Source organism: Balaenoptera physalus, assembly GCF_965194825.1.
Source record: "Balaenoptera physalus genome assembly, chromosome: 4".
NCBI classification, from domain to species: domain Eukaryota; kingdom Metazoa; phylum Chordata; class Mammalia; order Artiodactyla; family Balaenopteridae; genus Balaenoptera; species Balaenoptera physalus.
In genome coordinates this window covers 8962993-9035081 of record NC_138891.1, presented here as the reverse complement: position 1 = coordinate 9035081, position 72089 = coordinate 8962993, and the positions used below count along the sequence as shown (strand labels likewise).

General features: G+C 40.4%; 1 pseudogene across 1 annotated transcript; it reads right to left on the bottom strand.

Moving 5' to 3' along the window:
* Positions 1-47008: 47008 nt before the first annotated feature.
* Positions 47009-65793, bottom strand: LOC309659812 (myocardin-related transcription factor B pseudogene; annotated as a pseudogene). Its single transcript has one exon. The product of its transcript is annotated as a myocardin-related transcription factor B pseudogene (transcript).
* Positions 65794-72089: the final 6296 nt, after the last annotated feature.

Here is a 72089-nt window from a genome sequence, read left to right as displayed (position 1 = left end):
GGCCCCGCGAGGCGCGAGGCGGGGAGGGAGCCGCGGGCCGAGCCCTCCTCCGCTGCCGCTAGAGCGCATGCGCGGGATGGCCTTTTTTTTTTTTTTTTTTTTTTTTTTTTTTTTCCCCCCTTTCCCCTCCTTCCCCTTTCCCTTTCTCCCTTCCACACCCCCTCTCCGCCATCGCGCAGCTGGAGGCTGGGACTCTACCCCAGGACTTAGACCCTCACACTCACCACCACTGTCTTCCCAGGGTGGGACCTTCTGAGAGGCTGGCCCTCCTGCTTAAGAATTTACATTTCCTTGTTGCAGCTGAGTGGACTCCTATTCATGCTTCAAGACCCAACCAATATGTCACTTCCTCTGTGAAACGTACCCCACTCTACTTTGGAGGAGTCACTAGCATTTTGTGCATACCAACTTAAGTATAGTCCATGGAGAAATAATACATAACAGTTATTTTTTACAAACCACAGTGCTAGGCTTGCATTTTATGTTACCTCATAACCTAGGGCAGTATGTGTCTTTAGCATGATGGTACCTCGGCAAAGGTCGGATGACTGACTATCCGAATGCAGACATGCCTAAATGCTGTGGCTTGTTGTCCTCCACTGCTTAATCATGATTTACACAGCGCACTGCCAGTGCCGTTTTGCTTGTTTCCCCAATATGAAAGCCTTTGAATGGTAATGCTTTGAATGGTAATGCTAATTAGAGTGGTAAATGCTTCACCTAGTTAAAAAGATTTATGGTCTTTTATTAACCTATCTTCACAAAGAGCCCAATGGAAATCGATACTGTTGAGTCCAGAAAAAGGAAACCAAGGCAGAGAAAGGTCAAATTTCCAAAGGTTAGCTAGCTTCAGAGGAAGGTCCCTGCGTGGGAGACCTTTGTTCACAAACAAACCCCCCCCCCCTGCATGGGAGGATTCCCTCACTTTCCCTTTTTGTTGCAGAAGCAGGACAGGTTATGTGAGTGCCTCGTGCCAGATTTAATGGGGGGAAAAATAATTAAAATGTAAAAACATACTAACTGGTAGTTCTGGCCAGACCAGTCATCATTACTGTTAAACTAGTGAATATTGAGATGAAGATGTTCAAGAAATAGAACTAGCAGCAGAATCCCAGGAAAATGTTGGGATAAATGTTGATCAAGAAACAGCGTTGACAAGGGCTTCTGAGAAAGAGGAAAATCACAACCCAACTCTCATGTGTTTGCATTTTTGGTGGGCTCTTTTCTGCACTTACCAATGGATACACCCATGGATTGATTCCACCCAATAATTTCAGCTACCACCTCAGGTATGCTAGTAGCATTCCACTCTAAATATCTAGTCCAAGGTTCAGAATCTGTGGGACACCATTAGTTTGGTGGCCCACAATGAACCATGCCTCCGCAGAAGTCATGCTCCTGTGTAATCTCTCCCCTTGAATCTGGGCTGGACCTGTCACAGCTTTAAACAACAGAATATGGCACACACACACACACACAAATCTGTGCCAGTTCCAGGCCTAGGCCTTAAAAAAAGGCTTTGCAGTGACAACACTGAAATTTACCAGAGCCTGTACTCGTGGAAAGCGAAGACTATTAAGAAATCCCCCCACCAGTTTGTGTTCTGGGAAATGGCTTACAGAAAAGAACAGTCCTTACCCATAAGACTTTGATAAGACTCTTTCTGCCCCTTGGGTCCACCGTTGTGTTTATGCTGAGGCCACACTCCCCCCTGGGCTGCTCCCCATCTGACAGAGCACAGCAGGGCTACTAACACAGGATTCCTCTAATGGGCAGCTTTGGCTCAAGGATTCCCCACAGGCCTGGTCAAAACTTTCTTAGAACTGCCTGCAGTCTTGGGACTTTCTTAGTTAATCTTCCTTCCTTCCTTCCCTCTTAGCTTTTACAGGTGTCAGACCTGCATCGTGGTCTGAAGTCTCTCTCCCAAGCTCCTGCTCCCTTCCTTTTATCCTTCACTGCTATTCTCTCAATTAAACTTCTGTATATCCAATCCCATCTTGGTGTCTGCCTCCCTGAGGACCTGAACTCAAACCCACCCCCATTCTAGGATTTTACCTGGCCCACCCTCAGGCTAGAGCTACAGGTCACAATTATGAGTCATATCAAGAAATCCAACTTCTCTCATTCTTCTGTGTTTTACATTTTGAAAACCTTTTCATCACCCAGACCCATCCATTAAAATGCAACTAACCCCAGGTAGAGATAACAACATGCTTAAAGCCTTTCACTACTAAGAAAATAAGAAAGATTTAGAGTTATTTTGACTACAAAGATAATTAACATTGTAATAAAGACTGTTAGGCTAATAATAAAAATTACTAAAAGTATTGTAGGATAACATGGGCCATTTGGGTCTCCCCCTCCCCAGCCTGTGTTCCTGTAGCAGATACTGTGGCGGCTGTTTTTGTAGATCATAATAAGAGCTGTCTCCCATCAACCCTCGATCACCTCTCCCTTTTCCCCACCTCCAACCCCCATCAAGAACCTGAAACCAACAAGGCCAATCAGCTTCTCTTTCAGAGAGAATTGAAAATTGGGATTAAAAGGTAACTAGTTAGTCTTTGTATGTAGCTGGAACTGTAACAACCCAATGGGGTAGGCCGTTTCATCAGTCACGGTCTTATCAGGACATTAGAAACCATTTCAGTTATTTACACGCAGAGAATCTAATACAGGGAATGAGTTACATGGGTGAGGAAAGAACTGAGAACCAAACAAGCTATGGGGAGGTTACCGAGAGATTAGCAGCAGCAGGGGGAACTGTACTACCCCTTAGCTGAGGAGACACAGACGTTATGTTACTAGGGCCCTAGGGCTGGGGTCATCCAATGGAATCTACACCGCGGTAATACAGAGCCTGAGTAGTTGTACTCATAACTACTTAAGGCAGCTTTCCTCAGAAGGCACTTATGAGGTGTCCCCCTACCCCACTGACAACCACAAGGAGTGAGACAGGGACCCTTCCTAAAGAAGGCTCATGGCTATTTGTCAGATGGGAAAAGGGATGCTTGGCAGACAGAACAATCCATGTTCACTGCATTCCTTCCATTAGTTGCTCAATACAACCTTCTTATACATAATTTCAAAATGTTCTCACCTAATGTAAAGCAACTATCCATTTACTAACCCTGTTGTCAAAGAGTCAGTATTATTAGCAGGCACAAAACCAATTGGTCAGTGTCATTAGACTTCAGTGATATTAGGTTTAAAGTCATTTTAACTCTCATCTAAATCATGTATATTATTCTGCAGAGAGCCTACCCGCCCCCCGAAAAAATGCCGAAACCAGAAATTGATTTGTCCGTAGTGTCTGCATATCGATATGTCATAGACGGCTAGCTCCTCTTCCCTGCCAAATTTATTTTCCTCTTCTTTCACTGGAATTGAGTTTTAGCCCGCCTCGTGGCCACCTGTCTAGAGACTACATTTCCCATGCTGCCTTGTGGCTGGGTTTGGCCACGTGACTTTGTTTTCATCATGGAGTGCAAGAGGGGACAATGGGTACATTTCCCACGTTCCTCGCTTAAAAGAAAAGTGCTGGCCCTATACTGCCTCCTCTCCATGCATGCCACCTGGCACACGGACGTGGTGTGACCCAGCCTTCAAGACGTGGTGTGAAGAAGGTGACCCAGCCTTCAAGGTGCACAGCAGCAAGCTGCAAGGAAACCGCGTCCCTGGCTTGCGTCACGGAGAGCTGTCTCCCCAGCCTTTACTGCCCCACTACAGCTTTAAATTAGAGGGAAAGAAACTTCTACCTTATTGAAGCCACTAAACGTTTAAAATCTCTTTCTGAAAGCTGCATACCTGATACCCTACCCACTACAATATGTAAGGTGTTATATTCTGTTAACTAAATTGTTATGCGAAGAATCTCAGGAAAGACGGTCTAGATACATTTTTAAAACACAAATACGTCACTCACCCTTGGAGGAAATGACGTCAACATTTATGGATCTATGAGGAACATCAGCTACTTTGAGACTGCAAAGCCCACGTTTGCGCCATTAAGCTTTTTATCATCACCAGAGCACCCACGCTCAAAGTTGCCCTTAAAAATCTCGGAGCATTCAGAGGCATTAGGAAGCAGTATAGAATGGAGGTTAAGTGCATAGAACCAGGAGTAGAATAGCTCAAGTCCAAACCCAGTTCCCCTTACTTGGTAACGATGTAATCTCAACCAAGTTACTAAAACTACTCAACCTCTGCGGCTTCACTTCCATCTGTGGGATGAGGATAATGACAGTCTCTAATTTATCAGGTTGTTGTGAGCATTAATTGAGATAACCCACTATTAAGTAAGATATTTAGCACATGGTAACCATTCAATTTAAAAAATAGATATTATGTTTTTATTTTATTATTTTAAATCTAGGAGTCTCGATCAGAAAAATAACGTCTGCAGTCTGTAGGAAGAGCAAATTATTCTAGATAAAGCCATAATGATTGGGATTCATTGTTTGCATGCACAAAATAGCAAATTCTGGACTTCGGACATCAAAAATCAAAGGTATTTTCGTTGTACTGCCCCAACATCTACGATGTATCCACTAATATACCTAAATGGCACAGCCCTAGAAGTAACATCTTAACTTTGTTACTTTGAAAGCACCATGTCTAAAAACATTATCCTATAAGGAAAAAGAACTTATAGGAGGGAGACAATCAGTGTTAATTTTCAGTCATTTTGTGGAAAGATGTTGGAGTCATGATCACAATCATGTAAAGCCATTTCTTTGAAGCTTTTGTTCTCAGTGATAGCAATGATTTCCATTGGATTACTTACTCTTGGTCAGGTACGTACAGATGGTTCCATGGTAAACATCTCTCAACATGATTTTATGGTGTCTGTGTTCCATATGAGACCCTTTGATTTTTTTCCTGGTGCAGGCTTAAAATGTGCCAAGAAAAGCAAAAATAAGCAACATGGCTTATGCCATTTATTTCCTATCCCTGTTATAATGTTTGTCTCCTCTGTGATGACCAGCTGCTTGGATGTCCAACGTTGCCTAGGTGGTGAGTTCCTGAACGGTAAGTGGTATGTCTTATTCATCTCGACACTGGCAGTGTTTTAAGTGCTTAGCATCTGGCAGGTATTCAATAAATGTTTGCTATGCTAAAAGTAAATATGTATCATATTATGGAAATCATCACCTTGCTAAATGGTTGAACAGTGTTCTACTCATCTTACTGCAGTGTGACAAATTACCACAAATGTAGTTGCTTAGAACAACATACATTTATAATCTCACAGTTTCTGCAGGTCCAGAGTCTGTGAGTGGTTTACCTAGGTTCTCTGCTTTGGGATCTCTCACCCATTTGCAGTCAAGATGTTGGCTGAGGCTGTGGTCTCACCTCAAGGCTTGACTGGGGAAAGATCTGTTTCTAGGCTTACATGGTTACTGGCAGAATTCAGTTCCATGCCAGTTGTAGGACCAAGGGCCTTAGTTTCACGCCAAGTGGACCTCTCCAAAGGGCAGCTCATCACATACTAGCTTGCTTCATCAAAATCAGCAAGAGAGGGTTTCTTAGCAAGACAGAGGTCACAAACCTATGTAACATAGTCATGGAAGTGACATTCTCATCACCTTTACAATATATTGTTTGTTAGAAACAATTCACAAGTCCCGGGACTTCCCTGGTGGTCCAGTGGCTAAGACTCCATGCTCGCAATGCTGGGGGCCCGGGTTCTATCCCTGGTCAGGGAACTAGATCCCGCATGCCGCAATGAAGCTCCTACACACGGCAATGAAGATCCCGCGTGCCGCAACTAAGACCCAGCACAGCCAAATAGGTAAATAAATATTTTTTAAAAAGTCACAAGTCCCTTCCACACTTAAGGGGAGGGTATTACACAGGGCACGTATACCAGAAGGCAGGGATAACTGGGGGCTCTCCTAGAGTCTGTTCACCGCAAGCAGGGCCTTGGTATAAACAAGATACGAGTACTTGGTCCACTCAAATGAAGAAGCTTCGTTAGGTTCACATGTTAATTCATGAGAATGCCCAGATACTTGCTCAAATATGTAAATGCTCCAGATGCATGTTGTAAAAGGAAGAGAGTATTTCACCAAAGTCCTTACAATCTGAATGGATGACTCATAGCTCATCAATAGAAAATAGTTGAACCCAGAATCACCAGTCTTTTTATGCTGAATGCCCACCTAGAAGTCCTATAAAATGATGACGGAAATATGAACATTAAAGGTATGCAACATCTCTGCTACCTTGGGAGTTCCCAGCAAAAATGTCTCATGTGGACCTTGGCATGCTCCAGTTGATTCCATCCATCTGGACAGCCAGCCAAAAGCACTAAGCACACACACAGGAAGACAAATGCATGAGAACCATCAACAATGGGAGAGGTATTAATTAGCCATTGTTGTAACAATGTTGCATAACAAAGGACTCCAATATCTCGGTGACTTACAGAAGCATTTCTTTTTCTCCCGTTGGAATTGCAGGTTGGTCGCGGTTCACATGCTCTCACTTGGGCTGGACTTGGCCAAACTGCGCTAGGCTGGACTCCAGGCTTTGAGCTTGAGTTCAGGTCTGTTCCACACGTCTTCTTCATTCTGAGACCAGCAGCTACACAGGGGCTGTTCATGTTCTGCTCATGCAGGTGGCAAAAGTACAAGAGGAACAAGTAGAAATATTCAGTAACTCTTAAGGCTTTAGCTCAAAACTGGCACACCAGCACTCCTGCCCATGTACTGTTGGCTAAAGCAAGTCATATGGCTGAATCCAGTATGAACGTGATGTAGAAATATACCATGCTTATCCTAGTCGGAGGCAATGCCAAGTCCTGGGAGAGGACATGGCAAATCATTCTAATACAAGGAAAGACTAAAAACTGGGGCATCTTGAATGAAGGTAAACACAAGGTAGCCAATCTTAGAATCGGGTCAATTGCCTGTGACGCTCGCATGAGCTCCCTGACTGTTGCTTTAAAAGAACAAGTCACATCATCATGTAACTAACAACTCAGTCCATTCACTGGTGCAACACTGTGCTTCCTCAATATGCGATCCTCTATAAAATCCAAAATATACATTACGGTAATATAATAAAGGTAAAGATTTTACAAGCACAGGGGCCTTAAAAATTATAGTTCCCATGGCAAATATAACATAGCTTTGTGTGCCCATATACTGCAAAGACAGAAGTCCTAACTATAAACAGTAATGGGAAATCATGCCTATTCAGGGATCAGGGTGATGAAAGAGTTATAGATTCAGTTAGAAAAATTACTTTGGGAATTTTGTCTTATGGATGAAGCCTCAAGTAATGTACAGCATAATACAACTGAATGTTTAATAGGTGACTGAATAATTTTCATGCAGAAATGCTGCAATGTTGTAGTCCATATAAAAAGAAACACTTCTTAGATATATTATGGATAGTGCCAATATGTTATTCCTGTGTTTTTGTTTCAGACTTCAGTAGTTCTCTTTAACTGATGGTTCTTCATTGGGATCTATTTCCTCATAAATGACTCGGCCTCATGAACCTGGCAAATTGAACTATTATGCTTCTACTTACTTTTTAACTCACAGATCTTTCAAAGATCACGTGTTTTCAGCTATTGTTTACTTGTTAAAATGGATTAGTACAGAATAACATGCAGCTTGCCATTTAACTTGGTGTATTTGAAGGACATTAGATGTTATACTATATTTAATCAATTAACTTGACATTAAATTTAAAATTCACATTGAAACACCAGAAGTTGAAATACTATTCTATCAAAAATACTTAAAGAACATAACGCTATTCCTTCCAAATTCTGTAGTGTCATAAAAAGTGTCACATATATAGCCAACTACTGATATCCAATTATCAATTTATGTATGCCTTAAGACATGAACAGATGCATTCCTGAAAAGCTGGACTAAGGCTAAATTCCATATATCAGACTATTCTCTCATTTAACTTCTATATCTTACGTTAAAATATTGAAAGTATACTCCTAGGGCAAAAGCCTTTAAAAGCATGTCTACAGGGCTTCCCTGGTGGCGCAGTGGTTGAGAGTCTGCCTGCTAATGCAGGGGACACGGGTTCGAGCCCTGGTCTGGGAGGATCCCACATGCCGCGGAGCAGCTGGGCCCGTGAGCCGCAGCTGCTGAGCCTGCGCGTCTGGAGCCTGTGCCCCGCAACGGGAGGGGCCGCGATGGTGGGGGGCCCGCGCACCGCGATGAAGAGCGGTCCCCACACCGCGGTGAGGAGTGGCCCCCGCTTGCCACAACTAGAGAAAGCCCTCGCACGAACCGAAGACCCAACACAGCCAAAAATAAAATAAATAAATAAATAAAGTAGCTATAAAAAAAAAAAAAAAAAAAAAAAGCATGTCTACAACTTGGGTTCATAAAGGGACTGTCCAGAGATGTCTGATAGGCTGGCTTACAGTTTCCTGTTAAAAGGCTCATAAAGATACAGAAAAGGAGAAAGAATAGCAATGGCACTGTAGGCAAAATGAGAGGAATATGGGCTAAAGTCCAGGCAAAATTTCAACTAACTGTTTTATTGAAGATGATGATGATGGTGGACTAAAAACATATTCTTTTTTTAAAATGTATTTTATTGAAGTATAGTTGATTACAATGTGGTGTTAATTTTTGCTGTACAGCAAAGTGATTCGGTTATACACATATATATTTTTTTCATACTCTTTTCCACTATGGTTAATCACAGGATATTGAGTAGAGTTCCCTGTGCTCTACAGTAGGACCTTGTTGATCCATCCTATATATAATAGTTGGCATCTGCTAACCCCAAACTCCCAATCCTTCCCTCCCCCACCCCCCTCCCCCTTGCCAACCACAAGTCTGTTATGTCTGTGAGTCTGTTTCTGTTTTGTAGATAACTTCATTTGTGTCATATTTTAGATTCCACACATAAGTGATATCATATGATATTTGTCTTTCTCTGACTTACTTCACTTAGTATGATCATTTCTAGGTCCATCCATGTTGCTACAAATGGCATTATTTCATTCTTTTTGATGGCTGAGTAGTATTCTATTGTATATATGTACCACATCTTTATGCATTCATCTGTAATGGACATTTAGGTTGTTTCTGTGTCTTGGCTATTGTAAATAGTGCTGCAATGAACATTGGGGTGCATGTATCTTTTTGAATCAGAGTTTTCTCCAGATATATGTCCAGGAATGGGATTACTGGATCATATGGCAACTCTATTTTTAGTTTTTTGAGGAACCTCCATACTGTGAAAACATATTCTTAAACTACTTTCCATAAGCTCTTCCCTGTGAAACAGAATATGACAGATGATGTCGAAAACCAGGAAAAAAAATCGGCACCCCCCTCACTGTCTGCATTTAACCTCAGCATGCAGGTACTTTGCTGACCATAAACAGCAACTGAGCCGGTGAGAGCTAAAGTTCTATCATTCCCTGTCTCTTCCTCCCACCTAATCTCAGTAGCATCCATCTCTTCATGCATTTGGAAACAACTCCCAGAAACAACACAGCAGAAAGGGGGGGTAAGTGAACAGAGACAGGTTTAATCTTGGGATTCTTAGTTAACCTAAAGAGCAGAGCTATAAATAGGATAAAGACAGAAAGGACATGAGGAAGACTGCCTGCGGGGTGAGTAGATCTTTCTCAGAGGCTACACTCTCCAAATAAGAATTGCAAACTGCTTAGCCAGAGAAACCAACATTGAGAGCAGGAGAAAAATGCAACATCAGACCAGGAGACATATATTAATGTATTAGAGCAACATTTTCAGTGGGAGCACTACTGGTTTTGGAGAAATGGTTCTTTTTTCTGTGGGACAATTGGCTTCACTGGCCCTTGGGCACTTGATTCAGGTAGTACCCCTGCTATTAATGTTGTGTAACAAACTACCCCAAACTTGCTGGATTACAACAATAATCATTTTTCTATGTTCACAGATTCTCTGGGTCAGGAATTAGGGCACAGCAAAGATGACTTTTCTATGGTTCACCCCATCTGGACCTCAGCTGGGTTGACTCCAAGACTGGGGGCATGTCAATGGCTGGGGGCTGGAATGATATAAATGCTCCTTCAGTCATGTTTCTGGCATATGGACTGGGAGGATTAAAGACTGGGACTGCTCATCAGAGTACCTACATGAGGCCTCATCCTTACATGGTAGCCTCTTAAGGCTTAATATATTTTTAAAAATATTTATTTATTTATTTGGCTGCACTGGGTCTTAGTTGTGGCCTGAGGGATCTTTGCTGTGACATGCGGGATCTTTTAGTTGTGGCATGCGGGGTCTTTTTTTAAAAGATTTTTTTGATGTGGACCATTTTTAAAGTCTTTATTGAATCTGTTACAATACTGCCCATGTTTTATGTTTTGGTTTTTTGGCCCTGAGGCACGCGGGACCCCAGCTCCGTGACCAGGGATTGAACCCGCACGCCCTGCATTGGAAGGCGAAGTCTCATCACTGGACCTCCAGGGAAGTCCCACATGCGTGGTCTTTAGTTGTGGCATGTGAACTCCTAGTTGCAGCATGGCGGATCTAATTCCCTGACCAGGGATCGAACCCAGGCCCCTGCATTGAGAGCGTGGAGCCCCAGCCACTGGACCACGAGGGAAGTCCCAACGTTTAATAATTTTCTTAAATTGAAGTATAGTTGATTTACAATGTCATGTTAGTTTCAGGTTTACAGCACATTGATTCAGTTACGCATGTGTATGTGTGTGTATGTCTGTATATATATATATATATATATATATATATATATATATATATATATATATATATATATATGTTCTTTTTCAGATTCTTTTCCCTTATAGGTTATTACAAAATATTGAATATAGTTCCCTGTGCTATACAGTAGGTCCTTGTTGGTTATATATTTTATATATAGTAGTGTGTATATGTTAATCCCAACCTCCCAATTTATCCCTCCCTCCCACCTTTCCCCTGTGGTAACCATAAGTTTGTTTTCTATGTCTGTGGGTCTATTTCCGTTTCTGTCTATTTCTGTTTTGTAGATAAGTTCACTTGTATCTTTTTTTTTTTTGATTCCAAATGTAAGCGATATCATATGATATTTGTCTTTCTCTGTCTGGCTTACTTCACTTGCTATGACAATCTCTAGGTCCATCAAGGGTTAATAATCTCAATAATCAGATTTATGCATGGCAGTTCAGAGCTCTGAGTATGAGCGTTCCAGGGAACAAGGTGAAAGTGACGTGACTTTTTCTGGCCTTACCTTGGAAGTCATACAGCATCACTTCTGCTACACTCTTGGCGACAAGTAAGTCTAAACTCACCCAGATTTGAGGTCAAGGGAAGATCCACTTTTCAATGGGAAGAATGTCCAAAAGAGATGTCCTGTCATCTTTGGAAAATAAAAACTTCCTGTCATTAAGACAATGTGTATTTATTTCTATGGCTGCTGTAACAAATTACCACAAATTTAACCTGTTGAACAACGCAAGTTATTATCTTCTCATTCTATAAGTCAGAAGTTTGACACAGAGTTCACCAAACTAAAATCAAGGTGTCAGCAGGCTATACTTCTTTCTGGAGGCTCTAGGGGAGAATCTGTTTCCTGTTCATTTGGATTGTTGGCAGAGCAGAATTAACTTTCTTGATGTTGTAGAACCAAGATCTTCATTTTCTGCTGGCTGTCACCTAAAGGCTGTTCCCAGTTTCTAGAGGCCACCCACATTCCTTGGCTAGTGGTCCCCTCCCTCCATCTTCAGAGTCAGTAACAGCACGTTGTCCTTCTTGTGTAACATCCCTCTGGTCCTTCTATCATCATGTCTCTCTTTGACCACTGCTTGGAAAGATGAAAAGGTTCTCTGCTTTTAAGGATAACCCTGGATAATCTCTCCATCTCAAGGACCCTTACCTTCATCACGTCTGTTCTTTTTGCCATTTAATGTAATAAATTCATAAATTCCAAGGATTAGGGCATGGACATCTTTGGAGGGGACAGTATTCTGCCTGCCTGCCTACCACACTAAGCTACCTGCCCACGTTTTGAAATTCTTCTTTTGGAGTAGTACCGTCCCTGGTCAATATGCACTGTTAGAGACTTTGCAGGTTAACTTGAACTTCAGGTTTAGGTTTGAGGATAGACAATGACATTCACTCAGTCTATTGGAAAACACAGGGTTCAAACAATAGTGTTCTCCAAATTCCAACATAAACAGACAGAAAAAATTCTGGGTACATGAAAAAATACTGTAGCATATGGGAACAGAACACCACCTTTTAATATTCAAAGGAAGTTCGTGGTTCTGGGAAAAAAATTGTCTCTAAGAAATACATTAAAATTTTCAATATATTTGCTTGAAATATTAAAAAAGATGCCCAAGGACATGATTTCTTTGTGAAGAGAACATAAATGACAAGTCTGACATAAAGATAGCTATGAAAGAAAACTGATTGAAATGAGAAGAAAGAATGTATCAAAACCCAAAATATAGACACAGTATTAAAATCTACACAGAAGTGAGTAAAGGGCAAAGCTGGCAAAATAATAAACCAGTAATGTGGAAGACAAACTTGAGAAACCTTCCTAGAATGCATTATAGTGAATTTAGAAATTTGTTGGTTGCAAGTAACAGGAACTCCATTCAGTATAGCCAATGACTCCTTTGTTCTAAGAATGTTCATATGGAATTTGCCACTTGCAACCAAAATAGTTCTAAAATGATTAGAATAATATATACCAAATATAGGTAGAATAATATAATTATTAAGGCTGATTTAACATATATACATCAGAATTTGTGCTCCACAAATGGAAGTTGTGCCTTTTCAACTGTCCATGGAATAATGTTCCATTTGGCTATTTTTTTTCCTTCTTACAAGAGGCAGATGGAATTAACTGACTCTGATGATAATAATTTGAGCTTTATGTATATATTTGTGCATCTCTGTGTAAATGTATTATACTTCATTTAGAAAATCCCCAAAACAAAAAGAAAAAAAAATCAACCAGAGAAACTGGGAAAAGATGGAAGTATTGAATTGATAAAGGTAAAAGCAGAGATTAATAAATAGAAAAACAAACAAATAGAAGAATTGGTAAATTCATGGGGTGCTTCATTGAAAAAAGAGACAAAAAGTAAAGAAATGCTAGTTTTCATAAAAAGTGGATGTAAGAGCAAATAAGATGGAAGTTTTATTGGAAAATTATCCAGACAATTTTATGAAACTAATGTAACTTTGATAATAAAACCTGAGAAGGGTAACACACAATTTTACTTATGTAATAGGATTGAAAGCCACAACTGACATAAGATCTTTCTTAATAAAGTGAATTCAGTTATATTAAAATAACAACCTGCCATGATTTAGCCGTATTTAGGCTTGTAATGCAAAGGTGCTCTAATATTAGGAAATCATATATATATATCATATCATTAGGACAAACTGAAAAATTCTTTATCATCTTAGTAGAGGCTGAAAAAGTTATTTAATAAAGTGAACATTCATTCATGATAGAAACTCTTAATGAACCAAAAGTAAAATCATATCTCCTTGATAACTATCTTAAACAATAGCCAAATAATTCTTAGTAATAAATTACTGCATCACTGTTTCCCAAAATGTCATTGAACATTTATTCCTTTGGGGAAGATTAGCCAAACTTAGTGGTAGTCAGTGGGGATAGGGGTGAAAATAGATTGTTAGTTTGTCATCTCACAGGATATCAAGATGACTTTTAGGTAGATTTAAAAATTAAATGTAAACAAACAAACAACCCAATCAAAAAGTGGGCAGAAGATCTAAATAGACATTTCTGCAAAGAAGACATACAGATGGCCAAGAGGCACATGAAAAGATGCTCCCCATTGCTAATTATTAGAGAAATGCAGAGCAAAACTGCAGTGAGTTACCACCTCACACTAGTCAGAATGGCCATCATCAAAAAGTCTACAAATAATAAATGCTGGAGAGGGTGTGGAGAAAAGGGAACCCTCATACACTGTTGGTGGGAATGTAAGCTAGTAGAGCCACTGTGGAGAACAGTATGGAGGTTCCTCAGAAAACTAAAAAGAGAGCTACCATATAATCCAGCAATATCACTCTTTTGCATATATCTGGAGAAATCTCTAATTCAAAAAGATACATGCACCCCAATGATCATAGCAGCACTCTTTACAACAGCCAAGACATGGAAGCAATCTAAATGTCTATTGACAGATGAATGGGTAAAGAAGATGTATATATATAAATACACACACACACACACACACACACACACACACACACACACACACAATGAAATACTACTCAGCCATAAAAAAGAATGAAATAATGCCATTTGCAGCAACATGGATGGACCTAGAGATGATCATACTAAATGAAGTAAGTCAGACAGAGAAAGACAATATCAAATGATATCACTGATTTGTGGAATCTAAAAAAATGATACAAATGAACTCATTTACAAAACAGAAACAGATTTGTATAGGTTCACACCTTTGGGCCCAAAAATTCTACTTCCAGTTATCTATCTAAAAGAAATTAATCAGCAGTGTAGACAATCATTTTGTAGAAAGATGTTTATCAGAAGATTATCATAGATAAAGCATTGGAATTAGCATTCTTATTTACAAAACAGAAACAGACTCACAGACATAGAGAACAAACTTATGGTTAGCAAAGAGGAAAGGGAGGGGGATGCATACTACTATCTTTAAAATAGATAAACAACATGGGACTTCCCTGGTGGTCCAGTGGTTAAGACTCCATGCTTCCACTGCAAGGGGGTGCAGGAACTAAGATCCTTGGTCGGGGAACTAAGATCCCACATGCTGTGCGGCCAAAAAAATAAATAAATATGTATTATATAATATATATATTATAAAAAATAAACAACAAGATCCTACTGTATAGCACAGGGAACTATACGCAGTATCTTGGAATAAACCTTAGTAAAAAAAAAATGAGGAAGTATATATATGTATAACTGAATTACTTTGCGGTACGCCAGAGACTAACACAACATTGTAAATCAACTGTACTTCAATTGTAAATCAGCTATACTTCAATTAAAACAAACAAACAAAAAACAATAGGGAAATGATTAGTTATGGTACATCCATGAAGTGGAATATTACATAGACATTACAAAGAATTTTAATAACTTGAGAAAACACTAACAATGCAATATGGTATTATGAAAGGAAAAGAGATACAAAATTATATGCATTATGATTCCAGTTGGTTTTTTAAAATTGTATACAGTGATATATATACTGCATAGCATTTACATAAATTTATATAATATAGCAGTCAAAACTAGAAGAAAACCACTAAAATGTTTACAGTGGATATTTGTTGACTGACAGTTTAGGGACAGTTTTGACAGTCTTCTTTATACCTTTTTGTGGTTTCCAAATTTTCCACAGTGAACATATATTATTTTTATAATCAGAAAAAAGAGAGACATTTTAAAATCAGCTCTTCTCTGTAAGAACAGAGCATTCCATCTTCAAGTTATTGTGTGGCAAGTTAAATCTGAGGCTTGCACTTTTTTTCATTCTTTTTTCTTTTTAATTAATTAATTAATTTATTATTTATTTTTGGCCGCGTTGGATCTTCATTGCTGCGCACGGGCTTTCTCTATTTGTGGCTAGCAGGGGCTACTCTTCGTTGCAGTGCACAGGCTTCTCATTGTGGTGGCTTCTCTTGTTGCGGAGCACGGGCTCTAGGCACGTGGGCTTCAGTAGTTGCAGCACCAGGGCTCAGTAATTGTGGCTTACGTGCTCTAGAGTGCAGGCTCAGTAGTTGTGGCGCACGGGCTTAGTCGCTCCGCAACATGTGGGATCCTCCCAGACCAGGGATCGAGCCAGTGCCCCCTGCATTGGCAGGCAGATTCCTAACCACTGCACCACCAGGGAAGTCCTTTTTTTCATTCTTGATGATGATCGTTAGAAAGTGCTTTTATTCATTTTAGAATTACTCCAGACTCCCAAATTAAGGTTCTTCCTGGCTGCTGTCTGGGGTGAACTTTGCAACAAACTTTTAAAAGATTAAAACAGCAGCATTATTCACAGTAGCCAATAGGTGGAAGCAACCCAAGTGTACATCTAGAGATGAATAGATAAATAAAATGTGATATATTTTTACAATCAATATTATTCAGCCTGAAAGAGGAAGGAAATTCTGACATATGTACAAGACAGATGAACTTTGAGGATATTATGCTAAGTGAAATAAGCCAGTCACAAAAAGATAAATACTGTATGATTCCACTTATATAAGGTCCCTAGAGTGGTTAAATTCATAGAGTCAGAAAGTGGAATTGTGATTGCCAGAGGCTGGGGGATGGTAGAATGGGGAGTTCTTATTTCATGGGCATGGAGTTTCAGTTTTACAGGATGAAAGAGTTGTGGAGATTGCACCACAATGAAACAATGAGGATGTACTTAGCACTACTGAACTGTACACGCAGAAAAGAGTAAAGTGGTAAATTTTATGTTAAGTATATTTTACCACAATTTAAAAAAAAGGGATTAAAACAGAAAGATAAAAAGAGGATGGAAAAGGAAGACAAGAAAGCCCTATCTAGCACAAGCAAGGTGAATTGCCGCACTAGCAGAACCTTAGAACTGGGCCACGGGGACCTCTCCTTTGATTGTTGCAAGTCTTCATTTACTACATCTGTTCCCTGCTTTATTAATTCAGTGAGATGAAAACTGTGCATATCAAGCTGTCATCAATTAATGGATACTTGAATAACTTTTAGCACACCCACATGGAAATAAGCTTTCTCTAGCCACCTTCTTTTAGGGGCTCTTAATCTGGAGATCACCACTGTGAAAAAGTGGTCTGTGCATGGGTTTAGGGGTTCTTTATTTTCCTGCAAAATTCTGTGTGTAGCTGAGTCTGTGTATTTTTATAAAAGAAGTCTCTTTGCTCTTAGCAGATTTTCAAGAGGGACTCAAAGCTGAGAACCACTGTCAAAAGGAGTGTTCTCTTTGTGGTTTAGTCTGCTAAATTTCACTGCCCACGTGTTTCAAATATCTCTCTAACAGTATGTGAAAAGATTCTCTAAATCAGGATTTTATGGATATAACAGATGATTTGCGAGTGACTTTTCACTGTTGGAAGTTCATGATGTATATTTTCCTCCATATTTATAGTGAGCTTGAGTGCCTAGATCAAGAACAGTCTAAGTTTTAGTACAGTGCATTCCAGATTCCTCTGTTTTCTGTCTAGTCAAGGTCTATAAGTAATTTTTCTGTCCTAACCTATTTGGTTTTTTTTTGGGGGGCCTGTATTTGTGCTAGGGTATAACTTAAAAAAAAAAATCAGGACATTCATTTGTGAATATTTCTCCATCTGAGCTTATGTAATTGTTGAATGCTCACTTTAAAACAGTAGTTTAAAAAATTTCTTGGTAGTGACCCTCAGTTAGAAATGTATTTTATAGTATAATCCACTACACATACACTCTCACATACATATATATATATACCGAACAAAAATGTCTCAAAATAATGCCCTGACTGCTTGTGAAACACTGGCATTTTCTTTCCTATTCCATTCCATTCTGTTCTACTTCATGTCACTCTTCTACTTTAGTTGTGAAAAGAATTGCTACCTGGGACCTTCTAAATCAGTTTTTCTCAAAGTTGGGTTCTCAAATTTAGCTGTACGTTAAGATCACTTACGGAGCTTTAAAAAATTCTGATGACTGGGTTTATCCATTATTCCCTCTCCCTCCCCACATTCCCACTGCTGAAGGTTGCGATTTAATTGGTCTGGGGAAGGACCTGGGCTTTGGGACTCTAAAAATCAACCTTTGTGATTCTAACATGTAACCAGGGTTAAGAAATACGGATTTAAATCGATTTCACAATCCTCTGGTAGGTCTCATCTCTCAGTTTGAAAACCGTTGTTTGAAATAGCCTCTTAGATTATTGTTTGATGGTATAGCAATTATAAAATGTTTTTTATTACTTTTCCTTTTTCAAATATTTATTTTCTCTTTATTGTTTATTCAAATGCACCCCATAAAAGACCGAGGCTTGCATTTGCTCCTGTACCTTTGTGCTTCGATAAGCTCCCTTGCAATCATTTGCAGCATGTGGTTTAGACCAATGCTTCTCAAACTTTAATGTGCATAAGAATCACCTGGGATCCTTGTTATAATGAAGATTCTGATTCAGTATGTCTGGGATGGGACTTGAAATCTACATTTCTAATGAGTGTCCAGGTAAAGTTGTTCCTGCTGGTCCATGGACCACACTTTGAGTAGTAAGGTACTAGACAAGGATACTTCAGCTCTCCTTTCTAACTGGATCTTTCTCTGTTCTGTGGCCAGCTAGCTCTTTGCCCTTTTTGTTATTTACAGTTTTGCACAAACCTTGAGGAAGCTAATGGTATCTTATTTCCTTCTAGTGATAGGATCAGTAACCTCCTGATTGGGGCTCAAGATGACAGGGAATCCTCTCCCCCACACCAAATGGACAGATACATGAACATTATGAACCCTAGGCATCAAACCAGTAAACACTCATTTTGCTATAGCAGTTTGAGTGGGTATCTCTGATTCTATGTCCCATATTGTACGTGTGTATGCATACGTGTGTATTCACTTCTAATGCAATACATTTTCACATTGTAAGCATTCTTTCTAATCGTTGAGTAATGCTTTCACAGCAAGGTATGTGTGCTTGTATTTAGCACTACTTTACATGAAGGTTGTTTACAAAGTCCGTCTCTTACTAGTGTATAAGCACTTTGAAGACAGGTCTATGCCTTACTCATCCTTGCATCATCAAAGAGCCTACTAGGCACTCAGTGTTGCATTGAAGAGTGGTAGTATTAGTTATCAGTCACCATGGTAATGCTCAGTGGTACCAACTCAAATCTCAGTAGCTTAAACTAATTGGCATTTATTTAGCTCCACAGTCTGTGGTTCAGCCATTTGGATTGGGCTTGGTATGTAGTTCACCTGATCCAGACTGGACTTGTTGATGTGTCAGATGGTAGGCTCACTATTGCCAGGTGACAGGGGTTGTTGCTGAACCAAACTTGGGTCCTATCACCCACGTGCAATAAAGCCAATCTACTCGCACCGGGTTGTGGTGAAGCAAAGTGCAGCATTTATCGCAGGTGCCAAGCAAGGAGTAGGGGCGGCTAATGCTCAAAAGGCCCAAACTTCCTGATGGTTTTCAGGGAAAGGTTTTTAAAGACAGGATGAGGGACAGGGCTGTGGGGTGCATAATCAACTCATGTACATTCTTCTGATTGGTTGCTGGTGAGGAGTCAACATCGTCAACCTTCTGGTTCCAACTGGTCTGGGGTCTACCTGTTTGTGGTCAGCATGCAGTTAATTTCTTCCAGCTGGGGATTTCAGTATCTGCAAAATAGCTCAATGATATGGCCCAGAATATTACCTACAGACCTTGAAGAGGAACTAAAGATCCTTGACTTTGTTTACTGACGAAACTATTATCGTTTTGTCTTGCTTGACTGTTTTCCCTTGTTTCTGCATTTTCTCACTTCTCTGATGAAATTTGTTTTTTGGAACTCAGGAGAGGCCTAGGAGGCTACAATTTTTCTACAAACAAGAAGCAGGCAGGGTCTGTCCAGGGAAGGCCCCATAGGGTCTGCTCAGTTTCAGGGTGACTGGGCATTTTTCTCTCAGCCACCAGCAGGATAGCCCCCCTCATTTCCTCATGCTGGAGGTGGAGTTACAGGACAAGCAAATTGAGACAAGTAACCATTTTTCAAGCTTCTACTTGCACATATTTGGTAATATCCCACTGGCTTGAGCAAGTTACCTCTCCAAGCGAGAGTCAGACTGAGAAAGCACTACAAAGTGATATGGCAAAGGAGGGTAAAGAATCGGAGCTTCTTTTTTTTTTTTGCAATTAATCAACCACAGTAGTTTCCCTTTCCTTCTCTATCTTCACAGCACCATCCTCCACGCAGTCTAAAATTCCTGCAATATGTAGAAACAACATAATGATACTGAAGTCCTTCCTGATTTTAATTTTGAAACCATTAGTTAGCTCTGCCATAATAGAGCCTTGATCTGAAGTGATTTAGTCAAAGACATGAAGATCCTGATTTTTACTGGAGGGCAGCCTGGGTTTCATTACCGTCCACTCTCATGCCAGGTGTATCAGCCACAATCCTATCTACCTGCTGGTGTGTGATCCTTCCAGGCGCTGGGCCAACATGCAGGGAAGCAGACAGCCATGTGTTTTAATCAGCATCTGTATCTTAATTTGTGGGGTGGGGGGGAGTTGCTCTTTGAGCCATGTTAAACAAAAACATAAAAATTACTTTAAAAACACCTTGATGAAAAGACACTTATTGACTTTCTCATCAGATGGGAGGAAAATACTGAACATGGGGGTAAGTGGACAGCAGCACTGATATCACCAAACCCAAAATAAAAAACCTTAAAAATTCTTAGTTTAACAGAGCAATCATAAAGAAACCATTGCTTGTAATAACAAGAAAAACTAAATAACCAATGGCATTCTCAGTGTCCCCTTATCCTTCTACCACAAGGAGATATATTATATGAAACATATGCAAGTAATTGAGAGGCAAATAGAATTGCTTAAAGAGAGGTACTCAACTGACAGCAATAAAATTTAGACCAAATATCAGAAAACAATTAAGCCTGGCAATAACATTGATTAGAGCACTCTTTTCTTATTTGGTTAGTCCTAGGAGGCCCACTGAGTTGCTATTTTGTTTAAGCTGATGGAAAGATAAACTAATCTCGTTTAATGGGCAGAAGATGCAGGAGCTGTGCTTTCTCTCTTCATTACAAGGATGGTTCAGGGGTAGTTGAAGTTTCAGTAAGATGACTGGGTTTAATACATTATTTATTTCCTGGGAAGTTAGAGACATGTAGAGATACACACCTCAGCTCAGTGAAAAAATATTCTGCTGGCCCCAAGTAAAACTGTGAAAGAAGTTGGTTGTATCTTCAGATCCTAGCCTCAACCCTTTTCTTCAGGAGATACTCCTTTGCAAATCATCACTCAGGATCCTAAATGGAGGCCTCTGGTTTTTCTCCCTATCAAAATGACCTAAAACCCCTTTGCATGTCAATATTAATGATGGCTAACAGGTCAAAGCATTTTTCCCCCAAAGGGAATAAAGTTACTGAAAAAAGGTTTTATTAGTGAAGGTATATGTATCATTTCCACCCCTAAAGTGACACCAAAGCAGCTCTCTTTTTACAAGGCAGGATCCTGAAATTTAGAGTTCATTGATACATACAGAAACAAAATAGGTACCGAGCACATCAGATAGAAAATGTAAGTCTACAGACTTCGGTTTAAATATGGCATGTTGAAGACCTCTGACAGTTTTCCCCTTCTAAAACCCCACCAAAGTTACAGCAAAGAGTAAATCCAAAAGGCAAAAACAGTAAGAAAGGAGACAATGGCAGATGAAGACTGTTAGCAATATTTTGGAAAACTGACAGCAGATGGACTCAAGGTACTGACTTGTATCAGCTTCCTCTACTCTGCTGAGTTTTTGTGGGATAGAAGCTCTGGTGGTAGTTATGGAGGCAGTGATGGAGGTGGTGACAGTGGTGGTGATGGAGGTGGTGGTGATGATGGAGGTGGTAGTGGTGATGGAGGTGGTGGTGGTGATGGAGGTGGTGGTGGTGGTGGTGATGGAGGTGGTGGTTGTGGTGGAGGTGGTGGTGGAGGTGGGGATGGTGGAGGTGGAGGTGGAGGTGGTGATGGAGGTGGGGGTGGTGATGGTGATGGAGGTGGTGGTGGTGGAGGTGGTGGTGGGGGTGGTGATGGTGATGGAGGTGGTGGTGGTGGAGGTGGTGGTGGGGGTGGTGATGGTGGTGGAGGTGGAGGTGGTGATGGTGATGGAGGTGGGGGTGGTGATGGTGATGGAGGTGGTGGTGGTGATGGTGATGGAGGTGGGGGTGGTGATAGTGATGGAGGTGGTGGTGGAGTGATGGAGGTGGTGGTGGATTGGTGGAGGTGGTGGTGGTGGTGGAGGTGGTGGTGGAGGTGGAGGTGAGGGTGGTGATGGTGATGGAGGTGGTGTTGGTGGCGGAGGTGGTGATGGTGGTGGAGGTGGTGGTGGTGGTGGAGGTGGTAGTGGTGGTGGAGGTGGTGGTGGTGATGGAGGTGGTGTTGGAGGTAGAGGTGGTGGTGGTGGAGGTGGAGGTGGTGGTGGTGATGGAGGTGGTGTTGGAGGTAGAGGTGGTGGTGGTGGAGGTGGAGGTGGTGGTGGTGATGGAGGTGGTGGTGGAGGTGGAGGTGGTGGTGGTGGAGGTGGAGGTGGTGGTGGTGGAGGTGGCGATGGTGATGGAGGTGGTGCTGGAGCACATCTCTTTCCTTCTACACTGTGAACTGCTTGAGGGCTGTGATTGTTCATCTTGTGTACACTGGACATGTCCGTGAAAGTTGGTTAAACAGCAGTATCATAGTAAATGTCTGTTGAGTTGAATGGAAAGTTCTCTCAAGAACTATGAAGGATCTGAGATTTTACCCTACTTGTAAGCAATTAGGTTAACCTGCCACATGGATGTTGACAGAGGTAATGGGACTCCTGGGTCGGAGACAAAGGGCTTTATTACTCATAGCACAGCAATCACCATGAGCTTCATATTCGGGCCCTCTTGTCCCCCAAGTTTCATGAGGGTGATTCAGAACATATCAGGGTGATACCTATGCAGTAGGTTTGTGTCACACCTGAGGACTCACAGCTTTGGAAAACTCAATCTTTTATAATCTTCTCCTTCATTACTCATGCAAGCAAACTTTTCCAACCTTTGCCCTGGGGAAAACAGTATCTTTATTATACTGGACAGCAAACATACTTTCCCTGTATTCCAGAGAGACACACTATGTCTATCTTCCAAAGGTATCTGTTATATGAACATTCTTGAAAAGGTAGTGGATAACGAATTTTCAGCGCTTTGGCTCATGAAATGTGCAGAAACACAAGAGTCCCGGGGAGAATTGTCTCCCAAACTGTCTCTCAAGAGACCATGAGACTCTTCTGATTCTCCTGATGGCAAAAACTTTAACATACCTTAACTATGAAATACACACAATTACCTTGCCATTTATTTGCCTAATTTTTCTCAGCCCCATGCCCTCCTATCTATAGGCTGCTCTGTGATAGTGGGACTGAGACTCCATAACTTCATCTTCCAGCCCACTTCCACATAGATTCTACCAATAGGAGGCATTGATGGGAGACTGGAGGGCAGGTGGAGGAAATAATGTGCCCTCTCCTGGCCTCCAATTCAGGTCTGAATCCCTCCAGCAGGAGAGAACGGCTATAGCTGTATCCTCCAGCCTTTCCTGGTACTTCCAAAGCCAGCGTGCAGCCGCCCCTACGAGGTATATGCAGTAGCCATGCTGTTGGAATGACAGCCCCACCACACTCCCTCACCCCCCACCCATCAACTGTCCTAGCACCTGCCACACTATCCCCAGCATCCCATTTTCATTACCTTCCGGTTCTGTCTCCTTGACCTTCTAGTACCCACCTGGTTATGACCCTTCTTAGACTTTTCAGCAAAAATCAGCTCCATGGGCATGTCCCTTCTTGTCCTGCACTCCCACAGAACTTTCAGGTTCTAGTAACACCACCTCTTCCTATTTGTTTTCCCAGCCCTCGAGGTGGTAGTTTTTCCTGGTGTTTTCTCTAGGTTACCTCAGCATCCCACTTTCAACCTTTCAATGCCTGTGTAACAAATCTCTGTATTAAATACCTCTGTTTGAAATACCTAGCATGGTTTTTGCTTTCCTGAATGGACTCAGGCTGATATACTACCCACAATTAGAAATGATTTTCTGTTCTAATCCAGTGCTTAAAATTTTATTTCTTTTTAATCTAATTGTTATCTTTATCAAAGGACATAGTTCAAAATATTAAATAGTACAGTAGGCCCTTGCCCAGTGGCATGCTGGTTAATGATGACTGGGTTTTTTCTATGAGTGTGATGATCTATCTGTGGGACTAGGGGTAGAACCTACAAGTGCATGACTGACAGCTATAGATAAGCTAGTTATTTGTGGGTACCAGTCTAAGCTCAGAGGTTAAATAACTTACTCAAGAGCAATGGTAGTCCCTAGAGAAGGTCTTTAATTTCGCTTTTGGAAATATGTCCCACATATTTACCAAAATGATGTTAATAATATTACTCCATACAGGAAAATTTTGTTGTTTTTTACAAGTACATCATCTTATGAAAATTATATATGACTACTATTCACTGTCTCATTAATAAAGGAGTCAGTTTGAAAACAATTTTAGGGACCTATTCTGTGACTTTATTTTTCTAATCATAAAATATTGAGACTCAAATAAATGTCCACGTAATATCTCTCAGAAACAAAAACATAATACACTGTTTACATTTTTTTAGATGAAAGAAAATTCGAAATAACTTTAGTGGTAAATAATTTTCAGTGATAAATAATTAGAAGCTGCCTGAGTTCATAATACTTTAATACATTATTATTTTGCCTAAAACATGTACAAAAGCAATTTAATATCAGGCAAATATAGTTACAGAGACAGATGTTATTCTGGATCACCCTATCCCCTTAAAAGAATGCAGGTTAATGCTGATTAATTTTAATAAATGCCTTCAAAGGTATATGCCTTCAGGAGGCATACCCGCTGAATTGTAAATGGTTTCTTGAGACCAAATCCTTTAAATCCTTCCAAAGCATGTTGCCATTTTAATACTATCAAATGCTAGTTTAGTATATTTCATTATCATCAGAACTGGGAATGAAATATTTGGGGCGCAACTAATAATACTCAGACCCTGCTCACATTGTGATATGAGTCAACCTTTTAGGAAGCGAGTCCTATCTCTATGAATAATTTGTTTCACAACCCAACTCAATCTGTTGGTTAGAATTTGGATATTATTGCATAATCTTGTTGAGAAAAATAGAATAACATCTTGAACAGAGCCAAGGAGCTCTTTATTCATTTTCAGTAATAATGTAAAAATGAGACCATGAATTGATTTGTGTATGTGGCACTATTTGAAATAAAAAAGAAGAAATATTCTCTTTTGCAGGGTTCACTTCTTTAAGGAAGTGCAGCAACATCCTTCTCTCTGTTCTGCTAATATTTTGCTGAGTTTTAACCATTTATTTGCTTTTATAAAATTTCCAGTGGGATTTGTCTGCTTGAAAAAGCTTTATGCTGGGACTTCCCTGGTGGCGCAGTGGTTAACAATCTGCCTGCCAATGCAGGGGACATGGGTTCCATCCCTGGTCTGGGAAGATCCCACATGCCACGGAGCAACTAAGCCCGTGCGCCACAACTACTGAGCCTGCGCTCTAGAGCCCGCACGCCACAACTACTAAAGCCCGCGTACCCTAGAGCCCGTGCTCCACAACAAGAGACGCCACCGCAGTGAGAAGCTCGCGCACCGCATTGAAGAGTAGCCCCCGCTCGCCACAACTAGAGAAAGCCTGAGTGGAGCAGCGAAGATCCAACGCAGACAAAAGAAAAAAAGAAAAAAGAAAAAGGTTTATGCTAATGTTAACATATATTTTGCCTGAAGGAATATATAAAGGACAAGGAAAATAAATGCATTAATTTCAATGAATGGATCTGTCTTATGACCAGAATGGATCATTCCATGATGTAGCTGAATTTCACCCCAAAGTGCCTATTTTAAACATTTCTACGCGTTTGACAGTGGATTGTCTTAGTTACAGCTTCCCATCTCTCTTGCATCCATAGTCTCTATCTGGTGCCCTTACTTCTGCTGGAAACTTGCTCACTTCTGCTCTATTCTGTATTAAAACGCTTCTCTCCACTCTGCATCCTCTTCAAGCTATTGTCCTCTTATTCTCCTCCACTTTCCTACCAACTCATCAAAGAGCCTCTCAGCCCCTATCTCTATCCTCTACCAAAATGTGGCTTTAAGGACAACACTCTGAATAATCTCTACCTCTTGCAGGAAGGAAGGGAAATGTTATTAGAAAGGAGTACACTGAAGGCTTCAGCCATTATGATAATGTTCTATTTATTTAAATACTTTTTTACACATGAAATATTTATTATATTAAAAAAAAGCTTCCACCATCACTATTTTACTAAAACTGCCATCAGTGACTATCTAGTTGCCAAGACCAATGACCTCCCCCCTTCTTTAAATTTCTACAATATTTGATGTTATTGAGCAAACTTTCTTTGTATAAAAATTATTTTCTAGAAATAGACTCATAGGTGTAGAAAACAAACTTATGGTTAACAAAGGGGAAATGGGGGAGGGGGGAAAATTAGGAGTTTTGGATTAACAGATACACACTATTATATATAAAATAAACAACAAGGACCTACTGTATAGTACAGGGAACTATATTCAATATCTTATAATAACTTACAATGGAAAAGAATCTGAAAAAGAATATCTATATCTATACCTATACAGATATAGATATATCTGAATCACAACATTGTAAATCAACTAACTTCCATTAAAAAATTGTTTCCTGACTCTAAAGTATTACACACTTATCATAAAAATATGGATAATAGACTGAAATATTTTAATTTATTTAAGTATTTAAATTCTTAAGAATTCTTAAGAATACTTAATTCTTAAGTATTCTTAAATTCTTTAAGAGAAAACTTAAATCCCAATCATTCCCATTCTCCAGATAGAATCACTGTGAACGTTTTTTTTACTACAAGTGTTTGTGTATGTGTATGTATATTTTTTACTACAAGTGTTTGTGTATGTGTATGTATGTGTATGTAGTAAAATTTCCATTTTATATTCTGATTCTCCCTCTTAATATTAAATTAAAGGTATTCTCCCAAGTCATTTTACTATTCTTCACAAACGTGATTTTAAAGAACTGAATAATCTCCCATCATGTAACTATACAGTTATTTATTTAACTATCCCCATTCATTAGAACAATCAACTCTGCAGATCCTTCAGGACAACACTCACTGAGTACTTACCATGTTCCCGGAAGTGATCCATGTGCTTTGCATTTGTCATCTCATTTTGTCCTCACGACAGCGGAAGTATGATTGTAACCCTCCTTGATCTCAACTACCTCCCCTCTGCAGACTTCTTCTGAATAAAAACCTGTGTTTCCAACTTCTCTTCTGAACTCAGGGGTCTTACACCTAACTGCTTCCTGGTCTTCTACCCCAGGATGTCCACAAAACACCTCAACACCTAAACCTGAGATGGCCCAAACTATCCTTTCCTCCCACAAACTTGCTTCCGTTCCTTTCCTCCCCCAGTTCGGTTAGTGGCCCTCTTTTCCTTCTAGCCCCTGAGCATGCAACCTAGGCACCCTCTTTCCTTATGTCTAATCAGTTGTCAAGGCCTGTCCTACCTCCATTATATTTTCCACAACTACTCTTATTTCCCCATTTCCTCAGTAACTTCTCAAGTGACTTACTTATTACCTCTCATCTGGACTAATTTAATAGACTGCTGAGGAATTGTCCTGACTTCCATCTCTTCTAGTGTCAAATCATCCTATCTACCACTGTCTTACTAATCTGGCTCCATTCTGTTCATACATTTGCATTGGTGCCTCATTCCCCCAGATAAAGTCTAAATCCCTGAGTCTGATATTTAAGACCTTTTATCTTCTGGCAAAACCCACCATTCTAGCAAATTATGATGTTCACAAACTCCTGTGGTTTTGCTTTTATTCTTCTCTGTATTTGGAGTGTTTTAACCACTCTTTCTCTCCCCTCTCCTTCCACTTTATTTGTTCTAAAGATGCCTATCTGCCAATATCAAGGTTAATACCACGCCTCCATGAACCTGCCCCATTCTCCCATCTGGGACAAATCTCTTGCAAAATTGAGAATCAAGAATTCTTTGCCTTGTCTTATTTTTGGTCCATATCACTACAACTTTGTAGAACTGTAATGTGAGGAACTGTTTTGTGTCCCTACTAAAGTATACCCTGCTTGAGGGCAGGAACTGTGCATTACACGTATTTTGGGCCTTCATAGCACCTGCCACAGTGACTGGCACATAAAGAATATTCAGTGAATGCTTGTTGAGTGTGGAAATTAGTAACTTTGCTGACCAGTATCACATATCCATACCATTAACTCCCTTTCTTTTACTTTAACTCTTTATAATTTTGCCCTGCTTCAGTTTCTGCTTCACTTTCATGCCTCACAAATAACTCGCACCCATCCCTCTGCTGAAGCCTCACTTAAGTGTACCCTCCTTTTGTAATAAATCCCAAATGATTAGGTTGATGTTTATCTGCCCACACATTTCCTTTCCCAGGAAGTCAGTTCTTCAGCACTATTCAGAGAGCTGTATGATATTAGTGTGGACTCTTGGTTACCAGTGACAGAATCTCAACTCAGACTAGCCTGAGCCCAAGGGGGGCTTTAATTGAAGGATCTTGCAAATGCTAGCCAAATCAGAGGAAGAGTTTCAGGAACTTGCTTGGTTCTGGGGATCTCAGAGTTTGAAACTCGGGACTTCCGCCATAGAGACACTTTTCCCCTCTCATTCTCTCTCTTGCTTCCAATTACTTTAATCCTGGCTTGGCTTGGCTTGGCTTTATTCTATCCAGCTGGGGATGGATTCAGACATTAAAGGCAAACAGAAACTGGAGACAAGTAGAAAGGGAAAAAAAAATCCAGGCAGTGGTAAACTCAGATCACCAGTCCTTAAGCTCAGCTCCTGCTTCTCTAATCCAGTATCTTTTCCCAGCTATGGAAATCAACCTAGTCTGCTAGTTTGCGGAGGCCAACCTGAGTTAGTTTTTGTCATTTATAATGAAGAGAGTCCTGACTAATGCAAGTAAATGCTTTTTCACAGCGCCGGAGAATTGATTTAGGAGCAATTCAGTAAAATACTGCGACTTCAAAATGGGATTGAGTCCTCCATATCGTTGAAATGTGTCAACAGAAACTGTGGGTCCTATTCTAGACCTCCTCATATGTTGGGGTGATCGAATCTGCATGCTTCCAAGGTAGACAGATCTTTCATCTTTGAAAAAACTTTCCATTTAAGAAGAAATTTAAGATTTCAAATTCTTTCCCTCAAACTTTCTAAATCTACCACACTTACCAGGTTCTCAGATTTACATACTCTCATAACATGCCTTAAAGATATTCCTTATCTCTTTTATCACTATCCCTTCTTGTTTTGTATAAATTGCTGTTATGTTGAGCTTTCTCTCTCCTTTTTATTAAGGCAGTTATCCATTTACCAGTTTCATCTGAATTATCATAGGAAAATTTATTTTCCCTATAAAAATAACTGGCTTTCTTAACTGCAGTTTTATTCAGTAGTGCCTAAACTCATAACAGTTCTCCATAAGGTTTTTACTATGGGGAATTTATACTCTTTTTATTTAAAATCTTTTTGGAGCAGTCCAGTTTTCTTTCCCTTTGGCATTTCCAAATTCTTAGTGAATGACCAGGAATCCATCTGTTGCTAGCTGCTTCAGAAGCCTCCCATAAGCTATGATGTGGTGCAATGCTATGCTAAATTAAAATTTGTATATTCTTTGATTTTCTTTTTAATGGCTATTAGAAAACTTTTATCCTTGATTAATGGATTACTGAATATCCAACATGACATCATTTTATCTTTCTCTGTTCATATTATCTGTATTAATCCACTTCTACATGATCAGATGAAAGGAAATTCTGCATCTGAATTTCTAATGGGCTCCTAAATACATTGTTTTTTGCATGCTCATATATATATATATTCAGCATAAAGAAAGATTAGTGATTAAAAAACATGTTATCTGTATTCCCATGTTTCAAAATTTTACTAGACTCTATAGGCAATATCTAAATAATCTGTATTATGATGACCTGATTCAGAATATAGAAACATGAGAGGGTCAGAATTTATGGGTTTTTCCTTTAAAACACCATTTCTGAGTAATGCCGACTTAAACTGATTTTCTTACTCAAAGACCACATTACCTCCTGTGTTTATTTCTTTCTAAAAACTAATCTCAACTATAATAAGTCCACACACAATAGGATTATCTTAAGGAGAAACTTAATTAAACCAGGAGGAAAAAGGGAATCTGTCTTTCTAGACTGAGGGCATATATATTCCATAATACATTTCCTTCTAGATCTGTGCAGGTTTAGAAGCCTTGTTCCAGATTCAGAGTGGTCTCCTGAGTGTCCTGTGAAATAATGTTATGTGGTGGTAATATTTATACTATGACAACATCTGTACCTGACCTCTGGCATAAATTAGTAATCCATTCCTTGTTCTTATCAAAAGGAATTTCACATTTCCTGTTAATTTCAGTGACATTTATCTGACAGTGTAAATTGCGAGAAGATAGTAAATGGCACAGTGGGTTTCATGGATTTTTAAAACATATTTCTTATTGTGGTAAAACATACATAAAATAAAATCTGCCATTTTAACCATTTTTATAGTAATCATGTGGCATTAATTATATTCAGAGTGTTGTACAACCATTACCACTATCTATTTCCAAAATTTTTTCATCACCCCACACAGAAATTCTGTAGCCATTAAGCAATAACTCTCCAGTCCTCCCTCTCTTCAGCCCCTGGGAACCTCTAACTTTCTGTCTCTATGAATTAGCCTATTTTAGATATTTCATATAAGTGGAATCACACAATATTTTCCCTTTTGTGTCTGGCTTATTTCACTTAGCATAATGTTTTCAAGTCTCATCTGTGTTGTAGCACGTATCAGAATTCCTTTTTATGACTGAATAATATTCCATTGTATGGATATACCACATTTTGTTTATCCATTCATGTATCAAGGGACACTTGGGTTGTTTCCACATTTTAGCTATTGTTAATAATGCTGCAATGAACACTGGCATACAAGTATCTACTTGAGTCTTTGTTTTCAATTCTTTTTGGGCATATACTTAGGAATAGAATGGTTGGGTCACATGGTAATTCTATATTTAGCTTTTTGAGGAACCATTAAACTGTTTTTCACATTGACTGCACCATTTTACATTCCCACCTTCAATGTACAAGGGTCCAATTTCTCTGCATCCTTACCAACACTTATGTTCTGCTGTTTGTTTGTTCATTTATTTATTTATTAATAGCCATCCTAATAGCTTTGAAGTGATATCTCATTGTGGTTTTGATTTTCATTTCCTTAATGCCTAAAGATGTTGAGAATCTTTTCATATACTTATTGGCCATTGGTATGTCTTCTTTGGAGAGATGTTCATTCAAGTCCTTTGCCCATTTTGAAATTAGATTATTTGTCTTTTTGTTGCTGAGTTGAAGGAGTTCTGTATTTATTCTGGATATTAAACCCTTACCAGATATGTGATTTCCAAATATTTTCTCTCATTCTGTAAGTTGTCTTTTCACTCTCTTGATAGTGTCCTTTGATGCACAGAAGTTTTTAATTTTAATGAAGTCCAGTTTACCCATTTTGTTGTTGTTGATGTTGCCTGTGCTTTCGGTGTCACATATAAGAAACCATTCCCAAATCTAAAATCATGAAGATTTGTTCCATGTTTTCTTCTTCTATGAGTTTTGTGGTTTTAGTTCTTAAATTTAGGTCTTTGATCCATTTTGAGTTAATTTTTATATATGGTGTAAGGGGTTTCATGAATTTTTTTAAACCAATAAAGAGTAGATTTTAAAAATGTTTTTGAAAAAGAGAACACTTGTACACTGTTGGTGGGAATGTAAATTGGTACAGCCCATATGGAAAACAGTATGGTGGTTCCTGAAAAAATTAAAAATAGAACAAACTACCATATGATCCAGCAATCTCACTTCTGGGTATATATCTGAAGAAATGAAATCACTATCTCAAAGTGATTCAGAATCAATATCTGCACTCCCATGTTCATTGCAACGTTTTACATGATAGCCAAAGCATGGGAACAACCTAAGTGTCCATCAATAGATAAATGGATTAAGAAGATGTGGTATATTATTCAGCCACAAAAAAAGAGGGAAGTTCTGCCTTTTGTGTGACCATGTGGATGGACCTTGAGGGCATATGCTAAGTGAAATAAATCAGACAGACAAAAGCAAATACTGTATTTTCTCTCACATATGTGGAATCTAAAAAAGCCAAACTCATAGAAACAGAGTAGAACAGTGGTTATTAGGGGGTGGCAGTGAGGGGAATGGGGAGATGTTGATCAAAGGGTACCAAATTCCAGTTAGAAGATGAATAAGTTCTGGGCATCGAAGGTACAGCATGGTGATTATAATTAACAATGTATAGTTATAGTTAACTGTATTATATACTTGAAAGTTGCTAAAAGAGTACATCTTAAATCTCTCCACACTGAAAAACAAATGATAAATATGTGAAGTGATAGAGGTGTTAACTAACCTTTTCGTGGTAATTATTTCACAATGTATACAAGTACCAAATCATCACATTGTACACCTTAAACTTACACAATGTTGTATGCCACTTATATAGCAATAAAGCTGGAAAAAAAACTGCTTGTGAGAATCATTGCTACAACCAGATAAATATCTCCAAAGTATGTAACTTAAAAAAAAAAATCTAGTTGATTTATGGATTCCATCTACAAAACATAACATTTTAAATGTGTTCCTGAATACATATTATACTCATTGACTATCTTCAAAGGCAAACAAGAAAACTCTCTCCAAACTATCTCCTCCAAGGCTATCACCAGGAGATACTTTTAAGCACAAAAAGATTAAAAGAAAAAAAAAACAAAACCCACTCTCATTGTGCCATAGTCTTTTATTGCGTGAGCTATAGCCAATGTGAATCTTTCAAGTGAGAACTGCTGCTTATGAATGAGGCATTCAAAAATAAGCACTTTTTAGGAGGAAAAGTGCCAGGGAGAAGGGCTGGTCTAATATAACTGGGCAAGCTCTCTGCTGAGATGTTTCAGGAGGTTCCTGCTCCCCATTCCCTAAATATCATCCTTTGGCTTGTCAGGAAACCAAATATTAGACAAATTTTGTTTTTCATTAGATATTGACAACACTTGGTAGAGCTAAATTTTTAAAATATATTACCACAGAGTTATTAAAATTGTTTTAACAATTAAGTCATTTTTCAGAGAGTTGATCTAAGAAAAGTTTTGTCTACCTTTTAAAAAACCAATTGATATGCTCAGAAACTATCAATATTTGTATGGAGAGGTGAAACTAGATCTTGTATCGCAAATCTTTAGCCACCCCAGCTCATTTAACCTACTCTGAATAAAACCACTGTTATGACCATTCTGGTTTTGTGTATTTGCTTCATACTCTCGGCAGCAAAGGTGAGGCAGAGTGGTGATGTTTCAGAGAAAGTTTATTAAAGCAGTGATTCTTGATTCTGGCTGCACATTGGAATCACCTGGAGTGTTTAAAAAAATGCATACACACACATATATACATATAAAATCATTTTATTAATCTGATTAAATATGTCTCATATATACTGATCATATACATGTATATTGATTTTATATATATACATATATACTGATTATATATATATATATACACACAAACACAATGTATATTTAGAGATCATACATATATGTATGTGTAAATATAAAATCAGTAGATAGATACATACATAGATAGATTGATTGATAGATAGATCGGTTGATATTATAGATACTGAATATATCATGCTTGGGCCCAACCCTCAGATTCTGACTAAAATCTTTCGGGTGGGGTTCAGAGAGTTTTAAAATCTCCTCAGGTGATTGTCTGTGCAAACGGGGTTGAGAACCATTATGCCAGATAAAAGATGACAAATGGGAAACAAATACTAATAACAAATACTAGGTACTGTGAGGTCAGACACCTAGTTTCTGAAGCATGGCCTGCCCTTTGGAACTTGCAGCACCCGCCCCTGTTCTCCCGCAAAGTGTCGTTTCCTCTAATCCTTTCTCCAGGGGTAATAGTCAGTCTAGCATATCCAAGGAAGGAGCCCATACCTAAAAAACCCTCCTTTCTTTAAGGTCAAGGCCAGGTCTGCAAACTTCTACTTTTCTGTCTGAGGACCTATATTTACCTAATGATCAACATTGGAATATTTACCTCCTTCAGTGGAGAACTAACCAAACCTATTACCTATCATGGAAAAATAATTATCTGTAGCTTTGCTTCTTTCCTGTGCTATCCCTGCTTAGCAACAGGTACTAAAGGCTTTCAACCCGCAGGCTGAAGTCAGCGCTATTCCTGAACAAACCTAATCAAGCTTAGTGATGTACCTGGAAGCCTGTGCTCGCCAATGGATAGGGCTTAGAGTGAGTCTTACTGACATCAGTTTACTACTATTCTTTACCTACCAATCTGGATGCCCTGAATAACAGCATGAGCCCAGGTGTGGCTTTTTGTATACTGGGATTCAGCTGGTGGGCCTCCTCTCTAAAGGACCAGCCCTGGAGCCTAGAGCTGGTAGTTCCCACAGCACTGGCCTAGTATATTCATGACCGGATGACACTCCCTCTTCACTCTTGCCCAAGGTAGAGGTCCCAGGATGCCACCTCACTGAACCTTCCTGGACCATTTCGGCTCTCCACACAATGGTCCAAATTATTTCATGAGATATCCTCTTAAGGTGTTTGACTTTCTGTCCCATTAACAAGCTATAAAAAAATACCCCAGGACTGTATCCAGAACCTGAATGAGTCTCTCTACACATATTAGGAAGGGCAGTTTCTGGAAATAACTGGATTCCTCTGCTTTGGCAGATGGAGGCTTCATGGTTCTAATGTAAGGGTGGCAGGATGGTTGGTGAATACTGCGCATGTTAACTTTGCATGTTCCAGCTGTTTGGGAGAAGCATAAACTCTGTGAAATACTGGTGCTGATGGTAGCGGGGTGGAGCCAACTGAGGACACTGGGCATCCAGGGAGGGTGAAGGAAAATAAGAGCTTCCTGAAAGGGAAGTACAAGCCAGCACTGAACTTGCCCATCTTACTTCTGTTTCTAATTGAGGGAACTCATGCTGGGAGGGGAGGAAGTGGGTTGCAGAGAATAATGAGAATCATGTTTGCACAGAGACACAAACCTGAGTGGGGAGAGGGGGTTGATGACATTTTCTGTGCTTTGGCGAAAATGCTTGGTCAGGGTCTCCTGCCACTGTATTTGTCTGCATGACTCGTAGGAGAAAAGTTAAGCAGATAACACGTATAGGTCATTCCCTAAGGACCACATTAACAGATGCACAGTAAATGGGCACATGCTTCCCAATCACAGCTGGGATTTCCCACAGTTGAGTTCACTGGGACACACCTCTTTCTCCCGAAATGAAGAGCATTCTTTAAAAAGGCAGAGAAACCCCCGCATGTGAAGGCCAAGCACGGTCATCACGTGAAAGGCTTTAAGATGCAGGTTCTGTCAGAATCAATGGGAGAGACAGAACCGCCATGCCTGCCTTGGTGAGGTGGTGACCCTCACCCGGTGGGAGCTGGTGGGACAGTCCAGGAAAGCTGATGCTCTAACTCAGCCTGAAGTCCGTAGAGGTCAACCAGACCACCAGGAAGGAAAGCCAGATATGGACAAGCACAAGGACAATCTGAAATCTGTGAGGATGAACTGAAATCCATGTCTATTTCTCACTAACTCCAACCTGTGGGAGCCTTGGGTGTCCCGAGAGGGAAGCTGGTGTCCTGTTCTGACAGCAGCCGGAGGAGCTGAAGGAAGATGCGCCCCAGGCAGGTCAGTGACAATGGCCAGCACCTTGCTTTGACGTTTGTGGGGTAAAAAAAAATCTACGTGCTGCTTCGCGTCTGCCTTTCAAACATCATGGAGAATTGTTTCTTATGGCAAATGCTAGCCTGAAATTTTAGAGGGAAAGGAATGCTGGGAAATGTAGTTCCAGCTTTACTGAGTCAACAAAGCTGACAAGATCCCACAATACTGCTTCCTACAGAGCTCAGAATATTTGTCGCCTTTGAGTCTTTCTCTCCCACCCCATTTGCACTGGATCATCCATCAGTTCTGTTTATCCTTCTTTCATAGTTGCTCCTATCCCCTCATTTCTGCCACTGCTGTAGGTTGTGTTGGGGCTATTCCCCTGAATTTGAGCTCTCCTCTCTTTAATTCATATCTTGTGACTAAGCACCCAACCTGTACCCCACTTTCAGTGGCTGTCCCTTGTCATGTTCCTCCATTGCCTGAATCCCTGCTTTGTTAACCTGCTTTTCCACTCAGAACCCCAAAGCCAGGGGACACCGTGATTTTCCTAGACTTCCCAGGGACTTGTATGTTCTCTGAACCTCATTGCACAGCTCCAAAGTGGATTTTCTCTCCCGAGAGAGGACTATACACTCCCATCTTGTTGAACTAAGGTGTGGCTTTGTGACTTGCTTCTACCAAGAAGATGATAGAGGGAGGGGAGTTGTTGAGCAGGGTACCCTGCACTGGTAACCAGTCCCAGGGGAGGACTCCCAACACTCCTGCCCACTGCGTCTTGGTATCAGCAGCAGCAAAGAAAACACAATGAAGTCAAGCACTGAATGGAACAACGCTTACTTACACGGAGAAGAGACACAACAAGATCAGCTTCAATAGTGGGCATTTGTCCCCCACGGCCGAGGTCTCTCCCACAGCCAACATGAAGGAACCCGACCCCTCCCCACAGAGGAATGAGATAGCAGTTGGCCAGGTGCCATTTAAGCAGAACAAAAAAGCAGCATTGAGCCTGAAACAAGGAAAGATATTCCCACCCAAGGTGATGAGCTCAGCATAGGCAGTGTGGGCTCTTTATCTCTTGGTAAGGAAGTGATCCAGGTCCAAGACCCATTGTTAGGTGATCCAGTGGGTGTTGAAAGACTGCGTGAGACTTCCTTTCCCAACAGTAGTGATGTTTGACGTCAACATCTGTGAGCAGAAGATTCAGCACCCATCAAGAGGTTCACCATGTTCTCGGTTATCTTTGCCACACCACCGTCAATGTTCTGGATAGTGGCTGCTTCGTCTGCCTGTGTCACAGAATGAAGAAAACATGCAGCAGAACACGGCTGACCCACAATGGACATGAAATGTGAGCAACCTTTGTCAATTAATCCACTGAGTTGGGGGAGTGGGCAAATTCAAGAGCTTTGCCTGCAATGGACAGAACTTGGGGATGGATTGGATGTGAGGTAGAGAGGGATGTCAAGGGTGACTTCCAAGTCATGGCTTGCAAAGCTGGAGTGATTCACTATGATCGGAGGCATTACAGAGGGTGCAGGACTTTGATAATCAATAGTGTTGAATTGCTGAAAGTCATGCAATTATAGAAGCAGATGATCCGGGAACTCTGAGTAAACATTTGCATGAGCCACACCAAGGACACCTGAGAGCCTGGAAATGCCACACACCCAGTGCAAGGCAGTGGACCAAATGCAGGAAATGGGAAGAGGCTAAGACAGGCAAGCAAAGCTGGATCCTGGATAGGTATGGTGTAAGGCAGTTGTGTTGATCCAAGCAGACCATTAGATATGAATGAATGAGAGAACAAATTCTACTCATTCCCATACAAACAGACTTTGGCCGTTCTGTCTTCCCCATATTTATTCAAAACACATTTATACCCTACCAGGAATACTTTCTCCCCAATCCAAATTGGATTTCACATCTAAGACTTTTCATGTCTAAGACCACTTTCTCATAAAGCTGTCTGTGATTACTTGAGTGTCCAGTGTTGGGACTCTGAATGCTAATAGAAGCCATTTTCTGTACCAGGACCTGATGTTTTGCCGAAAGTCTTACTTTTGGTTTCGAGGTTCGCAGGATTCGCTGGCAAAATAACCACTCTGTACTCAGTTAAACAAGAATTTAGAGAGAGTTTATTGAATTAACAAAGATTACAGTACACTAATTAAGAAAAGAATAGTATAACTAACTAAGAAAGAATAGTAAAGACAGAGGTTTATACATCACCAAATTGGGGAAGCACCTATATCCAGATCCAAGCAGTGCTGGGAAGTCCCTTGAACAGCAAACTGGAGTCCCAACTGGGAAGGTCCTGGTGGTGCGTCGACCCCACGGGTGAGACTTCAGTTTGCCACTTGAAGGAGCCCAACTTTTAGCACCAGGCCGCAGGCTGATAACAATCAGTCTGCATGCAAGTTTGCAGCCCTGGGTATTGTCATAAATACCTTGGTCTTAACTCGTAAGTCTTGGAATGTTCTTGATCCCCTGGGGCTGGCCAGACCCTCAAGGTGCAAGAAGTCCCATGACTTACCCTCTATCTTATCTAGTGGTTTACAATGTGTGCTGGTGCCACCCCTGCTGGCCTGGGTGTAGCCCAGCAGTTCGGCATGCAGCCAGCTTTCGCGTCATTGTCCAGAGAGAGGCCTGGTGCCGCCTCTGAAGCCTGAACAAGACTACTTTACTAGCTTCCCCAACACTTGACTACACTGACGATAGGATTTTACAATTTAACAAGCACTCTCCTAAAGTTTGGCACTTTGAACTAAACTTCCTTGTGTCCTGCTTGTGTCTGGAGACTGAGGGAGGGCTAACAATAAGTTGACAAATTTTCCTGCTGCATGTATGTCAGCAAGCATGGCCTATAGTGGTACTAGTGCTGGGATGAGATATGACCCTAAATGCAGAGGTCAAAGTACTTTTGGTTTAGGATAATGCCAGGAATTTACTTTTGTTTCCTCCAACCCCAACTTTTCATTATGAAGAATTTCAAACATAAAGGAAGATGGAAAAAAAATCTCAAAGATGATACAAACAGATGGAGAGATATACCATGTTCTTGGGTTGGAAGAATCAATATTGTGAAAATGATTATACTACTCAAAGTAATCTACAGATTCAATGTAATCCCTATCAAATTACCAATAGAATTTTTCACAGAATTAGAACAAAAAATTTTACAGTTTGTATGGAAACACATAAAAACCCCAAATAGCCAAAGCAATCTTGAGAAAGAAAAACAAAGCTGGAGGATTCAGGCTCCCTGACTTCAGACTATACTACAAAGCTACAGTAATCAGAACACTATGATACAGGCACAAAAACAGAAATATAGATCAATGGAACAGGATAGAAAGTCCAGAGATAAATCCACACACCTATGGTCACCTAATCTATGACAAAGAAGGCAAGGATATACAATGGAGAAAAGACAGTCTCTTCAATAAGTGGTGCAGGGAAAACTGGACAGCTACATGTAAAAGAATGAAACTAGAACATTCTCTGACACCATACACAAAAATAAACTCAAAATGGATTAAAGACCTAAATGTAAGACCGGATACCATAAAACTCTTAGAGGAAAACGTAGGCAGAACATTCTCTGATATAAATCACAGCAAGATCTTTTTTGATCCATTTCCTAGAGTAATGAAAATAAAAACCAAAATAAACAAATGGGACCTAATTAAACTTAAAAGCTTTTGTACAGCAAAGGAAACCATAAACAAAATGAAAAGACAACCTACCAAATGGGAGAAAATATTTGCAAACAAAGCGATTGACAAGGGATTAAGCTCCAAAATTTACAACCAGCTCATGCAGCTCAATATCAAAAAAACAAACAACCCAATCAAAAAAATGGGCAGAAGCCCTAAATAGACATTTCCCCAAAGAAGACATACAGATGGCCAAGAGGCACATGAAAAGATGCTCAGCATCACTAATTATTAGAGAAATGCAAATCAAAACTACAATGAGGTATCACCTCATATTGGTTAGAATGCGCATCATCAGAAAATGTACAAACAATAAATGCTGGAGAGGGTGTGGAGAAAAGGGAACCCTCTTGCACTGTTGGTGGGAATGTAAATTGATACAGCCACTATGGAGAACAGTATGGAGGTTCCTTAAAAAACTAAAAATAGAACTACCATACGACCCAGCAATTCCACTACTGGGCATATACCCAGAGAAAGCCATAGTGCAAAAAGACACATGCGGGACTTCCCTGGTGGCACAGCGGTTAAGAATCTGCCTGCCAATGCAGGGGACATGGGTTCAAGCCCTGGTCCGGGAAGATCCCACATGCCGCAGAGCAACTAAGCTCATGCATCACAACAACTGAGCCTGCGTGCCACAACTACTGAAGACCGCATGCCTAGAGCCCGTGCTCTGCAACAAGAGAAGCCACCACAACGAGAAGCCTGCTCACTGCAACGAAGAGTAGCCCTGCTCGCCACAACTAGGGAAAGCCCACGCGCAGCAACAGAGACCCAACGTAGCCAAAATAACCAAACAAAATTAAAAAAAAAAAAAAAAGACACATGCACCCCAATGTTCATTGCAGCACTATTTACAATAGCCAGGTCATGGAAGCAACCTAAACATCCATAAAGAGATGAATGGATAAAGAAGACATGGTACATATATACAGTGGAATATTACTCAGCCATAAAAAGGAATGAAATTGGGTCATTTTTAGAGACGTGGATGGACTTGGAAACTGTCATACAGAGTGAAGTGAGTCAGAAAGAGAAAAACAAATATCGTATATTAATGCATATATGTGGAATCTAGAAAAATGGTACCGATGAACCAGTTTGCAAGGCAGAAATAGAGACACAGGTGTAGAAAACAAACGTATGGACACCAAGGGGGGGAAAGGGTGAGGTGGGATGAGTTGGGAGACTGGGATTGACATATATACACTAACATGTATAAAATAGATAACTAATGAGAACTTGCTGTACAGCACAGGGAACTCTACTTCACTTCGCTGACAGTAGAAACTAACACAACATTGTAAAACAACTATACCCTAATAAAAAAAAATGGGCAGAAGATCTAAATAGATATATCTCCAAAGAAGACATACAGATGGACAAGAGGCACATGAAAAGATGCTCAACATCACTAATTATTAGAGAAATGCAAATCAAAACCACAATGAGATATCACCTCACACTGTTCAGAATGGGTATCATCAGAAAATCTACAGATGATAAATGCTGGAGAGGGTGTGGAGAAAAGGGAACCCTCCTACAGTGTTGGTGGGAATATAAATTGATACAACCACTATGGAGAACACTATGGAGGTTCCTTAAAAAACTAAAAATAGAGCTACCATATGATCCAGCAATCCCACTCCTGGGCATATATCCAGAGAAAACCATAATCCAAAAAGATACATGTACCCCAATGTTCATTGCAGCACTAGTTACAATAGCCAGGACATGGAAGCAACCTAAATGTCTGTTGATGGAGGAATGGATAAAGAAGATGTGGTACATATATACAATGGAATGTTACTCAGCCATAAAAAAGAATGAAATAATGCCATTTGCAGTGACATGGGTGGACCTAGAGATTGTCATACTGAGTGAAGTAAGTCAGACAGAGAAAGACAAATATCATATGATATCACTTATATGTGGAATCTAAAAAAATGGTACAAATGAACCTATTTAAAAAACAGAAATAGAGTCACAGACGTGGAAAACAAACTTACGGTTACCAAGAGGGAAGAGGGGGAAGGATAAATTGGGAGATTGGGATTGACATATACACACCACTATATATAAAATAGATAACTAATAAGAACCTACTGTATAGCACAGGAAACTCTACTCAATACTCTGTAATGACCTATATGGGAATAGAATCTAAAAGAGAGTGGATATGTGTATATGTATAACTGATTCACTTTGCTGTACAGCAGAAACTAACACAACATTGTAAATCAACTATACTCCAATAAAAATTTAAAAATACAACAAAAAAGGGAAGAAAAAAGAATAAAACATCTTAACGAACATCTGAATACCTACCATTTAGATTAGACAATTGTTAACATTTTACTATCTTTGCTTTATCTTCTCTATTTTCTGATCCATTTGGAAGTAAGTTACAGACATCAAGCATTCCATCTTAAATAATTCAGGTACATGTCTTAAAAGTAGGGGCATTCTCCTACATAATGATTATACTATTAGCAGTACTTCCCTACTATCAGTTAATATCCAGGACATATTCAAATTATCCAATTATCTCCCAAACTTCTTTTATAGCTGTATATTTTCTAAAACCAAGATCTAACCCATTTGGCTATTAAGTGAGTCTGACTCTTAAAGAAAAATAGGAATTATTGAATAAAAAATATATAAAAAGCCCAAAATAAAGAGTAGTGGGTATAAAAACACAGGGGATGGTTAAAGGGAACAGCAGAGTAATATCCTATGACCCAACAGCCAACAGAATTTGTGGGGAATGATTTTAAAGGAGCATGAAGAACCAGACCATGAACAATTTTGAATATTATTACTCCAAGAGGCTTTGAATTCATTCTTCTGTTGAGGTGGGTTTTACCATCCTATAAAATTTGACAATGTCAGGACTGAATACTCAGCCGTAGAAGAATCTCACTGGCATGATATTCGTTAGTACTGGTCTCCTTTCTACCTAAATCCTTCCACTACAGCATCTTAAATAATCAGATTTTTAAAGCAGTCCTCTTCAATGTTTGACTTAAAGCTGACCACATCCAAGTCTTTTTCACCTAGGGGGTTTCGTTTATTCTCAAAGGGACAGCATATTTTTCCTTTAAAGGACTGATGTGCCTCCTCAAAGGGTTACCCTGATGGTCCTAGGCAACGGAAGGCCACAGGGGAACTTGACCCCTCTCCCTGCCTTCTGGAAGCCTGTCACGGGGATTTCATCACAGACCCTCTAAGGCTGGAACCTATGTTGTCCTGGTCATTTATAGGGATGAGCCTTTGCCTTTTCTGATGAAAATGTGGAAGTTCTTTGTACCAGTTATAATTAGCTTACCATTGATGTGAAAACCACATGTAATTCAGCATTTTCCCCCTTTATTTCTAGCTGAGGACTCAAAGGCCAAGAGAGGTTAAACTACTTCTCTGGGGTCACAGTGCAAGACAGTGGGGAATAATCACCTTCAGTGGACATGGCTACGTGCCAGTTACTAAGTTCTGTGATCTACATAGCATGTCTCCCTGGCGGGATTACCTGACCAACTCACATGACATCAGATGTGCAGGGAGCTGTAGTTACTTTAATTCTCTGTACCTGCTTTGACTTTTCTCATGGTCCCCCAGCCCTTGGATAGCTATGACCACGCCCACTTGCCAATGACTACTGGTGAGTCTTTTTCAGTTTTACCTCTCTTAGTTTAATCATTCAGGAGAGTCGAAGTACAGCCTCTGATGATGATTCTTTCAGGCAAAAGTTCAGCCTCTTGCTCTTCTCTCAAAAATGGCTTCTGGGTGTTTGGGGGAGGGCAGGGAAAAGGGATCCTTGTAACCACACTGTCTTAGGTTGGGTTTTCCAGAAGTAGACCTTGAGATGAGGATTCTTTAAAGAAATGCTCCCAAGGAGCGCCTGGGAGGGAGTCCTCAGGGGGCTTCTAGAATTCTGGTAACATCTTGATCTAGAGAGCTGTTTCACTGGTGCGTCATCATTAGAAAATTTGTCAAGTTGTATGTGTATTAGTGCACATTTATGTATGTATGCTACATTAAAAAATTCCAAGGGGTGGGGAGGGATAAATTAGGAGTTTGAGATTAACAGATACACACTGCTGTATGTAAAAAAGATAAACAGCAAGGACCTAAAATAAGAAAAAAAAATTCCATCTGTATATTTTTCTGGATATGGATATAGGAGCAACCAATTTATAAATATTGGATATATGGATATGGATCCTATGGATAAAGTTTACGGAAATAGGAGCAACCAATTTTTTTTTATCATTTTGTACTAACAATGGTATCTTTAAAAAAAATAGCTTTATTGACACATAATTCATGTACCATAAAATTCACTCTTAAAATGTACAATTCAGCGGTTTTTAGTATATTCACAGAGTGGTTTAACCATTACCATTATTTAGTCTCATAACATTTTCATCACCCCTCCCCCCCAAAGAAACCCTATACCATTAGCAGTCACTCCCCATACACTCCTCCCCTATCCTGGCAACCACTAATCTACTCTGTGTCTCTGTGGATTTGCCTATTTTTGACAGGTTATATAAATACAGTCACACAACGTGTCATTTGTGACAGGCATCTTTCACTTAGGATACTGTTTTCAAGGTTTATCCATGTGCTATATCAGTATATCATTCCTTTCTATTGCCAAATAATATTCCATTGTGTGGATATGCTACATTGTGTTTATTGATTCATCAGTTGATGGACATTTGGGTTGTTTCTGTTTTTTGGTTATTATGAATAATGCTACTATGAGCACTCATGTGCAGGCTTCTATGTGGACATATGTTTTTAGAGCTATTTCTATTTAACCAAATAGAAACTTAAACACTTGCACATTATACAACACTCTTCCAATTTACCTTTTAGATTAAAGAAGAAGTCGATACAGTAATAGAATATTTAGAACTACGACTCATATTCACATCGTATTGAAACTCAGAGTGTTACATCAAAAGTGCACTCAGAGGAAATTTCATACACTTAAATGTTATCACACTGAAAAGAAGAAAAATGAGTGAATTATGCATTCACCTCAGGAAACTCGAAAAGAACAAGAGGAACAATAACAAACAGGAGGAACCAGTAAAAGAATAGGAGGAAGAGCCAGCCAAGTAATGGTGCAATTTCAGGCAAAGGCAGGTAGACGGTAGCCTCACCCTGGTCCTGCAGGGAACTCTGAGGTCTTAAGTGCTTTCCCAAAGTAGTCCCCACTTGAGGACTTAAGGTGAAGAGATTGGGCTTTCTTATTCCCTCCATAGTCGTTCCAGTAGCCTGAAAGACATCTCCAAAGAAGAGTCTCAAGTGCAGGCATTGGAGGCAAAAGCACACTGGAAGGGGTGGTGGGGGGCTGTTAGGAGACACCAGGGAATCCGGGCAGAGCATCGACGGTGTCCACCTCATGGTGTCTTCTGGCTTTCCTGGTCTTTGTAGAATTGTCCTTTGTCTACATGGTCGCATCTTACCACATGGGCCAAGAGAACAGACTGAATTACCTAAGCTGCTAGAGGTGGCAGCTCGTATAACTGAGAGTACAGTTAACTGGCTTGGCCAGGACCTGGGAGTCTTCCCATGTGACCGTGCCTTGTTTAACCCGTGCACCTATATGCACGCCTACCTGCCAAGCTTCACATTGGCACACCCTCCCCTGTTCATGGCTTAGGCAGTTTACCGCAGGGTCTTGGCACTGAGGTGACCTTGTGCTTTCCCACTATGAGTCCCAGAAAGCCCTTGGGCTCTCATCTCATTTACCTTTCTATCTCCCCTTGGGGGCATGGGAGAACTTTCAAGTTCCGTCCACACCTAACTTGGACTCAGGAAAGCTAAGCCCTGGGTCTTACTCTGCCTAACCCTGCTCTTGTTTGACCTGAAGGGGGCTGTCCCTGAAGCTGGAGTCTGGGCAGCCTGGGAGGCAATGTCCTCCTGTGCCTTCAAATTGAGTTTGTGAAAATCCCCTCTGGTCCCGTCACTTTGTCCAACTCTCAAAACCCGTGCCATTTTCAGAGAAGCTCATCTCCTTCCTCTTGCATTTCTCTCTTCTCGAAATCCTATGAGAAGTAGGACATGTGGGGCTTTTCACTTCCTAGGTATCACATCCTCCTTACCTAGGGCAGCAGGCCCTGTGGCCTTGGCCAAAGGTGGATGGGATACTCAGCTTCACTATGAAAGATGAGTCAGCTTCTCTTGATAAGTTAAAGCTGGAGATAAGGGAATTCAGAAGTTCCTTTTCTTTTTTAAATTTTTTAAAAAAATTATTTATTTATTTTTATTTTTGGCTGCCTTGGGTCTTTGTTGCCCCGCGCTGGCTTTCTCTAGTTGTGGCGAGCGGGGGCTACTATTCGTTGCAGTTCGCAGGCTTCTCATTGGGTGGCTTCTCTTGTTGCAGAGCACGGGCTCTAGGCGCACGGGCTTCAGTAGTTGTGGTACTCGGGCTCAGTAGTTGTGGCTCGCAGGCTCTACAGTGCAGGCTCAGGAGTTGTGACGTACGGGCTTAGTTGCTCCGCGGCATGTGGGATCTTCCCAGACCAGGGCTCGAACCTGCGTCCCCTGCACTGGCAGGCGGATTCTTAACCACTGCACCACCAGGGAAGTCCAAAAACTCCTTTTCTTTTGACAGAACTTTGCTTTTCAGTCTTGCTATGCATTTGAAAATTCTGTTTTCCAAGTCAGAGGCTAAACTATAGCTTTCTTTGCATTCTTGTTTAGCAGTCCTAATTCCCCCCAAGGCAGATGGATGCCTCAGGCTGCCTAGAGAGACCTGTCTCTTGAAGAAAGGGTGGGGTTGGGGGGGAGGGGGGTGTCAGGGGAAAAACAGTAATGTTATTATTAGAGCCCGTACAATTCTGACCCAATATTCCGACTTACAACTTGAAGGTTGGTATCAGGTTGTAGATTCCATCTAATCATCCAAATTCCTTAGGAGACAAAATCCCTGAAGCCAATATCTGCTACTATGGAAACAGAGAAGCACCCTGTGGGGCTCCTGGGCACTGAAGCCTTTTTGTCCCAGTTTCTTGTAGGCAAGACTCCAGCCTCCATGACCTTCCCTGAGGGCAGATTTGAACAGTTGCTAATCAAGGGAGGAGCCTTCAAGAAACCACCTGAGGCAAGATTAAAGGGACCAGAGAAGCTCATCAAGATCAGTAATCTTGCACATGCCCTAATCTTACCAGCAACCCCACCCTTGAACTATTGTTATAAAACCCCTCATCAAATCCTCCCAGGTTGGGACACATTGTTTTCGAGGTAGGAGCCTGCTGTGTCCCCCTTTGCCGGGCAAAACAATAAAACTATTCTTTTCTACTTCACTCAAAACTCTGTCACTCACAGACCTACTAGAGAATGGACTTGAGGATATGGGGAGGGGGTGGGGTGAGATGTGACAGGGTAAGAGAGTGTCATGGACATATATACACTACCAAATGTAAAATAGATAACTAGTGGGAAGCAGCCGCATAGCACAGGGAGATCAGCTCGGGGCTATGTGACCACCTAGAGGGGTGGGATAGGGAGGGTGGGAGGGAGGGAGACGCAAGAAGGAAGAGAAATGGGAACATATTGTATATGTATAACTGATTCACTTTGTTATAAAGCAGAAGCTAACACACCATTGTAAGGCAATTATACTTCAATAAAGATGTTTAAAAACAAAACAAAACAAAACAAAAAACAAAAAAACCCCTCTGTCACTGAGATTCGATTCACACTGGTGCAGAGAGGCCGAGCTTTCAGCATCACTGTTGGCATGTCGTCAACACATGTGCAATCTCCACCTCAATATTCCACTCAGTGTGTGGCACCCAAAATTGTAGAAAGCTGTAAATGATCACAAAAATGATCATTCCTTGCAGTAGACCACTATTTTTTACAATAGACTATAATTTTAAGAAAATGGCATAACTTCCTAGTTAGTGGGTTCTTTAGTCCCCAACTCAAATGGCCTTTTATGGGTTTTTCCTTTTGCCTCAGACTCCAATAGGGCTCTGCATGGTACTGTTACTGGTCCAGTCTTTATTTAAAATTTTGATATTTTGTTCATCATAGATATTTTTGCATTAATTTTTGACCTTTAAGAATTATACATTAAAATATTACATATCTTGATTACTGAGGTTTTCTTTTGGTTAAAACAAAATTTTATTCTTTTTCTTTAATTGAAATATAGTTGATGTACAATGTTGTGTTAATTTCTGTTGTACAGCAAAGTGATTTAGTTATTCATATACATACATTCTTTCTTCTATTCTTTTCCATTATGGTTTATCACAGGATATTGAATATATACCCTGTGCTATACAGTAGGACCTTGTTGTTTATCCATCCCATATATAATAACTTGCATCTGCTAACCCCAAATTTCCAATCCATCCCTTCCCTACTGATTACTGAGTTTTTTGATACCCCCTTAAATTCTGCACCTGGGGCAAGTGCCTCTCTTGTTTCCCTCTCTTGTCCTTGAGATCCAACTCCACACAGCCTTCTCTCATGTCACTAAATGGATTCAAAATTTTCTTTATATTCTAATGAACTTACTGCTAGAATAATCTATGTACATGTCTTATTACCCATCTTGCTCCCTCAGTTGTAAGCCACTGGAATCTAGAATCCTGTTTTGATTCACCTTTGCATCCTTTTAACAACTGCTAAAGTACCTTGTACAATAAAGTTTTATTTAAGGAGTAAAGCACATTCTGTTTCCTAAGGAGAGAAAATGTAAAATACATTTTAGAAAAATGTATATCAGAATGGTCAGTTTTTTTTTTTTTTTGAAGCAAGTGTGCTTTTAGGTCATCTTGGAAATTTACTTAATATTGAACACCTTATTTTTGTATGATGCAATATAAGTGAATTATTACTGTATTACACTGTTTCTGTTCCCCTTAGCATACCATGACTAAGTAGTTAGAAAGGTGGTAGAGAAATACACTGAAGAGAAGAGGGATAAAAATCTAGAATTAAATGTTTTCCCTTTGTAGTCTAGCAAAAGGATAGTCCACATGCAGATACCCAGGAGTTGATTGTACAATTTATCTTTAAGCAATTTGATGCAGTGTTGCCATAGGACATGACACAGTAATTTATTTCTAAAATGTTAGATTCCGTTAGTATTTTCAGATCAAACTTTGTTTTCTTCTTGACATAATTGATTACTGCTTTCATTGGGATTTATTTTAAAGTAATTCTGAACTGAAAAACTGCAAGGAAAGTAAAAACTGCACATTTCTCTATTAGGGCAGCTGTGTCTAGAACAGCACAGCAAGATGCTTTTTTTTTTTTTTTTAGCTATTTGATTTCTCTATCTCTTTATTGCTCTAATCATTGTAGAAAGGACTCCAAGTCACACATCAGTGTTTTGAATGAATATTATGGGCCACATAGGTTGAAAACATTCCACCATCAGCAGTAGTGATTGAGTACATGAAACACAGAGATTTGAGGGTACCATGAATGAATTGTGCCTTTTTAGATGCTTTACTTCCACTATACAGTCAAGTCCTTTCTGGCATTTCCCCACATCCATCAGTTAGCTATTGCTGTATAACAAAAACCCCCAAATTTTTGCAGCATAAACCAATAATCATTTATTATTTCTTACGAATTTATAGATTGACAGGGAGGTTCTGCTGACCTGGAATAGGCTTGCCTAGTCTTGGGTAGGCTCCCTCATGGGTCTATGGCCAGCTGGTGGGTCAGCTGGGGGCCAGGTGGTCTAGGACTGGCCAGGATGGGAGCTTACATTGCTCTGTAGCAGGCGAGCCTGGGCTTGTTACCATGGCAGTGGTGTGGTTCCAAGAGGAAGAGAGCAAAAACATGCAACCCCCCCTTTGAGTTTAGGCCCAGTACTCTCATACTGTTGTTTCAGCTTCAATCTATGGCCAAAGAAAGACATAAGCCCATCTGAGAATCTCTGGAATGAGCTACAAAGTCACATCACATGAGGCATTGATCCAGGGAAGGGAATAATTGGCGTGAGCCCTTTTTAGAATCAATCTACCATACAGCGTGAGACGGTCTCTTGACTTATTCTCTAAAATATTTGAGATAGATTTCAGAATATATACAGTTATGCAAAAAGAGATAGATTTCAGAATATATACAGTTATGCAAACAATTTTAACATAATAAATAAAAATGTAAGATTAGGGTTAGGGTTAGCAGAATTCTAAGATGATCCCCAAGATTCCTGCCCCTTGGTATACATGTCATCTATAATCTTCTCCCCTTGAGTTTGGGCAGGATCTGTGGACACAACGGGATAGTTTCTCCCTTAAGTTACATCAGATGGCCAAAGTGATAACATGGCCACTTCCATGACTATGTGACATTGTGTAAGACTATCTTTGCAGACTGGAGAGGTTCTCCTGCTGGCTTTGAAGAAGTAAGCTGTGATGCTGTGAGAGGGCTGGGAGAGGGCCATGTGACAAGGAACCATGAAGGCCTCCATGGAGCTGAGAATGGCCCCTGGTTGACGGCCAGCAAGGAAGTGGGGACCTCAGTCCTACATCTGCACAAAACTAAATTCTGCAAACAACTATGTGATCTTGAGTTCCAGAAAGGAATGCAGTCCAACCGTCACCTACACTGCAGCTTTGTGAGACCCTAAGCAGAAGAATTAGCTAAGCTCTGCCCGACTCCTGACCCACAGAAGCAGAGATAATAAACGCATGTTGTTTTAAGCCACTAACCTTGTGGTAATTTGGTATGCAGCAATAGAGAACTCATACATCAGGGGGAAAATCCAAATAAGACTTTAAGATCCAGACAAATGGAAAATGAGAACAAAGTTTTGTAGACACCACAGATAGGGGTTTTGGAGAGTTATTAAGTTGAAACACAAATTTAATTCTGAGACTCTTGGAGGCCAAAATCAAAGGGAAAATATAATCTTTATTATTGCATTCACTTTTGTGTGAAGCATGTCATTCCTCTTTCAGACTTGAAAGACATGAGCATCCCAAATGTGAATGGGATATTCACAATTCACAATTCATTCAACAATTCACAATTGTTACCAATCAGTATCAATCCTTGGCTAGTAATATCAGAAAGTTGAAGCTGATGTGTGGGATTTAGAGATATGTGAGATATCAAGACAAAAGGACGATTCAATTTAGGGGGTACTCCACAGTTGCTGCTGGGTTAGGAAGTCAGATGGGATTGTCTAAAAAGCGCTGGCATTCAAGTGCAACTGTAGCAGATGAGATTTCTCCGAGACAGAAGCAGCAGCTCCCCAGTGGAAAATCTCTCACATCTCCCAGGCCGAGCAGAGTGAGGGAGGGGACCAGCTTTAGCATCTCCTACCTCTGCTACCAACCTTGCCATCCATGAGACCCAACTGATGAGGAGTCGTGGATCGATTTGGGCTGGAGGCTGAGCCGGGCTGAAGAGGCAGCTAGAAGAATCACTCAGTAATCTTGGTTTGAGATGGAGGTATTCTGGACTAGCAATGTGGTGATGGGGACAGAAGTGGGTGGTTTGGAGAGAAATTTAAGGGGTGTCTGATGAATGGAAACACCAAATGGGGGTATCCAGAGATGTAGAAGGAAAACTACAAGAGAGGAATGTCACAGAAACCAAGGAGGAAGTCATGTCAGACGAGAGTGGTCAGCCACTTCAGGTGCTACAGGGAGATAAATTAAGATAACTGGGAAGTTTTCATCACATGTGTCAGTTCAGGGGTGATCTGAGATCTTTAGTAATGAGAGGGGAGAAAATGGGATCCAGAATCCAGGTGAAAGACTCGCCTTGGATAGGAGGGACAAATTTTCCTAGCAATGAGTGAGAAAAAGAGGCAAGGAAGGTGTTTTTCTTCCCCCCAGAGGAGAAGGGTAGGAAAGGGAATTTAATGTAGTTCCTACTGGATTTTTTCCACTTTCTCTGTCAAGCAGGAAGAGAGTGGCACTGAGGGTAAGTGAGGACATTCCTTGAGCTGGCCGCTGCACATGAGAGGCAAAGATGGCCATCACAAATAGAGGCACTTCCTGGAACTCCCTGGTGGTCCAGTGGTTAGGACTCGGCGCTTTCATTGCTGGGGCCCGGGTTCGATCCCTGGTTGGGGAACTAAGATCCTGCAAGCTGCGTGGCGTGGCCAAAAAAAAGAGGAATTTCTGGTCAACGGTAAGGCTCAACTGTGGATGCAGAACATGGTGTTTTCTGTATCTCCTCACTCACCATTAGTTGAGGGCTGCTTACAGGGCACTTAGCACTCCTGACTGCCCTGTGAACTCTGGCTGAGCCTGCTCCACAGACATACAAAGTCATCAGAGATAGAGGTGCAGGTATCCTTGGTAAGCAACCGTTGGGGGATGGAGGTGGATGCTGAGGTGGATGGGTGGGGCACTGACAGGTGTGCGATAGCCATACGGAGGAGAAAATATCCAAGTTTGGAGACAAAAAGGAAAGGCTAAGTGAGAGTCCCGGCAGAGAAGTGGTTGATGTGGTGTGATGGAGCATGGGATCTAGCCTGGATAAGGAAGGAAATAAAATTAGGAAGGGGTTGAGAGATTCTACAGAGGGGGAGGCAAGGGGAGCTCCGTGGACCCGGATCTCTTAAGGAGAGCAGAGCAGGTATAATGAGTAGAGAAATAACCAGGTGGGAAAAACTTGTACATTTGAGTTGAAAATTTTACAGATGGTCCAGTTATGCATCCGTGACAAGACCACAGCATGTGTCACAGGAGCCGGCTGCTGAAATACAGAAGATGCACATCCTAGAAACTAAAGAGGTCAAGGGCCTGTGAGGCAGGGATATTGAATGATATTTCTTGGGCAGTGCAAGATCTGGACTGTGAACAGGCACCAATATTTTGATGATTGTGAGGGAAAGACTAGGGCATAGATCGTCTGTAAGCTCCAAGAGGGCAGGGATAACATCTCTCATCTTTACCACTATATCCCAGTGCCTACCACAGTGTCTTGCAAATTACCTCCACTCCCTCAGTTATTGGCTTCAAACAACGATCAACATTTATCAGCTCCCAGTTTCTGTGGATTAGATATTGAAGAGCAGCTTAGCTGGGTGCTTCTGGTTCAAGGTCTCTCATGAGGTTGCAGTCAAGATGCTGGCTGGTGCTGTGGTCATTTGAAGTCTTTTTTTTTAAATGATATGAATGCATATCTATTGACAAGGAACACTACTATGATTATTATTAAGGTGTAAAAGCAAGATGCACATGGAGTTACCATATGACACAGCAATTCCACTCCAAGGTATATACCCAAGCGAAGTGAAAACATACTTGTCCACATGTGTTCACAGCACCATTATTCATAATAGCAAATGTCCATTGACTGGTGAATAAACAAAATATGGTATATCAACACAGTGGAATATTATTCAGCCATAACAAGGGATGATGTACTGATACATGCTACAACATAGATGAATCTTTATAAACATTATACTAAGTAAAAGAAGCCAGTCACAAAAGACCACATATTGTATGATTCTACTTACATAAAATGTCCAGAATAGGTAAATCCAGAGATAGAAAGTAGAAGTAGACTGATGGTTGCTTAGGACTGATTGGAGGAAACTGTTGATGAGTATGGGCTTCTTTTTGGGAAGATGAAAGTGTTCTGGAATCAGATAGTGGTGAGAGTTGCACAAGTCTGTGAATATACTAATAACCATTGAAGTATACACTTTAATAGGGTGATTTTCCCAGCGTCATTTTTTTTTTTACAGAAATAGAAAAATCTATCCTAACATTAATCTGGAATCTCAAGGGATCCCAAGTAGTCAAAACACTCTTGAAAAAGAAGAATGAAGTTGGAGATCTCACACTTCCTGATTTCAAAATTTACTATGAAGCTACAGTAATCAAAATAGTGTGGTACTGGCATAAAGACAGACATATAGGCCAATGCAGTAGAATAGAAAGCCCATAAATAAATTCTTATATATATGATCAAATGATCTTTCCAAGTGTGCCAAGACCATTCAGTGGGGAAAGGACAGTCTTTTCAACAAATGGTGTTGGAAAAACTGGATATCCACATGCAAAAGAATGAAGTTTGTTCCTTATCTTATACCATATACAGAAATTAAAACAGATTAAAGACCCAAATGTAAGACCCCAAGCCATGAAAATCCTAGAAGAAAACAGGGGAAAAGCTTCATGACATTGGATTTGGCAATGATTTATTAGTATGACACCAAAAGTACAGGCAGTAAAACCAAAAATACACAAGCGGAACTTTATCAAACTTAAAAACTTCTGCTCATCAAAGGATACTATCAGCAGAGTGAAAAGGTGACACATGGAATGGGAGAAAGTATTTGCAAATCAAATATCTGATAAGGGGTTAATATCTAGAACATATAAAAAACCCCTACAACTCAACAATAGAAAAACAAATAACCTGATTTTAAAAAGGGCAAAGGATTTGAATAGACATTTCTCCAAAGATGATTCAAATGGCCAACAAGCATAAGAAAAGATATTCAAATCACTAATAATTAGAGAAATGCAAATCAAAACCACAGTAAGTATACTCAATACATCTTGTAATAACCTATAATGGAAAAGAATCTGAAAAAGAATATATATATATATTCTTTTATATATATGTATAACTGAATCACTTTGCTGTACACTTGAAACTAACAACATTGTAAATTAACTATACTTCAATAAAACAAACAAACAAACAAAATACAGTGAGATATCACTTCACACCATTGGAATAGCCACTATCAAAAGAATAGACATTAACAAGTGTTGGCAAGGATGTGGAGAAACTGGAACCCTTCAGCACTGTTGGTGGGAGTGTGAAATGGTGCAACCACTATGGAAAACAGTATGGAGGTTCCTTAAAAATTAAAAATAGAACTATCATATGATCCTGCAATCCCACTTCTGGGTATATGCCCAAAAGAACTAAAAGCAGGGTCTCGAAGAGATATTTCCACACACACGTACATAGCATCACTATTCACAACAGCCAAGAGATGGAAGCAACCTAATGTCCACTGATGAATGGATAAACAAAATGTGGTATATACATAAAACGGAATATTATTCAGCCCTAAAACTTAGACATCCTGTCACATGCTACAACATGGATGAGCCTTGAGGACGTTATGTTAAGTGATATAAGCCAGTTACAAAAGACACTGTATGGTTCCATTTATATGAGGTATCTAAAGTGGTGAAATTCATAGAGACAGAAACAGAATGGTGGTTGCCAGGCCTAGGGGAATGGGGAGATGAACTTTATTTATTTATTTTTATTAATTTATTTATTTACTTATTTTTGGCTGCATTGGGTCTTCATTGCTGCGTGCAGGCTTTTCTCTAGTTGCAGTGAGCGGGGATTATTCTTTGTTGTGGTGCTCAGGCTTCTCATTGCGGTGGCTTCTCTTGTTGCGGAGCATGGGCTCTAGGCGCACAGGCTCAGTAGTTGTGGCTCTCGGGCTCTAGAGCGCAGGCTCAGTAGTTGTGGCCCACAGGCTTAGCTGCTCTGCGGCATGTGGGATCTTCCTGGACCAGGGCTTGAACCCGTGTCCCCTGCATTGGTAGGCGGATTCTTAACCACTGTGCCACCAGGGAAGCCCTGGGGAGATGCACTTTAATGGGTTTAGTTTCAGTTTAGCAAGACAAAAAATTCTGGAGATCTGTTGCACAGCAGTGTGAATATATGTAACACTACTGAACTGTATGCTTAAAATGGTTAACATAGTTAAAAAGAAAAAAGGGTGGATTTTAGGATATGTGCGTTATATCTCAAAAAAAGTTATATGAAAAAATTTTAAAGCAAGTTGCAAAACTGTTTGTAAAAAATGTGTACATAGAACAGAAATAAAATGTAAGAATCTATTGAAAATGTTAACAGTGGTTGGATTACATGTGAAAATCTATATTTTTCTGCACCTTCAGACTTTTCTTCTGGTGATAATGTATTACCTTAATGTATAAAAAACAAAGCACTTCCTCTGTTTAGGGGTCAAAACAAGAAAGGTGATACCTGAGCTGGAGTGTCTGTAGTCACAGGAGATGGCGATTCACTAACTTTTGGCTCACTTGGGGATGCAGCTGACCCTTGCGACTCCTAGCTGGCTGGCCGGTCTGGAAACAAAGCATCACTGCTGTCTTTTTCAAATGAGAAGTTGCCGTGAGTTTGAGGACAGTCGTCCTTCCCAATGCCTATAATTACCTCCTTAACACTGGAGTCTACAGGAAGGATGTTTTTCTCTACCAGCTCCATAGGACCAGGTCTTTGAGCAATCTTTTCATTCAGATCATCAACTAGTTGAGCTCTTTTCATCTTCATCTGAGTAGCCTGCAAGGATGGCTCTGCAAACATTCTTTCTAAAATGGGCATCCTGACAAGTTCAGAACCATCGAGTGGGCTCCAGATCTTGTGCTTCAGAAAGGTTATGGTTCTGGCCCCTTCCAAATCTTTTAATTGCTCATGGAATGTCGCTGGGCTCTTCGGAGGTGGCATGATGCCCTGGTCCACTAGCTGTCCTCTCGTCCTCTTTGTTGCAGCCTCGGCTGGTGCATAATCTTCCTTTTGTTCCGAGGGGGCAGGTGCTGACTGGAGAGCAAGGAGAGCCCCTGGAATTCGTGAGCAATGGCTTCACTTTGAGGACTTGGAGCAAGATGGGTTAAAAGGTCCCACTTCATCCTCGGTGTCTAGTGTCCCTGTGTGACCCATTGTGTTCCAGCCTCCGGCAGCAGGGGCTACGAGACACCTCTTAAATGGGGCCTGTTGAAGAGACTCAGTAAAAATATTTAATTATTTTACTGTCTTACACTCTCTTTCTCAGCACCTTCACTGTGAACCTCCCAGGCCACCTTCTGCCCGCGCTGCCGCCCGCGATCTCGTGAGACCGTCATTTGCAGTCTTGACTGAGGTTAGAGGATCCACTTCCAAGGTGTCTCTCCCTCGTTTGGCTGACACGTTGGTGTTGGTTGTTGGCAGAAGTCCTCAGCTCCTTGCTACGTGGCCGTGTGTTGAAGTACAGAACACAGGAGTAAAAAGTAAGTGTGCAACTTTAAGAATAGGGGGTTCCGTTTGGAGCATTTCATTGGAAGGTGCCTCAGGGACAACTTTGGGGATTTCGAAGGGCAGTTAGATATATGAGTCTGGTGATCAGAGGCAAAGATGGAACGGAAATAAAGATTTAGTAGTTGTCAATACATAGGCAGTAACTCAAACCATGGAGTGGATGAGACGGCTGAACGGGAAAACCTCAGGGGAGGGAGTTTTGGAAGAGGCAGGGGAGATGCTGGGATCATGGGAGAATCCACAGCCTCAATTTGAGAAGGTTGTCAAGGAGACACTGGTCCTGGAGGAGGGTCACATTCAGTCATGGCCAGCAGTCCCAGGGAACATAGAGATGCAAGCTACCTAGGCGAGTACGGGAAGCCAGGTGAACGGGGGGAGGAGGAATGAGGCAGTAGAAGCACATGAGGGCACGAGAGAGGATTTCTGAGGGTGACAGAGATGAGGGTCCCGGATGGAAATACCCAAAGGGTATAGAACTTGGGTTATCTGTTTTTCTGTGTTTTCCCTTGTTAGGATATCACTGTTGGCTCACTCTAGGAGTTGGCTCTGTAGCAGGTGGCTGTCCTGGGTTTTTAGGGCACAGGGCCTAGCAAGCTGAAAATAGGAGAAACTGAAGACAGAGATTGATTTTTCAACGTGGTTGAGTGGCAGGCGATGTTGGTGTCCTATCTGACAGGAGCTATATCTCCCCCTTATCAGGTTCTTAACTGACGCCAGATCCTCATACCTGAAGCCATGGACACTGCATGAGAAGCCACTGTAACACCTGAACCCAGGATCAGAACTCTTCCCACCTCAGCTTGCTTCCATCATCTTTGTCCCTTGTCACATATGAGCTGACTCTTATTACCAGCTTGCAGAAATCCATTCCCAGGTCTTGTTTTGCCTTGGAATTCTTGCCCAGACAGTTGGGGCTGGGACACTCCCTTGAAGACTCTCAACCTTTAATGGAATTAACAGTCATGATGATTTGGAGGCCGGAATTATCTCCTGGTACATCTATCAGCTAGATCGCTTAGAGCTGGAACTGGATGAGGAGCCCTACATGAGAGAACATAGCCTGGAGAGATCAAGCCCAAAAGCCAAATCCAGAGGACCAGAGACCAGGATCCATGAATGTGGTTCTGAAGATCCAGGATCACAGTGAGAAGAGACCAGAAACAATAATTAATAATAAGCATAGGAATTCCCTGGTGGTCCAGTGGTTAGGACTCCATGCTTCCACTGCAGGGGGCATGGGTTCAATCCCTGGCTGGGGAAGTAGGATCCCACATGCCATGTGGTGTGGTCAAAAAAAAAAAAAAAAAAAAGATAACCGTAATCAACATTTTTGAGAGCTCACCCTGTGCCAGATGCTGTGCTAAGCTGCCCTACAGATCCCATTTCCTTTTCACAGGAATGTTTTGAGGCAGGTCTTATTGTCATCTCGCCTTATGGATAAGGAAACTGAGGCTTAGGGAGTTTAAGTATTTGGCTCATGATATACAGCTGGCAAGTAGCAGAGTGAGGTTGAAACCAATGCATTCTCACCCAGAACCTGCATTTCCATCCATGATGCTATCCCCTGAGCTGTGGCTGAGAATCCTATTGGTGTTTGGGGCTCTTCTTCACCAACTAGCAGCTTTGATGCAGATCTTAGCTGAGGTCTTGGTGTCTGTGAGAGGCTTCATGACATCCGTTCTGTTTCCATTGCCTTGGTTTGTGGTTCCAAATAGAATTTAAGGGAAAAGCCAGTTCTGCAGGGATGGTTCCGGGAGGGTGTATCTGTTAAGAAGATATTGAGCTTAGCGGGGCAGAAACCCAACTTTAACCCACATTTTATTATATTCCAAGGATGCAGGGGATTTTGTGGAGCCCAAAGATAGGCATGTGGCTGAGATTCAGGAACCAATGGAAACAGCCCTTGAAAACTACCAGGATAGTATCTATGAATCTTACCTCTATATTTCAGGCTCTCTGTCTGTCTCTGTTTCTGTCTCTATCTATGTCTGTCTCTCTCCCACTGTCTCTCCCTTTGTCTATCTATTTATCTCTCTTTTTCTCTATCTCTCCAGACATATTTTTTTCAACCTCTCTAGTTGTAGAATGGGAACCATGACCTTGATCCCTGATGGTTCTGGAACTTTACATCAGTCTCAAAGTGTGGTCCCCAGACTAGCAGCATTAGCCTCACCTGTGAAATCATTAGAATGTAAAATCTCAGGCCCTACCCCAGACCTATAGAATCAGAAACTCTGGGGTGGGGCCCAGCAGTCTGTTTTAACAAGCCCTCCAGGTGATTCTAATGCATGCCTAGTTTGAGAACCACTGGTTTCTATCTTACAGCTTCAGCCATCTGGAGAGAGACTGACCCATTTGCACCCCCAGAGTCAACATTTTCAGCAAAGGGTTATGGACACAGCTTGAATCTGGGGTCCACCTCTGCACTGATTAGCCGCAGCCTGAGAGCTGGGTCATGCTGTAACCTTACTCATCCCACTGCAAAACACCTGGACAGACGTGGAGATGGGATCAGTTTCAGAAAATAGGCAGTCTCGAAAAGAAGTGGGGTGTAGGAGGAATGTTACATGGACAAAACAAGAGAAATGATGAGATCTCAGAACGTGAGAGGCCTTACTAGCTTACTGGCTGGGCAAAGCCGTGACAGGAGAGGTCAGGGAAGTTAATGAAACCCAAGTGCCTGCCTGCCCAGGGGCAGCCTGTAGAACCAAGGTCCATACTGTTACTGAACTTGGGTTTGACTGCTCATCCCTCAAGAATCCAATACTAAGAGACAAGTGTTGGGTAGAAGGAAAGATAGCTTTACTGAGGAAGCCAGCAATCCTGGGGAGAAGGTGGACTCACGTCCCAAAGAACCAACTCCCCATTGCCGATCTGGGGACAAGAGTTTTTAAAGTGGGACTTACAGGGGTGCACAGGTGGGGGTGGGGATGGGGGCTACATGCAGAACAGCACAGGCAGCTCTGACAGTCGTCTTGAAAGTGGTCATGCCATGGTCTGACCAGCATCATCTTGATTGTTTTACGTACAGTTAATCTTCAATTCCAGGGTCAGTTTGTTCCCATTTCCTTGAGGCCAGTTCTCAGAATTGTGTAAGATGGAGTAGTTTATGTCATGGCTCCAGTCTGGTCATCATGTCATTAACTTCTTCCACCTGATGGGGGTTTCAGTATCTGCAAAACAGCTCACAGGATAGGGTGCAGGATATTATCTATAGCCCTTGAGGAGGGACTAATGGTCTTTAACTTTGTTTAATGGCTAAAGTATTATTATTTTGTCTTGTTTTACTGCGTTCCTTTGCTTCTGCATTTTTTTTTCATTTCTCTGATTAAATTTATTATTTGGCTAAAGTTTTTCTACAGACAAGAGGCAGTCACAGAGGACATGGTGGTGGTGGGCACTCTGTCCCTGGAAGGCCCGATAGGGTCCTGCTCTGTTAGAGTACTTCTTCAGGGTCATGACCGTTGGCCAGGGTCATGTGCAGAGCATTAAACTTGATACTGACTCATTTCTTGTCACCTTGTGTTCCTTTTCCCTGAGCAGTTCCCATCTAGTTTATCACCTGTTTTAGGTCCTGGAGGTTGTATTAGTTACAGCAGCAGTTCTAAAAGTCCAGTCCCTGGGCCATTAAGGGTCTCTCAGACTCTTTCAGGAATTCCACAGGTCAAACTATTTTCATAATAACACTAAGATTTTATTTGTCCTTTTCACTGTATTGCCATTTGCACTGATGGTGAAACTGCTGGTACCTCAGCACAAATCAAGGTTGTGATACCAAAATTCTAGTAACGATTGTATTTTTCACTACCAGGCCCTCGCAGTATATATTTTTTTAAAAAGTCAGTTTCACTTACTAATGTCTTTGATAAAGAAATAGAAATTTTATTAAACTAATTAATAAAACAAAATTAATTTAATCAAATTTCAACCCTTGAGTGCATGTCTTTTTAATGTTCTGGGGGACAAAATGGGAAGTGTATGTAAAGTACTTTTTCACATCCTGAATTGTGAGGGTTGTCTGAAGACAAAGTGCTTGCTTGAACTGTGAGATGAATTAGTCTCTTTTTTGCAGAAAACCATTTTTACTTGAAAGAATGACTGATAGACAAGCTATAGTGGTTGGCAGATATTTCCTTAAGACTGTATTAAGGAAGCCTGTCACTTCAAGGAAAACAACTGACAGTATTTGTTGCCAATGATAGCATTTGAGCTTTCAAGTGAAATTATAATTGTGGAAGACTTGTATCCACCACCATGAGCTTGACAGCTTCCCAATACTTAAAAACTTTTTTTGATGAGATCTGTGGTGAATTTAACCAGTGTGATTTTTGCATATTGTCTAATGATGCATCAACATTTGGAAGATCTGCATAACTCAATGAACCAATATTTTCAAAATGACCAATTCATGAGACAAAATTGTGCATGGGTAAGAGAACCATTCAAAGTGCAAGACAGACCAATGGATTTTAATGCAACAGAGTATGAAAGTTCATTTGTATGGTTTCATGTTTTACATTACAACTAACTTTTAAGAAACTACCACTTGTCAAGTTTTAGTATAATATCAATAAGAAATACCCTAGATTATCTCAAATGGCTATTAAAATACCCCTCCCATTCCCAACTACATATCTGTGTGAAGTTGAATATTCTTCATATACTTCAACCAAAACAACAAAGCAAAACATATTGAATGCAGAATCAAATATGAGGATCCAGCTGTCTTCTATTAAACCAGACACTAACGAGATTTTCACAAATGTAAAACAATGCCTATTCTTCTCACTGATTTTTTTTTTTGTTTTGGAAAATACAGCTATCTTTCATAAAAATGCTATTGATGTTAACATGTAATGGTTTTGTTATTGTTAAATGAATGAAAAAATAAAAATTTCTCAGTTTTAATTTCTAATGTGGTAAATATTGATACATATAACCCATATAAAAGTTTTTCGAGGTCCTCAACAATTTTCAAGATTGTAAAGGGATCTGAAGATCAAAAAGTTTGAGAACTAGTGAGCTGGAGTACAGCTCAGCTATCGTAACTGAGAGTCATATACAGAAAAAAGAATGGCCAAGTGGTTCAAACAATATAGAAATTTCTCTCTTTTTAAGTAACAGTCCAGACATCAATAGTGAGGGAATGCAGAGCAAGTGGTGGCTTTGTTCCATGGGTCATGCAGGGTCAGTCCTTCTATCTTCTTGCTCCAATATCCTCTAACCTGGGGTCTATGGATAGAATTTAGGATGTCTATGAACTTGAGTTAGAAAACCTCTAGCAGAAATATAGTGTTTCCTTCAATTATAGGCAACAACCCATAGTGATGTTAGCCAGACTAGTGACTTTGTCACCAATGGAAGGCACATGTATTATCAAATCACATTATAGTTACTGCAGTTATCTCAAACTACCATTTCTATGCATCACTTTAAAACCATGTTAGTCATTAGACCCCCTCCCTTGTTAAATCTTGTTATGTAATATATCAATAAAGAAATACACAGAGTAAGGTATCATACATTTAAAAAAAATATTTTATAACTATTTCATTATGATTGGTTTCCTTCATAATTCTTTTAATTTCAGTATGACTGATTTCCTTTATAATCCTTTGTATCTTTATGTATTTATGTATTTATTTATTTTTAAAAATTTATTTATTTATTTATTTATTTATTTATTTATGGCTGTGTTGGGTCTTCGTTTCTGTGCGAGGGCTTTCTCTAGTTGTGGCGAGCGGGGGCCACTCTTCATCGCGGTGCGCGGGCCTCACTATTGTGGCCTCTCTTGCTGCGGAGCACAGGCTCCAGACGCGCAGGCTCAGTAGTTGTGGCTCACGGGCCTAGTTGCTCCGCGGCATGTGGGATCTTCCCAGACCAGGGCTCGAATCTGTGTCCCCTGCATTGGCAGGTAGATTCTCAACCACTGCGCCACCAGGGAAGCCCCAGTATCTTTATGTATTTAAATCATCATTCTGTTAAGGTCTCAGGGGGTTCACCAGCATGCCAAATCAGTCCATGATACAAAACGGACAAGAAGTCCTGTTCTAGGATCATGGTTGAAGAAGGAAAGAGAGTAGAGGGAAAAAGCCCTTCTGATGAAGTGCCCCCAGCACTGGCTGCTCACATGCCACTGTTGGGAACTTAGTTATGGGGCCACATCTAGCTGGGAAATGTAGTTTCAAGATGGAAGGTAATGTGCCTTGCTAAAACTTGAGGATGAGTGAGTGGGGGTTAAATTACCAAGGGAGTATTGAACCATGGGGCAGGGACAATTCATGGTCTTCTTCCAGAGTTCTCTAGGGCTCTACTTCTTCTCTGTTGACTATCCTCACTTTGTCTTTCTGTTCCTCATCCAGTCCCTTAGAGGCTGTTCTTCCTTCTCAGTGATGAGTGGGTTTGTTCTCTGCTTGTCCACTCCAACCATCCTCTTCTGAACAGTCAGTGTCATAAAAAAAAAAATGAAGTTTTGCCATTTGCAACAACATGGATGGACCTGGAGGGTATTATGCTTAGTGAAATTAGTCAGATGGAGAAAGACACTATATGTTTTCATTTATATGTGGAATCTGTAAAATAAAACAAACGAATGAATATAGCAAAACAGAAACAGACCCACAGATACAGAGAACAAACTAGCGGTTACCAATGGGGACAGGTAAGATAGAGGTAGGGGATTGAGAGGTACAGGCTACTAGGTATAAAATAAATAAGCTACATGGATGTAATGTACAGCACAAGGAATATAGCCAATACTTCATAATAACTTTATATGGAGTATAATCTTTAAAAATATCGAATCACTATGTTGTACACCTGAAACTAATATAAGTAAGTCAACTATACTTCAACTAAAAAACAACTTGCTCACAAAACAGATCTGAATACGTATGTGTGCAGACAAAGATACACACACATGTATACATATAGTCTTTAAAACATAGAGAGATGGTCAGGATTGATCAGATTCAATGCAAAAAATATCTATAGTAAATATCTTAAACCATGGTAATCACCTGTTAAAATACATTTCCACTGGAAAAAACTATGCTAAAATTAGCAAGCTGATATGTCAAAATTAAAAAGGCTGGCAGGAGGATCTCAAAATATATCGTCTCCAAATAAATACAAAGTGAAAATATAGTAACTTTCCAGTGGAGAAATCTGGTAGACAACCCCTTAATCAAGGTTAATAATAATAGTGGCATACATAGTCTTAATAATAAGACAGTGACAATGTGCATCGCATGAGACAATACCCTGGGAAGGCACATCATCTCTGTGATGTTCTGCCCCCAAATCCATAGCCGTAAGGTAATCATGGTAAAACATCCAGCAAATCCAAATTGAGGGACATTCTAATTGTATTATATTATAATATATTATTAGATTATATTGTATTATATTACAATACAACTGACCTGCGCTCTTCAAGGTGTCAAGGTTATGAAAGACGAAGACTGAGGAACTGTCACAGATTGGAGGAGACAGAGGAGGGAGAAAAACAAAATGAAATGAGAAACATGGCATTAATGGGTAAGCTGACAAAATTCAAACAAGGTCTGTAGTTTAATAGTATTGTAACAATGTTAATATCCTGGGTTCATTAATGGTACTGTGATTATGTAAGATGGTTAACATTAGGGGCAAATGGATTAAGGGTATATGAGAACTTCTCTGTACTAGTTTTGCAACTTTTCTATTAATTTAAAGTTATTACAAAATAAAAAGTTTAAAAAAAGACAGGCAGTTACAGAGATTGGGATGTCCTGGGTGGTAGCACATTGCTAGGGATTTTACTACTGAGTGAGGGTCAAGAACTAGTGTATCTCCATCTCAGTCAAAGCTGAACAAGCAACTCCAGCCAGGCTGTCTCTAGCCTCTGGGTCAAAACACCACTTTGAGCCAATGGTTCAGGCAGAATACAGTAAAGCATATTCGCTATAACGACATGCTTTGGTATCAGAGATATGGGTTTCAACGTGGTCTCTTCTCTTAACAATTGTGTACCTTTCAGAAGGTATTTACCTTCTCTGAACCTCAGTTTTCTCACCTTTACAATGGGAGAATATAATACTTATCTTACAGGGTTTTTGGGGTGTATTTAAAGAGAATGTCTCTGAAGCCAACCAGTGTTCAATAAATAACTATTATTATTGCCCTGTAAAGAGAGGTCTGGGAAGAATCTTATGACCATTTAAGCTTAAGCGAAGCATCCATGTAAGTATTTATAAAGTGCTTCAAATATACCACATATGCTCCAAGCCTAGCTACCATTAGTGATGCTACGTCATTGTAGTGCTATGGGCTTTAACTAAACTTACAGCACTGTTGGGGAATCTAATTTAATTGAGATGTACTCTAATTTGGATTACATTTTTTTTTCTAATTTAATTCCTCATGCCTTATATTTTCATGTAGTTGTTAGTGTATAAATTATTAATTTAGTCACTTTCTTTGATTATATTTTTTCTGGCATTGCTCATCAGTGCTAACATGTTTAAATATTGGTCTCAGTGGTTGCTGGAAGCAAAGTTATGTAGGAGGGAAACATCCCCATTGACCCAACTCTAATAAAAAAGCTGCTTTGTTTACATTGTTTCATAACACAAAGCTGGACTTTGTGTCTGACCACTTTTGCCTACTGGTTTTAGTACTGTCATCATTCAGTCTCTTTGGGGAGAATAAACTAGGGGAGTCTAGGATCCCCTTGGAGGTTGTCACTTTTCCTGTGCTCCATACCTCTTGCTCTGCCCATCTGGACCAGTGCTACTCAGTGTGGTCTGTGGACTTGTGCCAGTCTGCAAACTCTCACTGGTACACGGCAGAAACTGAGAGTAAGCGTTCAGAGACTCTGATAGCAATTTGACGGAGTTATTTTTTGTTTGTTCAATAAAATTTGAAAAAGGGCTTGTATTTTGTATTCTTTGCTTTTTCATTTCATTTTTCTAGTAATTTATCATTATTGTATTTGAAGAAAGTGTCAGCCTGTGACAAATTGGAAAAAGAAAACACAAAACCTGGTCCTTCCTCACAGATAAAGAAGCACTGATCTAAATCATAAGGCATATCTGGCAAAAGACTATCCCAATGTGTAATTGAAAGTAATCAATAAAGAGGAAGGCATTCTCATCTAACTCCACGCATTTCATAAATACAACTTGAGCTAAGGTTACTGCCTGGAAGCATCTATGTACAGATTAGGAGCATTTGTCTGTGTGAAATTTCCTGTTGCTTGTGAACATGCCTAAGGGTTGGAGTGGGGTGAGGGGTGTTTTTCTGCCCAGGAACTTTGTCCTAGTGTATATAGTAAGCCTACCTTGTAATAACTACCACAACTGTCTCCTGACTGGCCCCCTGTTTCCACTCTGGCCCATAATTTCTCCTCCACACTGTGGCCAGGATAACAGCCTTAGCAAAATGCAGTTTTATCTTGTTACCCTGATGCTTAAAATCCATCAGGAACTTTCCATCATCCACAGGATGAATTTCAAACTCTTTAGCCTCCAGTCCCAGGTCCTCTATGATGCGATCCTGGTTTATTTCTCTAACCTGTGCATTTTAGGAAGATTTTCCCTCCTTGTCCACCTCCTTATCCCTCCTGTCTTTGAAGGGCCTTCTCAAGTGTCACCTTATCTGTGAACCTTTTTCTAAACACCCCACTCACTCCCCTGTAGAATTGACCCCTCCCTCTTTAATGCTGCCTACTAGTTTCTAGAACTGCAGCAAACTTCTTTAGTGAGGGTTTGGAAATCAAATTAAGCAAAACCCAAAGATCTTGCTATTCAATTCTTAAATCGAGAGTTAGATGTTGGGTGATTCTTTTTGGTGCTATTTGTAGGGGGAGGCACAGTGGATACTGATCTCTGTAAAGTTCTGCAAGACACCGCAGAGGACAGTTTCCCAAGCATGGACCACTGAGTGGTGCCAGGGGAGTGGGTGAAGATGGCACATTTCCTGCCTCAGCTGCTCCCCGTCCCGGGGCACCGCTTAAGGAAGACAGTTACCCAATTGGGTAACGAGATTATGATTTAGCTCACTAAACTAGTCATTCGGCTGTTTACTGAATGACATTCTAAAACACCCAGCGAGTGTAGACTGGTACTTACTTTTATAACACATCCTGATTAATAACTTTAGTGCACTCTCTTTTCAGGTTCAGAAGCTGTGTGTGAAGTTTCGTGCGATTCAATTAAAAGCAATGCCATGTTTGTAAAGAGGTAAAGGCCTATCTAAACTCTTATTCTATAGCAGTCGATTAGGCATTTGGTGAAACGCTATCTGATATATGGAAATATTCCTCACTGTAGGCAATATTTGGATTCAACAAACCATTACTTGTTCAAAATCCAATCAATGGATGTAGTTATTATAATAACTTGGTTTACCATTGATGCCAGAATATATTGTGAGTTTGAGTTGAATTAGCTTTATATGCCATGCAGATTTCAGAGTTTTTCAGTTGGATATTAATTGGACGTTAGTGACTGGTGCAATCCCTTCATTTTTTTCTTTTTTTAATGAAGAATCTGAGTGCTGTAGAGGTGAAATGGGTTGTTTAAAACAGCGGTCCCCAACCTTTTTGGCACCAGGGACCGGGTTCGTGGAAGACAATTTCTCCACGGATCAGCAGGGGGCGGGGGAGTGAGGTACGATTTCGGGATGATTCAAGCGCATTACATTTATTGTGCACTTTATTTCTATTATTATTACATTGTAATATATAATGAAATAATTATACAACTCACCATAATGCAGACTCAGTGGGAGCCCTGAGCTTGTTTTCACTTGCCACTCACTGATAGGGTTTTGATATGAGTCTGCAAGCAGTTGATTTATTATGGTCTCTGTGCAGTCAAACCTCTCTGCTAATGATAATCTGTATTTGCAGCTGCACCCCAGCGCTAGCATCACCGCCTCAGCTCCACCTCAGATCATCAGGCATTAGATTCTCATACGGAGCACACAACCTAGATCCCTCACATGTGCAGTTCACAGTAGGGTTGGCTCTCCTATGAGAATCTCATGCTGCTGCTGATCTGACAGGAGGCGGAGCTCAGGCGGTAATGTGAGCGATGGGGAGCGGCTGTAAATACAGATGAAGCTTTGCTCACTCGCCCACCGCTCACCCCCTGCTGTGCAGACCATGGCCCAGGGGTTGGGGACCCCTGGTCTAAAAGTCACACATATACTTATTGGCTGAGCTATACCCAGAACCCAGATGATAACTGTATCTCCTGAATAAGTATCAGGATATATGGCTCGACAAAGGCAATCTTCTGCTGTGTAAATTTCTTAATAAGAAAAGTCTTTCAGAAGTATCATATTTGTAACACATTGAACAAAGAACCTTCACTGATGAAAAGAAAATGAGTTTGAGTCTGTCCTGGGCTATCCAGTTTATCTTTCCCATGGACTCAACAGCACAGAGGGAAGATGTCCATTTATGATCTCAGGGCTGGTGTTTACTTGTCTTTGATGTGATTTCCTTGTTCTGTCAACTGGCTTTTACCAGCAGCTCTTCTCTGCCAGCAACCTAAACTGACATAGACCAAGTTAGGCTTCCAAATTACCACTGGGTGTTTGAATGTTTGCCCTTGCATAGAGGTTGAAGAGTTTGGAGAAAGAAAGCAAAAGGGTGGAAAGGCATGAACCTGTAGCAGGAAGGGCAAGCTGCCCACATGGGTTTATGTGTCCCCTTTCCATTGTATGGAGTCATTACTGGAAAGCGGCCATTCAGCCATGAACTACATTTCCTAGTCCCAACTCCTTAAACCCCCCAGGCCTTGTTTTATATCTAGTTGTGGCCCCCTTGCTAGTTTTCACCAATGGAATGTGAGTGGGAGTGATATATTATTTTCAGGTCAGTGTTTTCCTTTCTGTTAGCTGGGTGCCCTAGGGGATGGCGAAGCCAAAGATGGAAGGAAACCAGATCCCTAAAGCACCGCATGGAGGATGGGACCTCCCTGGTGAGGCAGTGGTTAAGAAACCACCTGCCAATGCAGGGGACACGGGTTCGAGCCCTGGTCCGGGAAGATCCCACATGCCGTGGAGCAACTAAGCCCGTGCGCCACAACTACTGAGCCCACGTGCCACAACTACTGAAGCCCATGTGCCTAGAGCCTGTGCTCCTCAACAAGAGAAGCCCCCACTTGCCGCATCTAGAGAAAAGCCCGCACGCAGAAACAAAGACCCAACGCAACCAAAAATAAATCAATAAATAAATCTATAAAAAGAAAAAAAAGCACCACATGGAGGAGATTGTCCTGCTAACTAGAAAAAACTCTCAGACTCTTACATGAACAAAAAATAACTTCAAATGTGTTTGAGTCTTTACACATTTTGGGTTTGTTATTGCAGCCAGCACTCCCCTAAATAACACAGAGCCTCCAGTTCTTAAGAGTTTTGTTTCCACTTTGAAGTTAGACATTCACCTAAAAATTAGTTACATGTATTTTTACAAAATATTTAATTTAATTGAACACTCCAAGTCTTCAGAGAGGCCTCAATTTTCCCTGAGAGATTAATAAAGCAAAATGGATTGAGACAGTTGATGAAGCATCAAATAAACAAATAACTTACTTGTCTAAATTTTGCTGATATCATGCTGTTCACTTCCAAATAAGTTTACTTTTAATTTTAATATCCTTGTATAGATGTGAAGAATGTTGTTCTTTAAATATAGACTGTAATTTTTACATGTTATGCTCATTTCACAGTGGTATTTATTTATACTTCACCTCTTTCCAAAAGAGTTTGCAATGACTTACAAAATGCGACTTAGCAACAAGGTTAATAAAATAGAAAAGCAGGGTATAGGAAAAAGGACAAGGAAAATATGCTAACTTCAACCGTTCACGTGGTTGCTGTGATTGGGTTTCGACCTTAAGTCTAAGCTTCTTGGCAGGTGGGGTACGAGGGAAGCATGATAAATTACAAATCAGCCATCAGAAAGGAGGAAGTGTACTCCTTTCTCAGGGAAGGCAAAGCTTTGTCTGGGACCCAAGTCTCAAAGAAATGGCCCTCAGTGTTTTCATCTCAGGGGAGTCAGACCTACTAGCAGTGAAATCAAAATGGAATTTTCTAAACTTTGGTTAGTTTTGTAAAATGAATTCTTAATGATACTGAAAAGGGAAGAAACTGTTAGGTTAAGTAATTACTAAAAGCCTTTTGTTTATTTTTATTTTCCACATATCTTAACCCTTGGGAACTTAGGGGTAGCTTGCAGATGACGATCTCTGATATGTTCACTTATAAAAGTAAACTTCTTTGGCTCTGGATGGATACACTCCAGACTGAATTACTGGTTTGATTCTAGAAGTATTTTGAACAAATTATGCCATTAGTCAAAGTGAATTGATATTTGAAGGTGATTATTTTATCTTTCTTGGGAGGGGATTTGGTTTTCTCAATGTATGTATGAACTTTGGAGTTTTCAAAAATTGAGGATTCTTAGGTTGGGATTTCTAAGTAAGTACCGCTATGTTGTAGCACAAGCCACCCTAATTAGACATGTTCAGTACAGGTTTTTCTCAACTTGGATTTCATGTGCTCAGAGAATATTGCAGCTGGAGATTGTCTCATCCAGCCATCACTGTTTTAGATGAGACGACTGAGGCCCCGACTGGGTACATGATCAGCCAGCAGTCCCACAGACAGTGAGACCAGCACTTGTTTCTCTTATGTAACACATGCCTCTTTTAAGTACTAGTTTGGTGCTGTTCAATTTAATGCAATATGCTTTTATTAAAAATCAATGGTAGAGGGCTTCCCTGGTGGCGCAGTGGTTGAGAACCTGCCTGCCAATGCAGGGGACACGGGTTCGAGCCCTGGTCTGGGAAGATCCCACATGCCGCGGAGCAACTAGGCCCATGAGCCACAACTACTGAGCCTGCGCATCTGGAGCCTGTGCTCCGCAACAAGAGAGGCCGCGATAGTGAGAGGCCCACGCACCGCGATGTAGAGTGGCCCCCGCTCGCCGCAACTAGAGAAAGCCCTCGCACAGAAACGAAGACCCGACACAGTCAAAAATAAATAAATAAATAAATTAATTAAAAAAAAAAAAATCAATGGTAGAAAGGACCAGACAACCCCCCAAATATTTCTGAGCTCCTTAAAATTTTTGCTTATTTTTGTATTATATTAAACCCTGCTTCCATAAAATACAGATAGGCAATGCAAAAGAGATCAAAGTGAAAATATTGAAATAAAGTGAAGAACTGAAATATTGATCTCTGATAGAATGATGTTATGTTCCAAATGGGTGGTACAATATATTGTCCTTCCTACTCTCTGAAGATTTCAAAGCACTTAACATGGCCTTAAAACTCATTAAGATGGGTGCTGAATCAGACATTGGATATTGTAACTTTATTCTTATTATTTATTTAGTACCATCAGAGGAGTTGGTTCTCAGTGGGAATTGATAGCTCTAAAAGAATGAAATATTTTCTTCGATATTCTAAAAGGACAAGTACCATACAGCCAATACTTCTCTTCCAAAGATAATCAATGATGATGTGGGAAAATATTAGGAAGTCACTCATAAAAATTTTTCCAAATGAATAAACTAATTGCATAATTTCAAAAAGTCTTTGTAAGTTTATATTGGCTTGATCTGGTATGGCTGCCTTATAGGAATAAAGGAGCTTGTAAGATTTTTATTAGTTAAGGAAGAAAAGAAGATGAAATTCACTTATTCTTTCTTACCAAGTAAAATTTAGAATTTCTTCATCTTTAAAGTTATCCATTGTATTGCAAATTCTTCCTTGCTCTAAAATAGGAGTGCTCTACTTTTAAAAAAGTGAATAGTACTCTATGTTGGCCATTGCCTTTTGAAATATGTTTTATTATTAGTATGCAATTTATATGGTCATTTTTGACCTTCTAAAATATTTAAGTGAATATGAATTTCTCTTTGTACATCAAAAAGTGGTTACTTGTTTTCTTGGATTTTGATTTTCTTAACAGAAAGTTGACCACAATTTGGCCAAATTAATTAAAAACATTAATCCATAAGAACATAAGGGTAATAAATGGATAGTCTATTTGGCCCTGGCTACCTTTCAATATGAGCGGTTAACTATCAGTTAGAGACCTGTTATGCAGTCTAAGAATTTTTCATATTCAAAATCAAACTTTCAATCGTCTCTAAAATGACAGAGGTAGATGACATAGATGCAGTTTTGAGAAATGGTGAACTACACTGATAAAAGCTACTGTAAGCTTTTTAGGTGTGTAAGACAGGCTCGTATTCATGTACATTTTTGATCACTTGGTTTACATGTGAACATATCATGATTTTGGAAATGCTGCCTAAAGTTCTAGCTTAAAAGCAGAAACACTAGTAGTTCTGTAAAGTGCATGGAGATCCTGGGCAGAGGATTTCAGACTCATTTCTGTATTATGCAAATTACAGAGGCGGTGCTAGAGGGGAGGGGGTTAATGACTATTAATTGGTGATAACAGGTTCCAGCCTCTTCTATCATTTATTCACGTAGTGAGGGAGAAAGGAGTAGGGCTGAGGGGTCATTGAAGAACTAACTCTGGATTTATGATTTGGGCTTATTTCATGTAGTATTTTTTTAACAGGAATAAACAGATGAAAATAAAAATCACCTAAAATTTATCATTTAAAGATAATGTTATTAACTTTTTGCTTATTTTAACACTATTAACATATGCTTTATGCACATAACGTTGAAAATTTTTTCTTTCAAAAATTGTGTCATGTTATATATGCCAGTTA